We start from the raw sequence: 72,089 nt of genomic DNA on the forward strand, positions 1-72,089 counted from the left end.
TACTAAATAATGATCAAGCGGGGTGCCGCCCCTACACCTAAGATAGGTGTAAGGGCGGCTAGATGTCTAAGGGTTGCACTACGACAGCATATGATACGAAGAACAATGCTAACCCTAACACATCTAAGATAACTACGTTGCTCGCCATCAAAAAGGCTTCAGTACGAGCAACGCATGAACGACGAATAAACTTGTGCTGCCTAGATCGCAAGATGCGATCTAGGCAGCATGATGCTTACCCGGAAGAAACCCTCGAGACAAGGGAGTTGGCGATGCGCCTAGATTGGTTTGTGATGAACGTGATTGTTGTTTATTTCATAAACCCTAGATACATATTTATAGTCCGTAGACTTTCTAACGTGGGAATAATCCCAACCGTGCACGAGACAAACTCTAACTAACCGACACGTATCCTACTATGTTACAGATACAAGGGCAAACTAGCCCAAACTTTGCATATAAGGCCGATTCACGTATTTCTTCCGTATATAATCTTCAAGCCCATCTTGATCGCGGCCCACCTCTGACTCGGTCAAATCCTGGTGATAACAGATCTTAATCATGTAGGGCAGCTCACAAGATCTAAACATGAGGCACAAATTGGAGAAGACAACCATCTAGCTACTGCTATGGACCCATAGTCCATGGATGAACTACTCACGCATCTATTCGGAGGAGGGCATGGCGATGTAGATGCCTCCAGCGATGATTTCCCTCTCTGGCAGGGTGCCGGGAAGAGCTTCAGAACCCTCCCGAGATGGGTTCTGCATTGGCGGCCAAGACGGAACTTTTTGTGGATGTAGGCTCGAGTGTGAAAGTGCATGGAGCCCCCATGTGTGGTTTTGGTAATTAATGACAATCCCTATGGACTAATGTTTGCATTGAGTTATATTTGTAGGAGTTGTCCATAGGCAATTCTTGAACCATTTGTTGGCTTCAAGGTTGCAATAAGAAGAAATTGATGAAGGATATCAAGTGTGAAGTATGTCTTGAAGATGAAGATGAAGTGAGCCCTCAAGTTACTTCAAGACATCAATATGATGAAGAATGAAGAATGAAGTGCAAGTTCAAGATGAGACATCTCGAAGAGATCCTTTGCTTGAGTCTTGCCATCCATATGGTGATCATGGATATGTGAAGATGCGCTGAAGAAGAAGCTCTCCCATGGTGTATTATGGGGGAGCAATCCACATGGTGGTCATGGTTGTGTGAAGATGCGCCGAAGAAGAAGCTCTCCCATGGTGGATTATGGGGGAGCAATCCACAAGACTTCGTCAAGCAAGCACAAGCAAGAAAGGCGTTCCATCTTGTTGAGGTCAAGATCGTCGTCATCGAGCTCAAGTGGAATGCGCAAGTATAAGGTTTGCTCTTGATAGGGTTTCTTTCTCACCGGTCTCATAGTGTAGTTGGAGACCGGTTTATAGTTTAGTTGTCGTACTATCAAGAGGGCTCTCGAGTGAGTAACTCGATCGTATCGTTCGGAGAGACCTCAAACCTTTGCATAATTGCATCATCTTTCTTGGTTGTTATTTGGACCTTATCCATGTGATGTTTTAGAGCTTGTGCTTATTCTCATGACAAGTTCTAGTTCATCGAAAACGGATTTCGCATAGATCACTTGTTGCGTTTTCGAGTTTGATTCATCATCTTTCTTGGTTTTTATTTGGATCTTATCCATGTGATGATTTATAGCTTGTGCTTATTCTCATGACAAGCTCTATTTCATCAAGAATGGTTTTTTCACGGGCAACTTGTTGCATTTTCGAGATTGGAGGTTTTACCGGTATGTCTTTTTTAGATAGGTCAAACCTTTCATCATTTGTTTCTATCCTCCCTTGTTGGACTATGATGGTTTCCTGCATGATCTTGTAGAGCTTGTTCCTAGCTTCAAAACAAGCCCAAGATCATCAAAATCAGAGTCCGGATGCTAAAGTTATGCCCATTTTAGTTTTGGTGTTTCTGCAGTTTGCCAGGCCGGATTTTCCGGGCCGGATATTTCGGAAATATCCGGCCCCCTCGAAATCGGCTAAGGACCATAAAAAAGCAGCTCTAGACAGGGGCCAGACTTTTGGCCGGATTTTTACCAGGTTTTGTCCCTGAGGCCGGATTATCCGGGGGGGCGGATTATCCGGCCCTTACTTAGGCCGGATTATCCGGCCCTGGTTTTGCCCAACGGCTCGATTTTCTTGGGGGTATAAATACCCCCCTTCTTCCTCCTTGGGTTGTTGCTTCTCTCACTCTCTCTCTCCTCCATTGTTGAACTAGAGAAGCTTGCACTATCTCTCAATCCCTCCATGATTCTTGTCCCCATTTGAGGGAAAAGAGAGAGGAGATCTAGATCTACATTTCTACCAATCAAATCCATCTCTTTGTGAGTGGAACTCTCTAGATCTTGATCTTGGTGTTCTTTCTGAATTCCTTTGTTCTTCCTCTCTTATTCCCCCAATAGCTTTTGTAGCTTGTTGGAATTTGAGAGAGAAGGACTTGAGCATCTTTGTGGTGTTCTTGCCATTGCATTTGGTGCATCGGTTTGAGTTCTCCACGGTGATTCGTGGTGGTGAAAGCAAGAAGGTTGTTACTCTTGGGTTCTTGGAACCCTAGCTAGACGGATTCTAGGCCTTTGTGGCGATTTGTTGGGAGCCTCCAATTAAGTTGTGGATGTGTGCCCCAATCTTTGTGTAAGGCCCGGTTTCCGCCTCAAAGGAAATCCCTTAGTGGAACCGTGACCTAGGCCTTTGTGGCGAGGGTCACCGGAGATTTAGGTGAGGCGCCTTCATGGCGTTCGGTGTGTGGTGTGAGTACCGCATCTTGGGGTGAGGCCTTTGTGGCGTTGGTGTGCATCGAGCAACCACATCTCAAGGTGAGCCTCGTGTGGCGTTCGGGAGCACTAAGCAACCGCACCTCTCCACCGGAGATTAGCACTCGCAAGAGTGTGAACTTCGGGATAAATCATCGTCTCCCGCGTGCCTCGGTTATCTCTATACCGAGCTCTTTACTTATGCACTTTACCTTGTGATAGCCATCGTGCTTGAAGTTATATATATATCTTGCTATCACATACTTGCTTGTATTGCTTAGCATAAGTTGTTGGTGCACATAGGTGAACCATTGCATAGAATAAGTTGTTGGTGCACATAGGTGAATAATAGTATATAGGCTTTGGGCTTCACAAAGTAAACGCTAGTTTTATTCCGCATTTGTTAAGCCCATCTTGTAAAAGTTTTAAATCGCCTATTCACCCCCCTCCCCCTCTAGGCGACATCTGTGTCCTTTCAATTGGTATCAGAGCAAGGTCTCTCATTCTTAGGCTTCACCGCCTTGAGAGTAAAGATGTCGGTTAGAGGATTAGTGCACAATAACTTGTTTATATTTGATGGCACAAATTGAAGGAGATGTGCCCTAGAGGCAATAATAAAGTGGTTATTATTTATATCTTTATGTTTATGATAAATGTTTATATGTCATGCTATAATTGTATTAACCGAAACATTAGTACATGTGTGATATGTAAACAACAAAGAGTCCCTAGTATGCCTCTTAACTAGCTTGTTGATTAATGGATGATTAGTTTCATAATCATGAACATTGGATGTTATTAATAACAAGGTTATGTCATTGTATGAATGATGTAATGGACACACCCAATTAAGCGTAGCATAAGATCTCGTCATTAAGTTATTTGCTATAAGCTTTCGATACATAGTTACCTAGTCCTTATGACCATGAGATCATGTAAATCACTTATACCGGAAAGGTACTTTGATTACATCAAACGCCACTGCGTAAATGGGTGGTTATAAAGGTGGGATTAAGTATTCGGAAAGTATGATTGAGGCATATGGATCAACAGTGGGATTTGTCCATCCCGATGACGGATAGATATACTCTGGGCCCTCTCGGTGGAATGTCGTCTAATGTCTTGCAAGCATATGAATGAGTTCATAAGAGACCACATACCACGGTACGAGTAAAGAGTACTTGTCAGGAGACGAGGTTGAACAAGGTATAGAGTGATACCGAAGATCAAACCTCGGACAAGTAACATATCGCGTGACAAAGGGAATTGGTATTGTATGTGAATGGTTCTTTCGATCACTAAAGTCATCGTTGAATATGTGGGAGCCATTATGGATCTCCAGATCCCGCTATTGGTTATTGGTCGGAGTGAGTACTCAACCATGTCCGCATAGTTCACGAACCGTAGGGTGACACACTTAAAGTTGGATGTTGAAATGGTAGAACTTGAATATGGAATGGAGTTCGAATATTTGTTCGGAGTCCCGGATGAGATCCCGGACATCACGAGGAGTTCTGGAATGGTCCGGAGAATAAGATTCATATATAGGATGTCATTTTATGTGAATTAAAATGATCCGGAAGGTTCTATGGAAGGTTCTAGAAGGTTCTAGAAAAGTCCGGAAGAAACCACCAAGGAAGGTAGAGTCCCGGAGGGACTCCACCTCCATGGCCGGCCAGCCCTAGAGGGGGAGGAGTCCCAAGTGGACTCCCCCCTATGGGGGTCGCCCACCCCCCCACATGGAAGGGGGGAATCCCACCCCAAGTGGGATTCCCACCTTGGGTAGGTTTCCCTATCGCATGGAAGGTTTTGGGTTCGGGTCTTATTCGGAGACTTGTAGTCCAACACTTGGGGCTTCCACCTATATAATGAGGGGCCAAGGGGAGGGGGCCGGCCACCCAAGCACCACAAGGTGGCCGCACCACTAGATGGCCGGCGCCCCCCTCTCCCCAAACCCTAGCCGCCCCACTACTCCTTCTTCCCCGCACGCTTAGCGAAGCTCCGCCGGGATTCTCCACCACCACCGACACCACGCCGTCGTGCTGTCGGATTCAAGAGGAGCTACTACTTCCGCTGCCCGCTGGAACGGGGAGATGGACGTCGTCTTCATCAACAACCGAACGTGTGACCGAGTACGGAGGTGCTGCCCGTTCGTGGCGCCGGAGGGGTCGTGATCAAGATCTTCTACGCGCTTTTGCAAGCAGCAAGTGAACGTCTACCGCAGCAACAAGAGCCTCATCTTGTAGGCTTTGGAATCTCGTCAAGGGTGAGACTCGATAATCCCCTCGTTGCTACCGTCTTCTAGATTGCATCTTGGCTTGGATTGCGTGTTCGCGGTAGGAAATTTTTTGTTTTCTATGCAATGTTCTACTAGGTGGTATCAGAGCCATGTCTATGCATAGATGGTTGCACGAGTAGAACACAATGGTTTTGTGGGCGTTGATGCTCTTGTTGTCTTTAGTTTGAGTACTTTGCATCTTTGTGGCATAGTGGGATGAAGCGGCCCGGACTAACTTTACATGACCGCGTTCATGAGACTTGTTCCTCGTTCGACATGCAACTTGTATTGCATAAGAGGCTTTGCGGGTGTCTGTCTCTCCTACTATAGTGAAGATTCAATTTACTCTTCTATTGACAACATTAGTATCACCGTTGTGGTTCATGTTCGTAGGTAGATTAGATCTCTCTCGAAAACCCTAAACCACGTAAAATATGCAAACCAAATTAGAGACGTCTAACTTGTTTTTGCAGGGTTTGGTGATGTGATATGGCCATAATGTGATGATGAATATGTATGAGATGATCATTATTGTATTGTGGCAACCGGCAGGAGCCTTATGGTTGTCTTTAATTTTCATGTTGAGTAGTATTTCAAAGTAGTTGTAATAGTTGCTACATGAGGTGAACAACCATGAAGACGGCGCCATGAACCTTGACGCTATGCCGACAATGATGGAGATCATGCCCGTTGATGATGGAGATCATGTCCGTGCTTTGGAGATGAAGATCAAAGGCGAAAAGACAAAAGGGCCATATCATATCACATATGAATTGCATGTGATGTTAATCCTTTATGCATCTTATTTTGCTTAGAACGCGACGGTAGCATTATAAGATGATCCCTCACATTAATATCAAGATAATAAAGTGTTCTCCCCTCGTATGCACCGTTGCATGTTCGTCGTTTTGAAGCATCTCGTGATGATCGGGTGTGATAAACTCAACATACAACGGGTGTAAGCCATGTTGCACACGCGGAATACTTGGGTTTGCTTGACGAGCCTAGCATGTACAGACATGGCCTCGGGACAACGAAAACCGAAAGGTTGAACACGAGTCATATAGATGATATGATCAACATGTTGATGTTCACCATTGAAGCTACATCATCTCACGTGATGATCGGTTTTGGTGTAGTGAATTTGGATCGTGTACCACTTAACAACTATGAGGGATGTTGTATTAAGTGGGAGTTCATTAGTAATTAGATTAAAACATGAACTAATTATCATAAATATAGTCTGAGTAGTATTTTGAATTACTTTTGTAGTATTGGCATCCGTTTTTCTACCATGCGCTAGTATTGTTATTGAGATAGAAATACTATTAAAATCTGACAAGAAACTTTACGGATTGGTACCGTATTGTTAAGAATCAAGAATTGTTTAAGTCCTATTGCAAACTTTTAGTTAACCTCACATTGTTGATTCAAAGAGCTATGTTTTCAATTAGTAACTAAAGTTATCTTGTCTCCGTTCAAATCTGTTTGAAAAGTAAGGAGCTGAAAATTTAGTTTTCAGAAATAATCAAGGTATGAGATATGTGTGACATCTAAGACCTTATTGCAAGATGATAGAATATAATTTGGTGAGACTACATAAACTCATAAGTTTTATGGGAATGTATGAAGGTTGAAGACGCCAGGCGTCACAATCCTCCAACTATTGGGGCACTAATAAATATTCGCATATCCATGAAGTTATCATCCTTAGTATGCACCGTTGCTAAGACTCGTCGTATCGAAGCATCACGTGATGATCGGGTGTTATAGATTCTACGTGTGCATAACAACGGGTGCAAGCCAGATTTGCACATGCGAATACTAAGATTAAACTTTATGAGCCTAGCATGTACAGACATGGTCTCGGGAAGTCATCATGATACAATGGATAAAATTATGAGTGAAATTGTTCATCATATTACAAGGTTACTAATAGTGAAATCCGGAACACTTGTCATATGATGATCAACTTCAAAGTAAGAACCTCAAGGTTATTGGTATTTGACCAACAAACCAAGAAGTTATTGAAGTTGATGTGTTTTTCTGAATAATGAGGAAAGCTAAAAGAGAAACTACAAAAGATTATTGGCAGAAAGAAAAGAAAGACTAGAATGTCTAGCTCAGGTGTATATAAATGATATACATGTTATGGTTGTATTCCTAGTTAGGTCACACAATGAAATTCTTGGGTATTAGTACTATATTGGTTGGTATGAAGTGTCATACGAAACAACGCAATACAAGAATACAATGGCCTAAGTGACTGACAAGGAATATGATAGGAATGCACGTCTGGAACAAAAATAAAGTGTTATTATGTTCATCGTTGGCATTCTATCTAGCCCTTAGAATTTATAATAAAGAACTTAATAATTGTTATTTTGATCTTGTCAAATAAAAACAATGAGTTGTTCAAATTATGACATTACTCCATGTACGATGGATAAGTTATTATAAATTTTAATGGTGAAACACACATACATAACACTGATGCTAAAATGCCGTAAGGCAAATGATTTGAATTCCACTTATTTGTGGAACCGCTAATTAGGTCATGTTGGAAAGGAACGCATGAAGAAACTCCATGCAAATGGATTTTTGGAGTCATTTGATTTTTTGAATCGTTTGGCGTTTGCAAATCTTTTCTAAAGAGAATGACTAAAATACCGTTCATAGGCCAAGAGTTGAACGGGCAACTAACTTAGTGAAAACATACATGATGATGTATGTGGCTCACTGGGTATAGTTGTGTGCGGGAGATTCTTCTACTTCATGAAAACTTCCAACAATGAATTGAGTATATATATGTGGATATATTCAATAAGGAAGAAGTTTGAAACATTTGAATGGATTCAAATAAATTTTAGCATGAAGTGGAAATTATCGTAATAGAAAAATCAAATATCTATGATTGGATCATTGGGAAAATATTTGAATTACAAGTTTTAGCGAACATCTAAGAGAGTCATGAAATTGTTCTACAACTCACATTTCTTGGAGTATCATAATGATGATATAGTATCCGAGAGATGTATCCAAACCTTGTTGGATCAATGATGAGATAAAATATTGATGCCATTATATTTTTTGTGGATTATGCTTTAGTGACTACCGCTTTTACACTTAATAGAGCATCATCATGATCCGTTGAAATGACACCATACGAGTTATGGCATGGGTATGAATCCTAATAGTCCTTTCTTTAAATTTTGGTCTAAGAGTTTACAACCAAAAACGGATAAATGTCTTTGTTGGTTATCCCAAAGAATTGATTGGGAATTCTTTCCACTATGAAATAAAAGACAAAAGTGTTTGTCAATGTTTCTTATTTCCAAGAAATTGTTTTCTAGCGAAGTATTTGAGTGGGAGGACAATAGAACTTGATATGGTTTATGAACCTGAGCATAATGATCAGAGTAGCGCAGCATCGGAAATGGTTCCGGAAGCGGCCACAACGATCATGGCTTCCATGACTACAAAGTGTTTTAGCCATGGAGATCGAAGTACTTATTGAACCTTGTAGGTATGGTTTACTTTGTGATCAAATAAATGATTTGTGGACAAAGGATTGATTTTGAACAATGATAAACCAACTACGAACAAAGAAGTTGTGATGGGCCCTGACTCCGTTAAAATGGCTATACGCCATGAAATCCAAGATAGATGAATACTTTTTGAAAGTAAATGGATCTATAAAATTGATGGGCTTGGATGGAATATCCTTGAATAAGCTCGACTTGTCGAAAAGTTGTTTACGACAAAGTTCAAAGAATTGACTACGACAAGATTAGATCTTCCGTAGCAATGCTTATAGTCTATATGGATTATTCTAGTAATCACTACATATTTCTTTTATGAGATATGTTAGTAGGATGGCAAAATACATTACTTATCAGAAGTGTGTATTAAAGGTGTATACAAGATACAACCAAGAGTTCTGCTGGTCCATAGAATACTAGATAGGTATACAAACTTCAATTGGATGAAGTGAGTATCGCGGAGCTGGAATCTTCACCAGATGAAATAATCGAAGAGTTTTTGATTTCATCAGAGACGATGAAGAGGCTTGCATTTGCAAGAAATTAAGTGGGAGTGCTGAGACATATTTATAATACTTTATGTAGATGACATATAGTTGGTTATAAATGATGTAATTATATACTTGATTAAAAGGTTTCATTGAGAAATTAACTTCAATGAAAGAATATGGACTAAAAACATATTTAGTGTCAAGATCTATGAAGATAGATTGGAATACATAAATAAGTTTAAGTCAAAGTACATAGAATGGATATTGAAGTAGTTCAATATAGAAATATTAAGAAGGTGTTCTTTTCATGTGAAGGTTTAACAAGACTTAAGTGTATTTGACACTCCATGAGTAAAAACACATGAGTGATTTTAGATCACAAAGAATATGTACAAAAATCAGATGTCCTGTGCTCTAAAGAGTTAGGAGCATATACTAGAATAATTCATGTGATGATTATTGGACAAACAGTAGGAATATCCTTGAGTACTTTAGAAGATCCAAGGATATATATATAATTTTATATGGTGTAATGACAAACAAATCGATGTAATGTGTTACACCGATATTAGTTTGGTTGCATATAAAATTAAATTTCAATCTAAATTAGGCTAAGTGTTGTTTAAAAGGTAGCACAATGAGATAGAAGTTGTCTATGCTAGATTTAGAAAAGTTCTAAATATTGTGACGGATTCTACAAAATAAGGCAGAGTATGTCATTGTTTTGACAATGACAAAGAATGTTAAAGTCAAGAGGTTCTTTGAGAACTTGGTGTAGTTCCGACAGAGTCAGAACTTTGAAGCTATATTGTGTGTGACAATATTAGTGACATATTTAAGACCGCGGAATTAAGGTTCCACCAGAAGACCAAACAAATTTAATGCCGACTCATTTGGAAATGAGTGATGCGTTGAGACGCAAATGAATTACAAAATACATACGGTTCTGAGCATGTCAGATCCGTTGACTAAAACCTCTCTCGTGAGCAAAACATGATAAAGCACCGGAAGGCCAAGGTGTTATATCTTTACAATGTAATCTAGATTATTGACTCTAGTGCAAGTGGGAGACTGAAGGAGATATGCCCTAGAGGCAATAATAAAGTGGTTATTATTTATATCTTTATGTTTATGATAAATGTTTATATGTCATGCTATAATTGTATTAACCGAAACATTAGTACATGTGTGATATGAAAACAACAAAGAGTCCCTAGTATGCCTCTTAACTAGCTTGTTGATTAATGGATGATTAGTTTCATAATCATGAACATTGGATGTTATTAATAACAAGGTTATGTCATTGTATGAATGATGTAATGGACACACCCAATTAAGCGTAGCATAAGATCTCGTCATTAAGTTATTTGCTATACGCTTTCGATACATAGTTACCTAGTCCTTATGACCATGAGATCATGTAAATCACTTATACCGGAAAGGTACTTTGATTACATCAAACGCCACTGCGTAAATGGGTGGTTATAAAGGTGGGATTAAGTATCCGGAAAGTATGAGTTGAGGCATATGGATCAACAGTGGGATTTGTCCATCCCGATGACGGATAGATATACTCTGGGCCCTCTCGGTGGAATGTCGTCTAATGTCTTGCAAGCATATGAATGAGTTCATAAGAGACCACATACCACGGTACGAGTAAAGAGTACTTGTCAGGAGACGAGGTTGAACAAGGTATAGAGTGATACCGAAGATCAAACCTCGGACAAGTAAAATATCGCGTGACAAAGGGAATTGGTATTGTATGTGAATGGTTCTTTCGATCACTAAAGTCATCGTTGAATATGTGGGAGCCATTATGGATCTCCAGATCCCGCTATTGGTTATTGGTCGGAGTGAGTACTCAACCATGTCCGCATAGTTTACGAACCGTAGGGTGACACACTTAAAGTTGGATGTTGAAATGGTAGAACTTGAATATGGAATGGAGTTCGAATATTTGTTCGGAGTCCTGGATGAGATCCCGGACATCACGAGGAGTTCCGGAATGGTCCGGAGAATAAGATTCATATATAGGATGTCATTTTATGTGAATTAAAATGATCCGGAAGGTTCTATGGAAGGTTCTAGAAGGTTCTAGAAAAGTCCGGAAGAAACCACCAAGGAAGGTAGAGTCTCGGAGGGACTCCACCTCCATGGCCGGCCAGCCCTAGAGGGGGAGGAGTCCCAAGTGGACTCCCCCTATGGGGGCCGGCCACCCCCCCACATGGAAGGGGGGAATCCCACCCCTAGTGGGATTCCCACCTTGGGTAGGTTTCCCTATCACATTGTAACATCCCAAATTTCAATAAAAAGAAAGTTAGAGAATTCCAGAGAGCAAAATTTCAAACAAACAAAAACTTTTTAAATTGCATATAGTGCCATGCATAGGACTTGTGCATTTGAGTGATATGCCATGATGATTGTTATTACTTGTATTTGCCATGCTCTAAAACCCTAATGTGATCATATGAAGATCACCAACCAAATAAATCAAAGAGGAAGAAAATCCAATAAATGAAAAACCCTAAAACCCTAACATATGCTCTATGGCATTTTTATAAATTTTGACCCTAGACCAATTTGGTCTTCACCATTAGTTGAATAATGTTATTAAACACTTATTACAACTTTTGGAATCCAAGAATAACAATTCAAATAAATTCCAAATGCAAAACTAGCTCACATATGATAATGGTCAAAAGTGACAATTATAGCCTGATCACTACTTTGAGCCATTGCCATTCAATTTTCTTAAACCAAATCTTGCTAACTCTTTGCACCATTTCAAAGTCAACATCAAGGTGAACAACTTCTGTAAAGATCACCATGCCAAAATCATTCTTGATCAAGAGCTATGCTCATCCAAAGTCTCAACTTTTTAACATATGGAACAATCTCCACTTAGCCCAATTTTGCAAATTCTTGAATTCTACAATTCCACCACCACCTCTAATCATCTCTGGTCAAGTACAACTTATTTAAACACACACATTTCAAATAGATTCACCATTTGAATTAAATCAAATTTGGACAAATTCATCAATTTCCAAATTTGACACTATTACACACTGTTGCAAATAGTGATTCTACTCAACCTAATCTACCCCAACCTACACCATTGTGTCCCCTGGTCCCCTCTAACACTAAGTGATGCATAGAAATGCTAAGGAGAGGAGGAGGGCAGCTAGGGCATGGCCATGCCGGCCATGTCGCCCAACCCGACGAGCTCCTCCCTCTCCCATTGCATCTCTGCCCTGGCCACCGCGCCACAGCACGCCACCACATCACCTAGCAATGCCTAGCCTCGCCGTGGTCGAGGAGGACGACGACAATGGCCGGAGATCGCGCGCCCAGCACACGCCCAGACGCCGCTCGCGTCGCGCCAGCACGTGCATGGACACGCTCAGTACACGCGCCGCGCCACCAACCTGCACTCGCCCTGGTCCCTCTCTCGACGAGTTGAGCATCACCTCGCCACCTGGACGCCGCCAGACACGGCCAAGACCAGACCCTGGACCGCCGCCGCCGTGGACGGAGAAGAAGATCCCGCCATGGCCGCGACCTGCCTGGAAGCAACGCGACCTAACCAGGCCCTCCCCGGCCAAGATGTCGCTGCCATTAGACTCGCCTGGACCCGTAGAGCACTGCCGCCACCTCGCCTAGCTCGACCACTCGCCGGAATCGCCGTGCCACGGTCGACCACCACCCTGCCCCGCAGCACCCATGCGCTGCTATAAAAGGAGCACTCCCCTTGATGATCCAAGCACACCACCGCACTCCCCACCTCTCACAGCTTCTCAACCACCTCACCACTCACCTGATTCACGCCGGAGCAAGGCCAATCGAGAGCTCGCCGCCGCGGAAGCTCTGCAGCGATCGCCGGTGAACCAGTCCACCTCAGGTGATGCCACCTGTACCTGGAGCTTCGCCGTCGTCCACATCTACACCAAGCACACTGCCATCCCTCGCTGGAGCCCTGGTTAGCCCTCCGACCCCCTACTGCCGCCGCCAGATCGTCGGGTTCTCGTCGGAGAGACGATGAACTCGAGCCGTTGATCTCTGATCTAATCCTACGTCTCTGGTTCGCCCATACCGTTTCGGGTTTACAGAGCTGCTGACATGCGGGACCCTCTGTCAGGCAGCCCGCGCGGCACTGGACCGTGGCTGGGCTGGCCTTGGGCCGTTTTTAAACCTTTGAGCCCAGTTAGCTTTTCCCGCCGGCCTTTTAATTCAAATCCAGTTTAATAAATTGCAAATGAATTTCAATACTGCCTCCACTTTGAAAATCAATAGATTCAAATTGGCTAAACCAAATTTAATGAACTTTATGTTGTTGGAAAGCTAGTAAAATTATCTATCAAATGCCACTGGTCCCATGACCAGATTCTTTGTAGAATTAATTTGATAAAAATAACAAGGCAGGGACTATTCCCTATTAAAATAATTATTAAAAATCAACCAAAATGGATATTAAATTAATTCCAACTCTAATAGCTCACATTTGACTTACACTAATTATTTATGCAATAAAATAGTGTTGTCACTTTGCATGATCATGCCATAGTTTAATTAATGAATGATATGGCTAGTTTAACTAGTTGATATTATCCAAAACTATTAAAGCAAATTATGTGGAGTCTTATACTTCATTTAAACTTGTCTCACATGAATTCATGGGATGTTTGTACCTCTGGTCCAAACTCTCTTATATGAATTACTTGAGATTTAAATCATATGTAGTGATATTAAATGATATGAGGTGATCTACCTCAATTAAAACATTTTCTCAAATGATGATGATGAACATTTGACTTAAGTCAATATGAGTTCATATAGGATGATTTGAGAAATTAAATCTTAAGAAGATTTCAATGAGAGGAAATTATTTCTCAAGAACCCTATGGAAACTATCATTTACATATTAAATACAAAGAAGTGAATTCTATTTAAACAACACAACCCATGCACCCTAAGTAGAGTATTTGTGTGCATAGAATAGTTTGTGTGTTTACATGTGATGTGTGGAATAGCCATTGAATTAGTGAGTAATTATACTCGTATTCAAATTTAGACGCTAGCACCGGAGAGTACGCCGAAGAAGAAGGTTGCTACCAAGAGGAGGAGGAGGAACAATTTGAGAACTACCAAGGCAAGCTAATATTCTTGCAAAGTGCAAAGCCCCTTGGGGCAAGGCACCATGAATCTTACCTTTTCTTACATAAGCCTATCCCAAGTTTATACTTTACAAGTTTTACTTGTTGTTTTCCAAGAGTTAATTTTATAGTTAACTTTGGTCAAAGTAAAGGATGGTTACTAGAGTAGTGAAGTAGTTTAAATCAAGCAAAGCAAGATAGCACCCCTCATGATTTAGAGCTAGTGCTAATGAAATAAAACTTGACTACTCTAGATGGGAACAATGTGAATTGAAATGAATTTGAAACCTTGGAATGATGAAGCATTCCATTGAATGATTTTTGAAGGTGAATATGACCAAGAGAAGATAGTGATTTTTGATAAACAATGATGTTGGTTTGAATGCGATACCTTTCCAATTATTAAGTACCCCCACAATACCTGATTATGGGTAGGGCTTAACTGGAAGTTTATGCATCTTAGTATGGGTTCCCTCTGAACACACGTCATAGGGGTTACGCTTGAGGCTGCCTCCGTTGTTGAGAAATGATGTGAAATTGAGGTGAATTGTACGGCCAAGCCCTATGCAGTTCCCAGGTTGACAGTTGGTCTTCACTGGGAGGCCAAGCTCATGGGGAGAGGTGCTCATACTAGGATTCGTAAGTGAAAGGTTATGGTTGATGATCCGCGTACTGTGTTACGATGATTCGGGGTAATCCCGACGGATGAAATCAAATGTTGTGGCACAAGTGTGCAACCTCTGCAGAGTGTAAATCTATTCGAATAGCCGCGTCCACGGTTACGGACGGTTGGAAAGGCCATACAGTTTTCGATGTCATATCTTTGAAAATGATGTTGAAAGATGATGGTGAAATGACTTGTGGTGAATTGAATTGAAATCACCACTTGAATGGTGGGAATGACACTAATGTTCCCACTTGAGTTAGTTAGCACTTGAATAAGCTTTTCTCAAATATTGTGAACTAAAACTAGCTTTATGCAAATAAACTAGAGCTTAGCAAACCATACTAGAAATGTCTAGCACTTACCTTAGTATTAGTTTGCGAGTACCTAAAGTACTCACGGCTTTGTCCCTGGCTATTCAAATGGCCAGAGTATGAAGATGAACAAGGAGATGACCAGCAGGACGCCTACGACAACTAGGAGTCTTCCGACGTCAAGCGTTGGCCTGTGGACTAGAGAGTCCTTGTATCTTACGCTTCCGCTATGAACTATGAACTTGTGTTTGTTCGTTGATCAATAGATCAACTATTCGTGTAATATGGATCATGTGATTCCAAATTTGTAAGACTTATGGTTTGTAATGAATGATTCCTGTGATACTTAACTATTATGCCTCGCAACAACAATATTCCTGGGATTGCGATGTATGACATAATAGGCATCCGGACTTAAAAATCCGGGTGTTGACAAGTTGGTATCAGAGCCATTGTTTGACCTTAGAAAACCTTAGTTAGAATGGGCGTTCTGAAAAAACTTAACTTTGAAATCAAATGAAAGAAAATATTTGTGAAAATTTACTACACTCTTGTCTTTGAGACTTTGCCAAAATTTGATGAATCATGTTCCATCTTATTTGAATAAACCTAAAATTTTGCCACACTTTGCACTCTCTAACTTACTCATCCAATTCTCTTTCAGATGGAGCCGAATGAACCCATCAACACCAAGTTTTATCATCTTGGGAACGGAGGGAGCTTGATCTTCGAGCACGACCTCAACGCCATCTCTGACTTCCTTGGGCGCCCACACCCCGAGTTCCACGGGGTTCAGCTGGACGACACGCCCGGAGGAGAGTTGCAGTGGGTGATCACTGCCGACTTGAGGGGCAAGATGGAGCCTCCCACCTCGGAGAGGATCCTCTTCTCCTTCCGCGAGAGCAACTGGCTCGACGGACTCGCACGTGGCCTTCAGGAGGCACTTGCGCGCCTCTGTGGACAGAACGTGGTGCGCATCCTCGCCTCTCGCTACGCCCACCTTGTGAGGCGTGATGCTGCAGGAGTGCCCATGGAGCTGCAGCCGCACCCGGAGTTGAGGCACCATGCTGAGCACCTGGACTTCATGCTCTACCAGACTCAGAGGGACCTCGACGCCACTCGCGCTTACGCGAACCAGACCCATGCTCACATCACCGAGCAGGGTGAGGCGATCAAGCTACTCAACAACGATCGCAAGAGCTTTCGCCAACAGCGTGCCAAGAAGGACGCTACGATTCGTCGCCTTCGCGCCCGGATCGCGTCACTTGAGGCCACTGTCAAGGCCCAGGAGGATCAGATTCTTCAGCTGGAGGATGACGACGGAGGCATCGACATTCAGGGAGGAGACGCCTTCCTGAGCGACGACAACGACTTTGAGGAGGACGAGAACACCGAGGAGGAGGACTACGAGTTCCTGGAGGCAGGACCCGACGACTACGTCCCGATCGATGTCGAGGATGAGGAGTAGTTGCACTAGTCTCACTTATGTAGGTGTGAGTTGTATCCCGTCCCTTGTATCGTAGCAGGAGAATGGTTCTTAAAACCATTGGAGTATGTGTGTGTTAGTTTGTACTATGTGTTGAATGAATGAATGAATGTTATGTTTGTCATGAAAAGATTACAAGTTTTCAAACATTTTTCAAACTTAACCAAAATGAACCATAGAATGTTCCCTCTTATCTCATGATCTTCTATATCTTCAGATGGCCCCTCCCAATCGCACCAACGACGCGATGTTGCAACTGCTACAAACCATGCTTGCCGACAGGGAAACAGAAAGAGCCGAACGCCAAGCCAACCTCATCGCCTTGCAGAACATCGCCAACCAAGGCCATGGAAATCATGACCACCCCGGATCCAAGCTCAAGAGTAGACTGACAACAGCCCCAATCCTGATCATGCCAGATATCGCAAAACCCTTTGACGTATATTGCGACGCCTCCAAGACTGGACTTGGATGCGTGCTTGTGCAAGAAGGCAAGGTTGTATCCTACCTTTCAAGACAGCTAAAGCAACATGAATAGAACTACCCAACCCACGACCTCGAGCTTGCAGCCGTGGTCTTAGCCTTGAAAGTTTGGCGTCATTACCTCATGGGTAATCGATGCGAGATCTACTCCGACCACAAAAGCCTCAAATACATATTCACCCAGAAGGAGCTAAACATGAGACAACGCCGATGGATCGAATTGATCAATGATTACGACATGGAGATTCACTACCACCCCGGCAAGGCCAATGTGGTAGCGGATGCTTTGAGTCGACTGCCGTGTCAGTTGAACTCCATGCTCGCAACCGAACAACCCAGCTTGCACCAAGAGTTTGAACAGTTCAGACTTGAACTTGTTAGTGAAGGATTCCTAGCCAGCATAGAACTGCAACCCACCTTGGTTAGCCAGATCAAGGAAGCCCAGAAAGACAACGCTAGCATTGACGGAATCAAGAAGCAGATAGCCGCAGGAAAAGCCCCCGGATTCACCGTAGACAAAGCCGGAGTTCTTTGGTACAAAGAATGTCTCTGCGTACCATCGGACTCTGACTTGAAACAAGTCATCCTGCAAGAAGCCCACGACACCCTTTATTCAATCCACCCCGGAGGTACCAAGATGTACCAAGACCTGAAGGAACAATTCTGGTGGCACAGAATGAAGAGAGAAATTGGTAGCTATATCGCCAAGTGTGACATCTGTCAGAGAGTCAAGGCAGAACATCAACGACCCGCCGGACTGTTACAACCCCTCCAGATTCCAGAATGGAAATGGGACTCCGTAGGAATGGACTTTATCACTGGACTGCCCAAATCCAGCAAAGGCAATGATTCAATATGGGTAGTTGTCGATAGATTGACCAAAGTCGCCCATTTCATCACCGTCAAAACCACTTACCAAGGCCCCAAGTTAGCTGAACTATACATCTCCAGAATAGTCGCCCTGCACGGAACCCCAAAATCGATAGTGTCAGATAGAGGATCACAGTTCACCTCAAGGTTCTGGCAGAAAGTGCACGAAGGACTAGGCACCCGTCTGAATTTCAGCACCGCCTATCACCCTCAGACCGACGGACAGACTGAGAGAGTCAACCAGATACTGGAGGACATGCTTAGAGCATGCGTACTGGAATACGGATCCAAGTGGAAAGACTGCTTACCTTACGCAGAATTCTCCTACAACAATAGCTACCAAGCCAGCCTACAGATGGCCCCCTTTGAAGCCTTGTACGGAAGGAAATGCCGTACCCCCCTGAACTGGTCGGAAGTTGGAGAAAGCCAAGTTTTTGGCCCGGATGTTCTTCGCGAAACCGAAGAGAAAGTACACAAGATCCGAGAGTACCTCAAGACGGCGCAATCAAGACAGAAGAGCTACGCCGACAAGAGACGTCGGGAGATGACCTTTGAGATCGGAGACTTCGTCTATCTCAAGGTATCCCCCTTGAAAGGAATGCAGAGATTCCAACTGAAAGGAAAGCTCGCACCCCGATATGTTGGACCTTTCAAAGTTCTGAGCCGCCGAGGCGAAGTATCTTATCAACTGGAGTTGCCTGAAGAGATGTCGGCTGTGCACGACGTGTTTCACATCTCACTCCTCCGGAAGTGCCTTGAAGTCCCGGAGAAGACCGAAGTGTTCAAGAACATCGATCACCGATCGGTGGATATCAACAAGGATCTGACTTACCGCGAAGTGCCGATCCGCATCCTGGAGGAAGCTTACCGAACCACCCGCACCCGAAGCATCAAGTTTCTGAAGATACAATGGAGCAATCATACCGAGGATGAAGCCACATGGGAACGCGAAGACTTCATGAAGAAGGAGTACCCAGATCTCTTTAGTACCTAACTTTCTTTTCGATCTCGGGACGAGATCTTTTGTAAGGGGGAAGGGTTTGTAACATCCCAAATTTCAATAAAAAGAAAGTTAGAGAATTCCAGAGAGCAAAATTTCAAACAAACAAAAACTTTTTAAATTGCATATAGTGCCATGCATAGGACTTGTGCATTTGAGAGATATGCCATGATGATTGTTATTACTTGTATTTGCCATGCTCTAAAACCCTAATGTGATCATATGAAGATCACCAACCAAATAAATCAAAGAGGAAGAAAATCCAATAAATGAAAAACCCTAAAACCCTAACATATGCTCTATGGCATTTTTATAAATTTTGACCCTAGACCAATTTGGTCTTCACCATTAGTTGAATAATGTTATTAAACACTTATTACAACTTTTGGAATCCAAGAATCACAATTCAAATAAATTCCAAATGCAAAACTAGCTCACATATGATAATGGTCAAAAGTGACAATTATAGCCTGATCACTACTTTGAGCCATTGCCATTCAATTTTCTTAAACCAAATCTTGCTAACTCTTTGCACCATTTCAAAGTCAACATCAAGGTGAACAACTTCTGTAAAGATCACCATGCCAAAATCATTCTTGATCAAGAGCAATGCTCATCCAAAGTCTCAACTTTTTAACATATGGAACAATCTCCACTTAGCCCAATTTTGCAAATTCTTGAATTCTACAATTCCACCACCACCTCTAATCATCTCTGGTCAAGTACAACTTATTTAAACACACACATTTCAAATAGATTCACCATTTGAATTAAATCAAATTTGGACAAATTCATCAATTTCCAAATTTGACACTATTACACACTATTGCAAATAGTGATTCTACTCAACCTAATCTACCCCAACCTACACCATTGTGTCCCCTGGTCCCCTCTAACACTAAGTGATGCATAGCAATGCTAAGGAGAGGAGGAGGGCAGCTAGGGCATGGCCATGCCGGCCATGTCGCCCAACCCGACGAGCTCCTCCCTCTCCCATTGCATCTCTGCCCTGGCCACCGCGCCACAGCACGCCACCACATCGCCTAGCAACGCCTAGCCTCGCCGTGGTCGAGGACGACGACGACAATGGCTGGAGATCGCGCGCCCAGCACACGCCCAGACGCCGCTCGCGTTGCGCCAGCACGTGCATGGACACGCTCAGTACACGCGCCGCGCCCTACCCTGCACTCGCCCTGGTCCCTCTCTCGACGAGTTGAGCATCAACTCGCCACCTGGACGCCGCCAGACACGGCCAAGACCAGACCCTGGACCGCCGCCGCCGTGGACGGAGAAGAAGATCCCGCCATGGCCGCGACCTGCCTGGAAGCAACGCGGCCTAACCAGGCCATCCCCGACCAAGCTGTCGCTGCCATTAGACTCGCCTAGACCCGTAGAGCACTGCCGCCACCTCGCCTAGCTCGACCACTCGCCGGAATCGCCGTGCCACGGTCGACCACCACCCTGCCCCGCAGCACCCATGCGCTGCTATAAAAGGAGCACTCCCCTTGATGATCCAAGCACACCACCGCACTCCCCACCTCTCACAGCTTCTCAACCACCTCACCACTCACCTGATTCACGCCGGAGCAAGGCCAATCGAGAGCTCGCCGCCGCGGAAGCTCTGCAGCGATCGCCGGCGAACCAGTCCACCTCAGGCGACGCCACCTGTACCTGGAGCTTCGCCGTCGTCCACATCTACACCAAGCACACTGCCATCCCTCGCTGGAGCCCTGGTTAGCCCTCCGACCCCCTACTGCCGCCGCCAGATCGTCGGGTTCTCGTCGGAGACGACGATGAACTCGAGCCGTTGATCTCTGATCTAATCCTACGTCTCTGGTTCGCCCATACCGTTTCGGGTTTACAGAGCCGCTGACATGCGGGACCCTCTGTCAGGCAGCCCACGTGGCACTGGACCGTGGCTGGGCTGGCCTTGGGCCGTTTTTAAACCTTTGAGCCCAGTTAGCTTTTCCCGCCGGCCTTTTAATTCAAATCCAGTTTAATAAATTGCAAATGAATTTCAATACTGCCTCCACTTTGAAAATCAATAGATTCAAATTGGCTAAACCAAATTTAATGAACTTTATGTTGTTGGAAAGCTAGTAAAATTATCTATCAAATGCAACTGGTCCCATGACCAGATTCTTTGTAGAATTAATTTGATAAAAATAACAAGGCAGGGACTTTTCCCTATTAAAATAATTATTAAAAATCAACCAAAATGGATATTAAATTAATTCCAACTCTAATAGCTCACATTTGACTTACACTAATTGTTTATGCAATAAAATAGTGTGGTCACTTTGCATGATCATGCCATAGTTTAATTAATGAATGATATGGCTAGTTTAACTAGTTGATATTATCCAAAACTATTAAAGCAAATTATGTGGAGTCTTATACTTCATTTAAACTTGTCTCACATGAATTCATGGGATGTTTGTACCTCTGGTCCAAACTCTCTTATATGAATTACTTGAGATTTAAATCATATGTAGTGATATTAAATGATATGAGGTGATCTACCTCAATTAAAACATTTTCTCAAATGATGATGATGAACATTTGACTTAAGTCAATATGAGTTCATATAGGATGATTTGAGAAATTAAATCTTAAGAAGATTTCAATGAGAGGAAATTATTTCTCAAGAACCCTATGGAAACTATCATTTACATATTAAATACAAAGAAGTGAATTCTATTTAAACAACACAACCCATGCACCCTAAGTAGAGTATTTGTGTGCATAGAATAGTTTGTGTGTTTACATGTGATGTGTGGAATAGCCATTGAATTAGTGAGTAATTATACTCGTATTCAAATTTAGACGCTAGCACCGGAGAGTACGCCGAAGAAGAAGGTTGCTACCAAGAGGAGGAGGAGGAACAGTTTGAGAACTACCAAGGCAAGCTAATATTCTTGCAAAGTGCAAAGCCCCTTGGGGCAAGGCACCATGAATCTTACCTTTTCTTACATAAGCCTATCCCAAGTTTATACTTTACAAGTTTTACTTGTTGTTTTCCAAGAGTTACTTTTATAGTTAACTTTGGTCAAAGTAAAGGATAGTTACTAGAGTAGTGAAGTAGTTTAAATCAAGCAAAGCAAGATAGCACCCCTCATGATTTAGAGCTAGTGCTAATGAAATAAAACTTGACTACTCTAGATGGGAACAATGTGAATTGAAATGAATTTGAAACCTTGGAATGATGAAGCATTCCATTGAATGATTTTTGAAGGTGAATATGACCAAGAGAAGATAGTGATTTTTGATAAACAATGATGTTGGTTTGAATGCGATACCTTTCCAATTATTAAGTACCCCCACAATACCTGATTATGGGTTGGGCTTAACTGGAAGTTTATGCATCTTAGTATGGGTTCCCTCTGAACACACGTCATAGGGGTTACGCTTGAGGCTGCCTCCGTTGTTGAGAAATGATGTGAAATTGAGGTGAATTGTACGGCCAAGCCCTATGCAGTTCCCAGGTTGACAGTTGGTCTTCACTGGGAGGCCAAGCTCATGGGGAGAGGTGCTCATACTAGGATTCGTAAGTGAAAGGTTATGGTTGATGATCCGCGTACTGTGTTACGATGATTCGGGGTAATCCCGACGGATGAAATCAAATGTTGTGGCACAAGTGTGCAACCTCTGCAGAGTGTAAATCTATTCGAATAGCCGCGTCCACGGTTACGGACGGTTGGAAAGGCCATACAGTTTTCGATGTCATATCTTTGAAAATGATGTTGAAAGATGATGGTGAAATGACTTGTGGTGAATTGAATTGAAATCACCACTTGAATGGTGGGAATGACACTAATGTTCCCACTTCAGTTAGTTAGCACTTGAATAAGCTTTTCTCAAATATTGTGAACTAAAACTAGCTTTATGCAAATAAACTAGAGCTTAGCAAACCATACTAGAAATGTCTAGCACTTACCTTAGTATTAGTTTGCGAGTACCTAAAGTACTCACGGCTTTGTCCCTGGCTATTCAAATGGCCAGAGTATGAAGATGAACAAGGAGATGACCAGCAGGACGCCTACGACAACTAGGAGTCTTCCGACGTCAAGCGTTGGCCTGTGGACTAGAGAGTCCTTGTATCTTACGCTTCCGCTATGAACTATGAACTTGTGTTTGTTCGTTGATCAATAGATCAACTATTCGTGTAATATGGATCATGTGATTCCAAATTTGTAAGACTTATGGTTTGTAATGAATGATGCCTGTGATACTTAACTATTATGCCTCGCAACAACAATATTCCTGGGATTGCGATGTATGACATAATAGGCATCCGGACTTAAAAATCCGGGTGTTGACACACATGGAAGGTTTTGGGTTCGGGTCTTATTCGGAGACTTGTAGTCCAACACTTGGGGCTTCCACCTATATAATGAGGGGCCAAGGGGAGGGGGCCGGCCACCCAAGCACCACAAGGTGGCCGCACCACTAGATGGCCGGCGCCCCCCCTCTCCCCAAACCCTAGCCGCCCCACTACTCCTTCTTCCCCGCACGCTTAGCGAAGCTCCGCCGGGATTCTCCACCACCACCGACACCACGCCGTCGTGCTGTCGGATTCAAGAGGAGCTACTACTTCCGCTGCCCGCTGGAACGGGGAGGTGGACGTCGTCTTCATCAACAACCGAACGTGTGACCGAGTACGGAGGTGCTGCCCGTTCGTGGCGCCGGAGGGATCGTGATCAAGATCTTCTACGCGCTTTTGCAAGCGGCAAGTGAACGTCTACCGCAGCAACAAGAGCCTCATCTTGTAGGCTTTGGAATCTCTTCAAGGGTGAGACTCGATAATCCCCTCGTTGCTACCGTCTTCTAGATTGCATCTTGGCTTGGATTGCGTGTTCGCGGTAGGAAATTTTTTGTTTTCTATGCAATGTTCTCCTACACAAATTATGATCTATGGAAAATTTATGTGCTTAAAATCTTACGGGGTATGTCCCCGGACATGGAGCGATTTCTTGGCATGGGTTTTTCTTCTCCTAAGGATCCTCAAAATTTATCTCTTGAGGAGGAGAAAAACTCTTGCCTCGATGCTCTTGCTTCTCATGTGTTTTCCATTGTTGTGAGCAATGTAGTTACTTCGTCAATCATGCCTTTCGGGAGCTCTCATGAATTATGGACAAAGCTTCAAGACAAATATGATGTGTCCAATATTATTAAGGATGATTGTATTGCTTCCACTTCCGGCCGTGATGAGTTCTCATCTTCATCCACTTCACCAAAGTGTGTCAAGACACAAGGTAATGATATGGTGAGTGGTGATGAAAATTTCAATGTTGATATTGAGCTTTCTATTGATGATTCTTCATCTCTATCTCATTGCAATGTTTCATCTACGGACTCAAACACATCTAGCACTAGAAATGATTTACATGCTTGTGTTGATAGTCCTTGCATATCATGTGTAAGTTGCTTGAATAAATCTAATGATGATATGCTTGCTTTGTCTTGTGGCCATGATAAAAGTGCTTCTATTTCCTCTAGTTGTTGTGTGACTAACATTGTAGAGGAAACCAAAGATTCTATTGGTCAAGATAAGATCTTGAAAGGAGCCTCAAGTAACTCCTTATCTTTATCTCACGGTCCTCATGTATGCCTTATGGCCAAGGGTTCCACGGTACATCCTACCATGGAACCTAATATGTCTTGTGGTGATAAGGATGAGGATGAATATGAAGAAGAGGATTGGGTTGTCTCTCTACGCGATAAGGGTAAGAGTGTATTCAAGGTTCTTTGCAAAGATAAAATTGCTAGCACTCATTTATTTGAAATCTTGACTACCGCTATTGAGAGCCAAAAACTTATTTGGATGCATGAGAACACCATTGATAAAATGGGTGCTCTTGAACGTGAGTACGCCAATGATGTGGCATCTCTAAAGGATGAACTTGAAGAAGAACAAACCACCAAGGAAGCTCTTGAGGAAACCTTTGCTCTAGAATTGTCTAGAGAAAAGGAAAACCATGATAAAGCTCTTGAGGTGGCAAATGAACTAAAGCTAAAAAATTATAAGCTTGTGTTTGTTAATGCTAAACTCTTGTAGGATTTTGAGCAACTCAAAAAGGGCTCAAGGGTTATTGCGAGTGCGCTCACCAAACTCACCGAGTCGCATGAGCAACTTAAAGCTTCTTATCTAAAAGAGCATGTCAACTTGCCTTCTCCCATTACTATTAATAATGATGCTTGTGCTACTAACTCTACTTCTTGTGAAGCTTCTATCTTGAAGGAGAATGTTGAGCTAAGGGCTCAACTTAAATTGCTAACTAGCAATTATGGGAAATTGGAGGAAAATCATGGAAAGCTTTCTAGCTCCCATGAGGATCTTCTAGCCTCTCATGATAGGCTAAAGTTAGCTCATGAGGCTATAATATCTAAGGCAACACCTTGTGAGCCTCATGTGGGTACTAGCACTACTACTCAAAATGTTATATTGCCATGTGCTAGTCCTAGTAATTCATCCACTCATAATATTGCTAAATCTTGTGATGATTTATCTTCCTTGCCTTGTTGCTCTAACAATGAAGGTTCTACTTCCTCTAGTACTTGTGTTGTTACTAACCATGTAGAGGAAATCAAAGAGCTCAAGGCCCAAGTCTCTTCTTTGAAGAACGACTTGGTAAAGGGTCATGAAGGGAAATGCAAACTTGACAAGATGTTAAGTGTGCAACAATCCCCCAATGACAAGAGTGGACTTGGATTCAACTCCAACAACAATAACAAATCCAAGAACAACAAGATTAAGAAGGGCCAATTACAAGTCAAAGACCCGGCCAAGATTGTTTGCTTCAAGTGCAAAATTGAAGGGCATCATGTTAGATCTTGTCCTTTGAAGAAGAAGCAAAAATGGAAGCGGCCTCAAGCTCAAACTCATATTCAACCTCAAGTTGAAGAAATGCCACTCCCCAAGAAGAATCAAGCCAATGCTCCCATTGTGGAGAAATCTAGTGAGAAGAAGGAGAAGAAAAGAACTTGCTACATATGCCGCGAGAAGGGCCACATCTCCTCCTTTTGCACTATTGGTACCTCATCCAACTCTATCACCGTTGATGATGTTTATTCTCTTCGTAAGGATGAGGGTGGCAATGTGTTTGCCAAATTTGTTGGTGCTCAAAGTGGTGTCAAGAATAGAACCATTTGGGTTGCCAAGCCTATTGTAACTAACCTCTTAGGACCCAACTTAGTTGGGGACCAACAATCCAAAACTTGATCAATAGATGCTTGTTGGAGGGCATTGGAGACTTGGCTACATCATGAAGAATTAAGGGATCTTCATCATTTATATTATATCAAGCCAAGTCTTTTGATTATCTTGCTACTATCATATATCCAATGTTCCTCCTTGCGGTAACATGTTCTCAACTCATTTATATTGAAAGTTACCCGCCCCTTTGCATGTGTTAGTTTTGTTCCTAACATGTGTTTGTATATGTTGTGCTTCCTAATAGTTTTGCTTGATAAATCAAGTCTATGCATGTTGGGTTGCACACCATGTATTTGTGTTTGTGTTGGAGCCTCTTTGCATCTTGTTGTATCTTATATGGCTCTTATGAGCGATTAATGGACAATCCCATTTTGGGGGAGTGATATTCCTTTGGAAATTTCATGATCCTAAACAATGTGTGTACATGAGGAATATCACTTAGAATTGATATTGCGAGATTATCTAGTCGCTATGTGGTATGTCATCTTCATGAGAAATTCAAATTCTAATGTCCATTAATATCTCTACTTGGATCTTATTTGCCTCTTGTGAAAATAAATTCCTTATCACATTATGGGGGAGTAATAAGCTTTGTGCATATTAAAAGCCTAGAAAATGTGAACATTTGAGGTTGTGTCACATAGAATTGATACCGTAATTTATCTCTCTCCTATGTGGCATGTTTACTCAAACAAGCTCCAATTTTCTTAAATAGCTTCATTGCTAATATCTTTGTGGATCTTATTTGTGAAAGTTTTTCTTGGCATGGTTTTTCACAATGTGTCCCTCAATACATTTTTGGAAAACCATGTGCTTCAAGTCATACTATTAATTGCTTTGCATGTTGGTATGAATACTATTAATTGCTTCGCATGTTGGTATGAATACTATTAATTTCCTTGCATGTTGGTATGACTAAATGAAGCTATCAAGAAACTTTCTTTGCATGATGGTTAACTCTTATCTTTTACCATAAGCTTTGATCGTTGTAAATATGATCTTATGTTTACTTACAAACTACCACCGGGAAATATTTCCTAATACCTCTTGTCCTAGGACAATTGGTAATCAATTATGAGGTAGATTTTTATTGATCATATCTACATTGGCTCTTTTGTTTAAATTGCCTTATTTATTGCCATGAATTTGTTGTGCTTTGACTCCCATGTGTCTTCCTTGCATCTTATGGATCTAAGTTGTCTATTCAAACTTTCTTAGCATTTTTAGAAGATATAGGTAGCGTGATGATCCTAGTTTTGTGCATTTTGTATACATATTAAAAATCCTAGATAATGCACCAATCTTGGGGGAGCTCTTCTATATTTATTAGAATGCTTAACATCTCTTGATCTTTATCAAAAATTTGGTTTTGGGAGACATAAAATTTTCTTTTTGGTACTTTGTGCCATCATAAAAAGTTTCGAGGGTTTGGTTTATTTGTTGGAACCTTGCTCTCTTGGGGTTGGTTATCTCATTCCTTTGTGTTTAGGTTTAATTAGCTTCTTATAATGAGATACGTCTTTGCAGTCAATCTTGTTTTGATTTGATTCTTTGATATAATTTTGACAACCATTGTCTCTTGGTTTATTTGGTGTTTTGTCCAAATTGTATCTTCCTTTGGTTCTTGAAAGTATTGTGCATGCATATTTAATATATGTATATCTTATGGCATGTGTTACTTTCTTTGATCCAATGTATAGGGTAAACTCCATCAAATCCTAATTTGATTAAGATATGCATGAAATTCAATTTTATATCTATATGCACATAAAATTGTGGAGTTTGTCATATATGTTGTAGTGTGTCTAACTACTCCGGACCCAATTAGTTTGGGGACCATTTTGTACTTACCTTTGTGTTAGGTACAATGGATATGCATTGAATGCTTGTCTCACTCTTGGAAAGAAGTGGTGACTCAATGGTAACTTGAGGCAAGCTAGGATGGTCAACGAACACATATCTACTACATCCACACCAATGCTATCTTGGTAACAAGTATCTTCTTGATAACCCACAAGTATAGGGGATCGCAGCAGTCTTCGCGGGAAGTAAATCCCAATTTATTGATTCGACACAAGGGGAGACAAAGAATACTTGAAAGCCTTAACAGCGGAGTTGTCAATTCAGCTGCACCTGGAAACAGACTTGCTCGCAAGAGATTATCAGTAGTAACAGTTTTATAGCAGTAGCAGTAGTGAAATAACAGCAGCAGAGTAACAGAGACAGCAGTAGTGATTATAGTAAACAGCAGGATTAAAATACTGTAGGCACGGGGACGGATAACGGGCGTTGCATGGATGAGAGAAACTCATGTAACAATCATAGCAGGGCATTTGCAGATAATAGTAAAACGGTGTCCAAGTACAAAGCAATCAATAGGCATGTGTTCCATATATAGTCATACGTGCTCGCAATGAGAAACTTGCACAACATCTTTTGTCCTACCAGCCGGTGGCAGCCGGGCCTCAAGGGAATCTACTGGATATTAAGGTACTCCTTTTAATAGAGTACCGGAGCAAAGCATTAACACTCCGTGAACACATGTGATCCTCACATCACTACCATCCCCTCCGGTTGTCCTGATTTCTGTCACTTCGGGGCCATTGGTTCCGGACAGCGACATGTGTATACAACTTGTAGGTAAGATCATAAAACAATGAATATCATGATGAAACAATAACATGTTCAGATCTGAGATCATGGCACTCGGGCCCTAGTGACAAGCATTAAGCATAACAAGTTGCAACAATATCATCAAAGTACCAATTACGGACACTAGGCACTATGCCCTAACAATCTTATGCTATTACATGACCAATCTCATCCAATCCCTACCATCCCCTTCGGCCTACAGCGGGGGAATTACTCACACATGGATGGGGGAAACATGGCTGGTTGATGGAGAGGCGTCGGTGGTGATGATGGCGATGATCTCCTCCAATTCCCCGTCCCGGGGGAGTGCCAGAACGGAGACTTCTGGCTCCCGAGACGGAGTTTCGCGATGTGGCGGCGTTCTGGAGGGTTTCTGGCGACTTCGACTTCTCTCTGTGCGTTTTTAGGTCGAAGGCAATAAGTAGTCCGAAGGAGGGCGTCGGGGGCCGACCGAGGCCGCCACACACTAGGGCCGCGCGGGCCCCTCCTGGGCCGCGCTGGCCTAGTGTGTGGGGCCCTCGGGCCCCCACCTGGCTTGCCCTTCTGGCTCCGCCAATATTCTGGGAAAATAGGACCTTCTGCATAAATTCCGAGGATTTTCCTGAAAGTTGGATTTCTGCACAAAAACGAGACACCAGAACAGTTCTGCTGAAAACAGCGTTAGTCCGTGTTAGTTGCATCCAAAATACACAAATTAGAGGCAAAACAATAGCAAAAGTGTTCGGGAAAGTAGATACGTTTTGGACGTATCAACTCCCCCCAAGCTTAGCTTATTGCTTGTCCTCAAGCAATTCAGTTAACAACTGAGCGATAAAAGAACTTTCACGAACACATTTGTTCATATGATGTAAATATTCTCATGCTATGGCTAACACTTAGGCAGTTCATAATAAGATACATGCAAATAAGATCATCTAATAGCTATGTCAATCATGGTGAGGTACCAACAATTAATAATAAGCATCATGAATCATGTCTATAAACAGGATTGTAATGTTCATAAAAGAGTATGATAAAGTGGTATCTCGCTTGCCCATATTTGATCGGCAAAACATAAATGCCCAGGCACCTCTGAAGTTCATAGAAAGACTAGAAGTAGTGATTGTCAAAGATAAAAGCATCAAAGTTATACCACAATCAATCATATTTTGAGACAAGCATATTATACTAAGAATGACAGTTGTGCTCTCAAGATAGTGCTCAAAGAAAGAATGGAGACACAACACAAAAGTAAAAGATTGACCCTTCGCAGAGGAAAGCAGGGATTAACATGCGCTAGAGCTTTTCATTTTTAAAAACAGGAGTAAAATTATTTTGAGAGGTGTTTGTTGTTGTCAACGAATGGTAATGGGTACACCAACTACCTCGCCAACCGGACTTCCAAGAGCGGCTCCCATGAATTATTTTTATGTTTATGTGGCACTCCTTCCAACCTTTCTTTCACAAACCATGGCTAACCGAATCCTCGGGTGCCTGCCAACAATCTCATACCCTGAAGGAGTGCCTTTTTATTTTAGTTTTATTATGATGACACTCCCCCCAACCTTTGCTTACACAAGCCATGGCTAACCGAATCCTTCGGGTGCCGTCCAACAATCACATACCATGGAGGAGTGTCTATTTAGGTTAATTAATTTGGGACTGGGAATCCCATTGCCAGCTCTTTTTGCAAAATTATCGGATAAGCGGATGTGCCACTAGTCCATAATGAAAGTCCGTCAAGAGTAAATGACAAGGTTGAAAGTTAAACACCACATACTTCCTCATGAGCTATGAAACATTAACACAAATTGAGAAGCATTTTGAAGGTTTTAAAGGTAGCGCATGAGAATTTACTTGGAATGGTTTGAAATGCCATGCATAGGTATTTATGGTGGACACTTTGGAACAACTTGGTTTTCAGGTGTTTGGAAGCACGAGCAGCGTTCCCGCTCAGTACAAGTGAAGGCTAGCAATAGACTGGGGAGCGACAAATCAAGAGAGCAGTCACTGTCATAATCATGCTTGCGGCAAAATAAATTAACGGAGGCATAAAAGTGATACAAGAACTCTGAAGCAATGTAAATCATCGAGGCTTAATTGACTTTTGTTCAGTCATATGCATGCGTGAGCATGTGCCAAGTCGATATAAATGAATTATTCAGAGGAGGATACCACAATGTCATGCCTACTTATGAATAAAACAATGCAAGCAAACATCCATGACATGCTACTCATATTAATAAATTGGAGATAAACATGAGAGATCATGAACTACTAGACTTTCTCAAATGACATATACCTCACATGAACCAACTAAGCATGCTCACATGGATGAGTATATGTACAAAAATGAAAACAAATAGAGTTCATACCAGCCTCTCACCACAATCCAATTGTCGTAGATCGTCATTATTGCCTTTCACTTGTGTAGCTTGGATAATATGAAATGAAAACCACGCTCCAGCCACCGAAGACCATTGAACTCATGATGAACTTTACAAACCAAAGAAGAACAGCAAATATTTTTGGAGTTTTCGAATTGGAAACAAGAACAAAAGGAAACAAGCAAACAAAGCAAAATCTTTTTGGATTTTCTTATAGCAAACCAACGATAACGAATAAAGCAAAATAAATGCAAGAAACCAAAATAAACAAGTGGTGAAGAGAAACAACAGAAATATTTTTGGTCTTTTTGTGTTTTAGGAAAGAAACAAAGCAAAAAACAAGAAATGGCAAACTAGAAGAGTCACATAAACACAAAGCAGCAGAAATTCGTCAAACTTAACAGTAGTACAGTACTCGATTTTTAAAAAATTCTTCCACTGCTCAAATCGAAAAGTGTTCAACTAATGAAAGTTAGATAACAACCTGGGGAACATGCACAAAAATTGGCTTCGCAAAATACCGTTCTGGCTATTTTTGAGAATTTTTTCGGTAACAGTCTAGAATCTGTTTTCAGGCAGCACTTCCCCAAATATCATCTCCCTCTCATTAGAAAACCACTCAAACAAACTAAACAATTATATACAAGTATCCAGCAACCATAATATGCAAAGAATGAGTGATGCAGGTATACCTCCCCCCAAGCTTAGGCTTTTGGCCTAAGTGGAGTTCAATCCCATCGTGGCCATGAAGTAGCATCTCCGTAGTACGACGAAGATGGATCATATTCCGGGTATGTGCTAGAAGAAGCACCCGGATACGTGACGGTGTAGTCGTAGGAGGGCTCGGCGTCCTCGGAGTCATGCTGCTGGTGGAAGTCTTGTATCTTCATCTTTTCCTCCACCTCCTCCTTAGAGCGCGACCATGGTTCCCTGTCAATACTGAACAAATCTGGCTGGGGCAAAGGAATTTCCTTCTCATCCCCGTCAGCAAACAACATTCTATAGACCAAATTATCTGGAGTGGAATCAGCGGTAACAAAATGATGGCTCTTCATAGCAGCAATATCAAGCCTCCTAGGAGTTAATGGCACATCATTAGAATCAAGAGGAAGTCTTAAATGTGCTAAAATGCGCGATGCAATGGTTCCTCCAAAAATAGGCCCCCTGTTAGACAAGCGGCGAGCAATAAGAGAACCTAGATGATAAGGTGTCTGTCCAGTAAGTGCAGCAATCAAGAAAGCAAGATGGTAGCTAGAAATATTGCTAGTGTTCTCCCTACCAAGAATGCTAGTAGCAATGTAATAGGCGAAATACTTAATGGCGGGGAGTTGGATGTTTCTTATCTCGCCACGCTGAATGGTGCGACAATCATCATTAGCGATCCCTCGATAAAGCTCCAGCAAGACCCTGGGGTTGTCCTCAATCCTCCTTGATGTACCTACAGGGGCAATATCCAATGCAACACAAAATTCTTCCAATTCCATAGTAATAGGATTACCATAAATCTTGAATGCAACTGTCGGCCCATAGTGCTTGTTGTGGAACTTGAAGCTCTCGACGAAGATTTTGGTGAGCATGTAGTATTGCTCCCTTTCATCTCCCACGTAGGCGGCTAAGCCCGCCCTATTGACGAGGGTGAAGAAATCATCCAATAACCCTGCATTACTCAGAAAATCATAACATGGGAAAGATGAAGCATTAGGAGCCCCATTGTCTTCTTCGGGCGCGAAGCTTGGCGCGATGACATCCTCATTGTAGGATCGCCTGAATCGGGTGGCGGTCCTAGAGGGCCTTCCGGTGCTGGTTGTCTCTCTCTGAAACACTTCTCCAAAGTTGAAATTATCCATCTTCCTTTTCTGAAATTTTTCAACAAACAATATAAAATTTGATTTGGTGACATATAATCAAGGGGAACTACTATAGGAACTTGCTAGAGTACTAATCATGCATCAAAACTAGTTTATACAACTTAGAACAAGCATGCAAGCTCACTAAACATGTTACCTACAGCAGCAAAATATTCAAGATATACTCAACCAAACAAAATTCTACTTGGATAATCGGAGGAGTCACATACCGGAGAGCAAATGTGCCAAATTTCAGACAGAAATCTGGGCTGTGCAAAGAGATCGAAAAATCCTGAGCTCTTGAGCAAAAACACGAGTGAGAGAAAGCTGGTGTCGATTTTTTCGGGAGAGAGGAGAGTCTGGGAGGAAGAGATGCTAAAGTGGGGCAAAGGGGGACTCACACACCAGGGTGGCGCGCCCCCCTTGCTGGTCGCGCCGGCCTGTGGGGTGCCACCCTGGGGTGCCCCACTGATCATCCCCAGGTGCTCCCGGGTGCATTTTCGAAAAATAGGACCAACGGTATAATTTTTGTGAATTTTTGAAAACTTTGAAAAATGCACATTTCTGGGTATTAAGTTTATTATTACTGGCCAGGAAATTTTTTGAAATCTCTAATTAACTAAGGAACTTTGCAAATCAAAAGAGCTACATCAAGTAAAACAAGTGGAGGAAGAAAGAGATGTTGTTTACCTCCTCTATGCATATAAAAAGTATTTGTTAACAAGGTTGATCAAGTCTTGCCACCAAATAAATTTTACATAGCATATGAAGAAATAAACCTCAAATCAATCATGTTACCTTGAATTGTATTCATATGGATCCAATCATAAGATTTTGAAAACCTTCTTTAGGCTCATATATAGGACAATCGATAGTTCCAATTTTGATAGTTCTCACATTAGAAATAGTATTGACTCCACATACTTTATCAATCCTCTTGGGGAAATAGACGGTATGCTCCTTATCATCAACATTGAAAGTAACCTTTCCTTTATTGCAATCAATAACAGCCCTTGCGGTGTTAAGAAAAGGTCTCCCAAGAATAATAGACATATTATCATCTTCAGGCATTTCCAACACAACAAAATCAGTTAATATCAAGCAGTTATTAGTAACTTGAACAGGAACATCCTCACATATACCAACAGGAATAGCAGTAGATTTATCAGCCATTTGCAAAGATATATCAGTAGGTATAAAGTCTCTTATAAAGAGAAAAAGGCATAACACTAACACCGGCTCCCAAGTCACATAGAGCAGTTTTAACATAATTATTCTTAATAGAACAAGGAATAGTAGGTATACCTGGGTCGCCCAACTTCTTTGGAACTTTGCCATTGAAAGAGTAATTAGCAAGCATAGTGGAAATTTCCTCATTGTGGATTTTCCTTTTGTTAGTAACAATATCTTTCATATACTTTGAATAAGGAGGCAATTTAATAGCATCAGTCAAAGGGATTTGCAAGAATAAAGGTTTCATCCAATCGCAGAATTTATTATAGTGTTCTTCTTCCTTCGATTTTAGTTTCTTAGCAGGAAAAGGCATTTGCTTTTGCACCCAAGGTTCCCTTTCATTATCATGTTTCTTAGCAATAAAATCTTCTTTGGTATACTTTTTATTTTTAGCATGTTTTTCAGGTTCATCTTCAACCTCTTCTTTATCAGAAGCATCATTCTTATCATTATCATTACCATTATCATGTTCATTACCACTTTCAGTTTCAGCATCGGAAATAGAAATACTATTAGGATCATTAACAGGTTCAGAGGATTCTACAACATTTTTATGTTTCTTCTTCTTTTTCTTCTTAGAAGGAGCACTAGGTTCAATTCGTTGAGAATCTTGTTCAATTCTTTTGGGATGCCCTTCAGGATATAGAGGATCCTGGGTAGAGACACCACCTCTAGTTGTTACTTCATAAGCATGTTTCTCTTTAGGATTATTTTTTAACAAGTCATTTTGCACTTTAGTGAGTTGATCAATTTGAGTTTGAACCATTTGAAAATGTTTAACAAGCATCTTAACATCATTGGAGGTTCTCTCCACAATATCATGCAAATTGCTAATAGCTTGAGAATTTTCCATTAGATGATTCTCTACTCTCATATTAAAATTTTCTTGCTTAACAATATAATTATCAAACTCATCTAAGCATTGAGCAGGAGGTTTCGAATATGGAATATCTTCCCTAGTAAAGCGTTGAAGGGAGTTTACCTCAATCATGGATGAAGGGGGAATTATCTCACATATATCTTCTATGGGAGGTAGATTCTTCACATCTTCAGATTTAATACCTTTCTCCTTGAGAGACTTCTTGGCTTCCCTCATATCTTCATCATTCAGTTCAATTAAACCCCTCTTCTTCAATATTGGCATTGGAGTTGGTTCAGGTGTATTCCAATCATCATGATTCCGGCTTATTTTAGCCAATAATTCTTCAGCTTCGTCTGGAGTTCTTTTCCTGAAAACACAACCAGCACAACTATCCAAATATGCTCTAGACTCAATGGTTAGTCCACTATAAAATATATCAAGTAGATCATTCTTTTCTAAATCATGTTCAGGTCGAGCTCTGATAAGAGAACAAAATCTTGCCCACGCCTCAGGCAATTTCTCTTCATCTCCCTGGTCAAATCTATAAATTTTCTGTAAAGCAGTATGTTGAGCGCTAGCAGGAAAGTACTTTCGAAAGAAAACATCACGCAGCTCAGTTGGACTTTTAATAGAACCAGGAGGCAAATTATTATACCAAGTTTTAGCATCATCCTTTAATGAGAAAGGAAAAAATTTAGCGACAAAGTAAGTACGCATCTTGACATCATCAGAAAACAAGCTACTCATAGAAGAAAGTTCAATCATGTGTTCTACAGCACTTTCTTTTTCAGTACCACAAAAGGGTGCTTTCTCTACAATAGCTATATGAGATAGATCAAGAGAAAAATCATAATCTTTATCCTTAATGCATATAGGAGATGTGGCAAATTCAGGATCAGGAGATAGCTTATGTCTAACAGTATATTATGCGAGAAACTTTTTAATTTTTCTTGCATCAGCAGTAGCATTGCATCTATTAATAAAATCATCATTAAGCTCCACATAATCCTCATCAGGATCATCACTAGAATAATCAAGTTCAGGTGAATTAACAGGTGTAGTAGCATTTTCATTAGGAGTTTCAGCATTTTCAATTTGTCTAGACCTAGCAATTGTAGCATCTAGAAAGGATCCCAATGAACCACTATCATCAAGCACAGCAGAAACATTATCAATATTATGAGAATTTTCAGATTCAGCAGAAGTACCAGCAAATGAAGCTTGCGGCGGTGAAACAAGTTGACTTATCACAGATGGTGAATCAAGTGTAGCAGAGGTACTCAGAGTTGTACCTTTTCTTGTAGTGGATGGTAATATGGTGACTTTAGGATCGCGAGTTTTACCCATGATGGAGAATTTGCAGCGAACAATATCAATCCAAGTGAACTTCCAAATAAAGCTATGCTCCCCGGCAACGGCGCCAGAAAACAGTCTTGATAACCCACAAGTATAGGGGATCGCAGCAGTCTTCGCGGGAAGTAAATCCCAATTTATTGATTCGACACAAGGGGAGACAAAGAATACTTGAAAGCCTTAACAGCGGAGTTGTCAATTCAGCTGCACCTGGAAACAGACTTGCTCGCAAGAGTTTATCAGTAGTAACAGTTTTATAGCAGTAGCAGTAGTGAAATAACAGCAGCAGAGTAACAGAGATAGCAGTAGTGATTATAGTAAACAGCAAGATTAAAATACTGTAGGCACGGGGACGGATAACGGGTGTTGCATGGATGAGAGAAACTCATGTAACAATCATAGCAGGGCATTTGCAGATAATAGTAAAACGTTGTCCAAGTACAAAGCAATCAATAGGCATGTGTTCCATATATAGTCATACGTGCTCGCAATGAGAAACTTGCACAACATCTTTTGTCCTACCAGCCGGTGGCAGCCGGGCCTCAAGGGAATCTACTGGATATTAAGGTACTCCTTTTAATAGAGTACCGGAGCAAAGCATTAACACTCCGTGAACACATGTGATCCTCACATCACTACCATCCCCTCCGGTTGTCCCGATTTCTGTCACTTCGGGGCCATTGGTTCCGGACAGCGACATGTGTATACAACTTGTAGGTAAGATCATAAAACAATGAATATCATGATGAAACAATAACATGTTCAGATCTGAGATCATGGCACTCGGGCCCTAGTGACAAGCATTAAGCATAACAAGTTGCAACAATATCATCAAAGTACCAATTACGGACACTAGGCACTATGCCCTAACAATCTTATGCTATTACATGACCAATCTCATCCAATCCCTACCATCCCCTTCGGCCTACAGCGGGGGAATTACTCACACATGGATGGGGGAAACATGGCTGGTTGATGGAGAGGCGTCGGTGGTGATGATGGCGATCATCTCCTCCAATTCCTTGTCCCGGCGGAGTGCCAGAACGGAGACTTCTGGCTCCCGAGACGGAGTTTCGCGATGTGGCGGCGTTCTGGAGGGTTTCTGGCGACTTCGACTTCTCTCTGTGCGTTTTTAGGTCGAAGGCAATAAGTAGTCCGAAGGAGGGCGTCGGGGGCCGACCGAGGCCGCCACACACTAGGGCCGCGCGGGCCCCTCCTAGGCCGCGCCGGCCTAGTGTGTGGGGCCCTCGGGCCCCCACCTGGCTTGCCCTTCTGGCTCGCCAATATTCTGGGAAAATAGGACCTTCTGCATAAATTCCGAGGATTTTCCTGAAAGTTGGATTTCTGCACAAAAACGAGACACCAGAACAGTTCTGCTGAAAACAGCGTTAGTCCGTGTTAGTTGCATCCAAAATACACAAATTAGAGACAAAACAATAGCAAAAGTGTTCGGGAAAGTAGATACGTTTTGGACGTATCACTTCTCATGCATACTTTTATTGTATCCAACCTTATGGTTGCATCTTGGCATGAATCTCTTGATTTGCAAATGTTGTGCTTCTTTCAAAAGTCTTAATGAAACCTCTTTATTGTGAATGTGAGTAATTTGAGATGAGTGCATTTGTTGGGAAGTATTTTAAATCATGCTCATGATTCATCCATCCCAACTATGCCTATCTAGCAATTTTATTGCATATCAATTCCTCAAGGCTCTCACATGTGCAATATAGATGAAAGAGCAAATTTAGCTACTTCTTTTGGTATCCTCGTTTGTGATACTTGTTGCCTTTCTCAAATGCATCCCAACTATCTTCTATCCCTTGTTGATATTTGTGATGTATTTTAGTTGTTTGTGCTTGAAGTTCATGAATGTACAATAAGATAAAATTGAGCCTTTGGCCATGCTATTAAGCAAAAATTCTTATTGGTATATTGCATGACTTCGTCTTGGATATCATACTATTTTTCTTGCGTATCTATTTTGTGTGTGCATGTTTCTTTGTGGATAAATATCTTTGTGATATTGCCCACTTAGAGAAACTTATACACATAAGAGATGATACATCTCCTTTTGATATCTTATTTATTTATTGCGTGTTGATTGGTCATGCTAAGCAATATAATTCATTGAAGACTATGATGATGCTTTTTGCTCATCCTTGTAATAGTCTTATAATATGCTTTATCATGACTTTCACATATCCTCTTGGTTGAGCCTTTTTATTATGGTGTCTCTTACTTGTTGCTCAACTATTTGTTTGTTGCAAGTGTTTAGCTTACTTTTATATCTTTGATCTATTACAAATGTTTGTGTTTTAAATGAGGGAGTGAGGATTCCATGTTATGCATATTGTATTCAAATGCAACATTTTATTTTATGCATGTACCTTGGGGAGCTTCCTCATTTGATTTAGAACACTATCTTGTGGTGATCATTAGAGTTTGATTCACTTGGTATCTTTTGTTTTTGAATGATATTATGGGAGTGATGATTCCATGTTTGTGCACTTTATACTCCAATGCAAATTGTCTAGTTTTGTGCACAAACCTTGGGGAGCTTCCTCATATTATTTAGAGCAATCTTCTTGATCTTATCATAATATCTATCTTTCTTTTGGTATCTTCCTTGTGGTTCATTTGGTTGCTTGGTTCATTTGTTGAAACTTCTTGACTTTGTTATCTTTTTGCAATCTTTGATCCTATCTATAGTGCGATTCCTTCCGAATATTCGTCATTGGATATGTGCATTTGATTCCACTCAAATTATGAGAAATGCACACGCTATGGAGGAGCTCTCACTATATTGGCCTTCTAAATTTTTCACCCATTTCGGCAATTGGTGCCAATGGGGGAGAAGTTTGGAGGGTTTAAGGGAATTTGGTTATGTCTTCGCTTTGTGCTTAAGCATGTGCCTTTATTGCATTGCATCTTGTTGCTTTGCATAGTTGAATATTTAGAGGAAACTCAACTAGGCTTTGAATGCCAATAGATGCAATGAAAGTCAAGATCATTCACACATGCATATATTATGGGGGAGTTTGCTCTATATATTCAACTTATTTGTTACTTAAATTCCTTATATAAACCCTCTCAAAGAGATTGTCATCGATTACCAAAATGGGGGAGATTGAAAGTGCATGGAGCCCCCATGTGTGGTTTTGGTAATTAATGACAATCCCTATGGACTAATGTTTGCATTAGTTATATTTGTAGGAGTTGTCCATAGGCAATTCTTGAACCATTTGTTGGCTTCAAGGTTGCAATAAGAAGAAATTGATGAAGGATATCAAGTGTCAAGTATGTCTTGAAGATGAAGATGAAGTGAGCCCTCAAGTTACTTCAAGACATCAATATGATGAAGAATGAAGAATGAAGTGCAAGTTCAAGATGAGCCATCTCGAAGAGATCCTTTGCTTGAGTCTTACCATCCATATGGTGATCATGGATATGTGAAGATGCGCCGAAGAAGAAGCTCTCCCATGGTGGATTATGGGGGAGCAATCCACATGGTGGTCATGGTTATGTGAAGTGCGCCGAAGAAGAAGCTCTCCCATGGTGGATTATGGGGGAGCAATCCACAAGACTTCGTCAAGTAAGCACAAGCAAGAAAGGCGTTTCATCTTGTTGAGGTCAAGATCGTCGTCATCGAGCTCAAGTGGAATGCGCAAGTATAAGGTTTGCTCTTGATAGGGTTTCTTTCTCACCGGTCTCATAGTGTAGTTGGAGACTGATGGCGTGTATTTCACACGTTCGTTGGGCAACCCCAAGAGGAAGGTATGATGCGCACAGCAGCAAGTTTTCCCTCAGAAAGAAACCAAGGTTTATCGAACCAGGAGGAGCCAAGAAGCACGTTGAAGGTTGATGGCGGCGGGATGTAGTGCGGCGCAACACCAGGGATTCCGGCGCCAACGTGGAACCTGCACAACACAACCAAAGTACTTTGCCCCAACGAAACAGTGAGGTTGTCAATCTCACCGGCTTGCTGTAACAAAGAGTTAACCGTATTGTGTGGAAGATGATTGTTTGCAGAAAACAGTAGAACAAGAATTGCAGTAGATTGTATTTCAGTAAAGAGAATTGGACCGGGGTCCACAGTTCACTAGAGGTGTCTCTCCCATAAGACGAACAGCATGTTGGGTGAACAAATTACAGTTGGGCAATTGACAAATAAAGAGAGCATGACCATGCACATACATATCATGATGAGTATAGTGAGATTTAATTGGGCATTACGACAAAGTACATAGACCGTCATCCAACTGCATCTATGCCTAAAAAGTCCACCTTCAGGTTATCATCCGAACCCCTTCCAGTATTAAGTTGCTAACAACAGACAATTGCATTAAGTATGGTGCGTAATGTAACTAGTGACTACATCCTTGAACATAGCACTAATGTTTTATCCCTAGTGGCAACAGCACAACACAACCTTAGAACTTTCTGTCACTGTCCCAGGTGTCAATGCAGGCATGAACCCACTATCGAGCATAAGTACTCCCTCTTGGAGTTACAAGCATCTACTTGGCCAGAGCATCTACTAGTAACGGAGAGCATGCAAGATCATAAACAACACATAGCATAACTTTGATAATCAACATAACAAGTATTCTCTATTCATCGGATCCCAACAAACGCAACATATAGAATTACAGATAGATGATCTTGATCATGTTAGGCAGCTCACAAGATCCGACAATGATAGCACAATGGGGAGAAGACAACCATCTAGCTACTGCTATGGACCCATAGTCCAGGGGTAGACTACTCACACATCACACCGGAGGCGACCATGGCGGCGTAGAGTCCTCCGGGAGATGATTCCCCTCTCCGGCAGGGTGCCGGAGGCGATCTCCTGGATCCCCGAGATGGGATCGGCGGCGGCGGCGTCTGGGAAGGTTTTCCGTATCGTGGCTCTCGGTACTGGGGGTTTCGTCACGGAGACTTTTTATAGGCGGAAGGGCAGGTCAAGAGGCGGCACGGGGGCCCCACACTACAGGCCGGCGCGGCCAAGGGGGGGGGGGCTGCGCCGCCCTATGGTGTGGCCCCTCCGTGGCCCCTCTTCGTCTCTCCTTCGGACTTCTGGAAGCTTCGTGAGAAAATAGGCCCCTGGGCTTTGATTTCGTCCAATTCCGAGAATATTTCCTTACTAGGATTTCTGAAACCAAAAACAGCAACTGGCACTTCGGCATCTTGTTAATAGGTTAGTTCCAGAAAATGCACGAATATGACATAAAGTGTGCATAAAACATGTAGATAACATCAATAATGTGGCATGGAACATAAGAAATTATCGATACGTCGGAGACGTATCAGCATCCCCAAGCTTAGTTCTGCTCGTCCCGAGCAGGAAAAACGATAACACAGATAATTTATGGAGTGACATGCCATCATAATCTTGATCATACTATTTGTAAAGCATATGTAGTGAATGCAGCGATCGAAACAATGTATATGACATGAGTAAACAAGTGAATCATATAGCAAAGACTTTTCATGAATAGCACTTCAAGACAAGCATCAATAAGTCTTGCATAAGGGTTAACTCATAAAGCAATAATTCAAAGTAGAGATATTGAAGCAACACAAAAGAAGATTAAGTTTCAGCGGTTGCTTTCAACTTGTAACATGTATATCTCATGGATATTGTCAACATAGAGTAATATAATAAGTGCAATAAGCAAGTATGTAGGAATCAATGCACAGTTCACACAAGTGTTTGCTTCTTGAGGTGGAGAGAAATAGGTGAACTGACTCAACATTGAAAGTAAAAGAATGGTCCTCCATAGAGGAAAAGCATCGATTGCTATATTTGTGCTAGAGCTTTGATTTTGAAAACATGAAACAATTTTGTCAACGGTAGTAATAAAGCATATGCATCATGTAAATTATATCTTATAAGTTGCAAGCCTCATGCATAGTGTACTAATAGTGCCCGCACCTTGTCCTAATTAGCTTGGACTACCGGGTCATCACAATGCATTGTTTTTACCAAGTGTCACAAAGGGGTACCTCTATGCCGCCTGTACAAAGGTCTAAGGAGAAAGCTCGCATTGGATTTCTCGCTATTGATTATTCTTCAACTTAGACATCCATACCGGGACAACATAGACAACAGATAATGGACTCCTCTTTTATGCATAAGCATATAACAACAATTAATAATTTTCTCATTTGAGATTTGAGGATTGTTGTCCAAAACTGAAACTTCCACCATGGAGCATGGCTTTAGTTAGCGGCCCAATGTTCTTCTCTAACATATGCATGCTTAACCATATGGTGGTAGATCTCTCTTACTTCAGACAAGACGGACATGCATAGCAACTCACATGAAATTCAACAATGAATAGTTGATGGCGTCCCCAGTGAACATGGTTATCGCACAACAAGCAACTTAATAAGAGATAAAGTGCATAATTACATATTCAATACCACAATAGTTTTTAGGGATTTCTATTTTCGTGCCCTCGGGTCCTTAGTTGTGCTCAGTTTTCCCCAGCTCCTTAGTTTTTCCTCAGTTTTACCCAAGCGTTTGTCTGAAACCATCACACGTGATGTAACGCCCGGTTGCCCGACGGTTGACCGTTATCTTCTGACTAGTGGGGCCACGTAGAGCCTGCAAAGACACGTTAGACCATCCATCTTTGTTTGACCGTAAGCATCGCTGTATCCCTGACCAAAACGCGAACGAGTGGGGCTTCGCTATATCAAATGACAAGTGGGGCCATGGCGCTGATACAAGGGGCAATACACGGGTAGGATTAGATTTTTAAACGGAGCTCTACAGCGATGGCACGGAGGAGGTGGCCTGCGGAGTGCCGAGATGAGATCGACGTCCACAAAGAACTGCATGAGGCGAGACCAGACGCATTAGATAGATATGAACTAGACGCGTTTAACCATGCAAAGAAGAGAAGAAATGGTCAACGACATCGACGACTACCTCAAAACTTTGACTGACCGTGTCCGACACGAACGCGAGCAATGTAGAGAAAACTAGTGTCTCTCCTTTCTGGCGTGTATAGATGGGTGCTAGAAGAGTGTGGTGGCGAAGGGAAAGACCTCGCGGTGGTCTGTGGCGTCCAACATAGCGGGGCGGCGTGGCCGTGCCCACATCGGCGTGGATGCATGTTCGGCATTGGCATCAGCATGTACGTTCGGCATTGGCCTCGGTGGTATCTACGGTGTGTCGGTGATCGAATGAGGGGACGGGATTGAGGGTGCATCCCGACGGTGACCTAGCGATGGCGTCGAGCATAGCCGTTTCGACCATGCCGATATCGGCATCGGCAAAGTTTGGAGGCTGTGGTGCTCGAATCAAGGAGGGATTTGTTTCTTGTACGCCAAAAGTGATTTGAAACAAGTTTCGTGTTGAAGGTTAGGTAACGAAAGTTTGTAAGTAAGCCCAAAATTATACTAGCGCCATGGTGAGGTTCTTTTTGATAGAGCTATACGGTTGGGCAAACTTTTTTGACACTTTTTAGATAGGGTTCCTTGTTGTTACACGTATGGCATCATGTATGGCAAATTTGGGATCATTTGGAGATGTTCGAAAAAATCACTTTGCTTAAACGCATGCCGTTTCGTCTCACTGAAACCAGCTTTTCTAACAAGGTGATTTATTCTACCTCCTCTAAATGACCTCAAATTTCATACAGCTGATCTTCTATACATAGATAGATAGATTGTTTCGTTTTTATATTTTTTGAACTTTTTATTTCCCTTTATAATATCCAATTGATTTTCAGGTCAAAACCTCGAAAAACAGCATCATGTATGGCATCATTTTCGCCATAAATTTCAAATTTTGTGAAACTTTCCCTTTTAGATATTCCTTGTTGTTATAGATATGGCATAATGTATGCCAAATTTGGTTAGGTCTCACTGAAACCAGCTTTTGTAACAAGTTAGGTTTTTTCGACCTTCTCAAAAGGGATTTTTTTCTACCTTCTCTAAATGACCTCAAAAATCATACAGACGATCTTCTATACAAAGATAGGTAGATTGTTTCGTTTTTACATTTTTTGAACTTTTATTTCCCTTTATAATACCCATTTGTTTTCAGATCAAAACCTCGAAAGTTAACATAACTAGATGGTGAACCCTTCCAAACTTCAAATACGAGAGATAGATAGATTGGTTCGTTTATCATTTTTACCGTGAATAGTAATGGCTACAAGAAATCGGTGATGGTCTATCATTTTTTGCGTGAAAAGTAATGGCTACAACAAATCGGTGATGGTTTATCATTTGGGATTTTCGTGAAAATTAATGGCTAAAACAAATCGGTGACGGTTTATCATTTTTTGCGTGAAAATTTATGGCTACAACAAATCGGTGATGGTTTATCATTTTTTGCGTGAAAAGTAATGCCTAAAAGAGTTTATAATTTTTAGCGCGTGAAAATAAATACAGAAAACCGCCATTTAGCAAACTTAGAGAGTGGAAGGTAACCGCCGACAGAGAGAGGGAGGGGTTATCCTGCCCGTTAGATCATACGATCAACGGTCGGCGGGCACGATCCGCGTGACATGGGCTAGACCAATCAGGGCAATGTTGCACGTGTGAGAGAATTTGTGGAGGGAGAGGGCAAAACTGAGTAGTATCAAGAAACCAAGGGCACCTATGTAATAAACAGACTAAGGGATTCAAATATGAGATTTAAAAAATGAAAAATACGTGTTTTGTAGAATAAAACCCATCTTGGCCTATCTCAAACTATTTGCAATACAAATATACATGAGTGTGAGAATTGTGGCCTCATTTAGACAAAGTATGTTTTGGGGAAAGCTGTTTTGGGAAGGGCTTATTGTGGAAAACCATGCACCTTCATAGCTACTAGGTGATTTGAGAAGGCCTTTGAGAAGTGGCAATTTGTGGTAAAACTTGATTTATCTATGACTTATCTATGTTTTGAGAACTGGAAATTTGTGGTAAAGACTCCATGAGTATGTGCCACTATTTTTCAGAATTTTTTGCACATTAAATGACTCATTTAACTAGTTAATCCCATTTGTTGACTGTCTGTTGACCAGCTACTTGAGGGTAAAACTGAGCATATTGCACTAGCCAGTACTAGCACTCAAGGGGAAAACTGAGCACACAAAAAATGCTAGTATAATGCTCGAGGTTATAACTGAGTATATCTAAATTTTCAGGGTTAGACTCGAGGACGCGTGTTGCGGTGCAGAAATGAAAGACGTGCAATATTTGACGCGTAGACGCCGGTCGCGGTGCGAAGTCGAAGACGTGCAATCGTGGACGCGTGGCGCATTGCAGAAGTCCAAGACGTGCAGACGTGCAGCGGTGGACGCGTAGGACGCGGGTCGCATTAACCACCACTAGCCTTTATAGACGCCTCCTCCCACTATCTCTGTCACTCTCACTCGCCTACGCAACGCCGCCTCTCTCACGTCCCATCATCTTCTCCAAAGCAAAAAACCCTCTCCCTCTCCCTCTCCTCTGCCGGCGAGATGGACAAGGAGAATGCCAATCCCATCGTCCACGGCGCCGTCGGCTCCAAGCGCGACGCCTCCCTCTTCGACGCCGTCCCCTCAACGGACGTCGCCGCCGTCCCCTCAACGGACGTCGCCGCCGCCTCCGCCGGTGCATCGGAGGCTGCTGCCGCCGGTCGCGGTCAGATCCCACCGGGATGGGACCCCTACGAGCCGGTGCCGTACGTCCCGCCCCCGAACCGCTACGACACCTCCATAGAGGACCCATGGAACGAGGTAATAACTACGGTTTGCTTCCTTTTTGTTCCCCATTCCTTTTTGAACCCTATTTGTGCTGGTGTAGATGGATCTGTGGATGGATGAGTATTGGGCTAATATTTGCGCCGATTTTATTCCATTTTGCTTTGATCCCTCCTTGATTTCGTTCAAGATTTGGGTTTCGGCCGTTCGGTTAATTTATGCAAGTAATAATGGGATCTCAATCGGTTAATTTATGCAAGTAATCATAGGATCTCAATCAGTTATTTTATGCACGAATCAAAAGATATCAACCGTTTAATTTTGCAAATAATCTGGAATGTGTTCAAGTTCAGATCTGGAATCTGTTTCTTTGCCTATGATGAATCGGTGGGCACAGATTTTTACAGGGAGGGTTCAGCGAACCATTTATGTGTACAAATCTGTTGTGCATGAGCTTTGGTTCGCTTACACCGTCCCTGTAGACATATAATCGTGTCCACTCTAACTGAGGCTGCCTCTGTTTTTCCTAACTTTGTTATCATGCACGTTTGCAACTCATTCACTAATAAATTCCCGTTTGATATGGATCAGCTGTCTGGCAGCGACGTCGGCAGCGACGACGAGCACCATGACGTCAAGACTCGCCTGCGGAGGCTGCAGGTCGGCCAGTATGTCTCCTACCTCGACGTCGCCAAGGGTGTCTACAGGTGCCCCTTCTGCACTAGGAGGCTCGGCGGCACTGACTTCAACTGCGTCCTCACGCATGCCGAGAACATCGGCCACACCAACCCCAAGGTCGGCGCGTCGGTGAACCCCAACTCCTTCCGCGCCAAGCACTTGGCGCTCGGCATGCACCTCCGCAGCATCCAGCGGGTGGAGATCTCCGGCGGGCGCATGCCTCCGCTCAAGCCCAAGGCTCCCAAGGGGAGCAACAAGTGGAGGCAGAGGCAGATGGGGTAGGCGGAGTCAAGGACGTGTCTTTGCTGCTGCCTCCTCCATTTTGTTGTTGGGATCCCTTTGTTGTTAGTTAGGGATCCCTCGTTGTTATGTTGTTAGTATGATGGTGCTTTGTCGCTGTGAAGAACCTCGAACCCTACTATGTTTGGCTGCTGAATGCAGCTTATTATCTATATTATCTATCCCTATTCTACTATATGACCTTGTGAATTTATCGTACATTCCCTGTAGATTTGCTTCTAGATTTAACTACATACATATGGACCAGATGGAGTACTAGATTGGGCTCCCTACTAGATTTGCTGCCATATTGGGAAAACAACCAGGGCCAAAAGGCACAAATAATAATTGAAGAAAGACAGAAATGCAAGCTTCTCTAGATTTGATACTAATTATGTGAAAAAAGGCAGAGAGAAGGAGGCAGAAAAGGTACTCTTAAAAGGGAAATGCCAATGGCCGAGAGAGACAAAACCCAGCTCCTGCTCACGTGCAACCAAACGCAATCTCGTCCTGTCCCACGCGGTCCCTTTCTACCAGCCCCACGCGACGCGGGCCCACACGACGCGGCCCCACACGTCAGAACGGAGCGGTCAACTTAACGGGAATCCTGCCGTCTGAGCTGCCTTCTGCGGGTTTCAAACAAGGACTTGGGGAAAAGTGAGGAAAAACTAAGGGGCTGGGGAAAACTGAGTACAACTAAGGAACCGAGGGCACGAAAATAGAAATCCCTAGTTTTTAAGCTATTTGTCCCATGAGCTATATATTGCAAAGGTGAATGATGGAATTTTAAAGGTAGCACTCAAGCAATTTACTTTGGAATGGCGGAAAAATACCATGTAGTATAGGTAGGTATGGTGGACACAAATGGCATAGTGGTTGGCTCAAGTATTTTGGATGCATGAGAAGTATTCCCTCTCGATACAAGGTTTAGGCTAGCAAGGCTTATTTGAAACAAACACAAGGATGAACCGGTGCAGCAAAACTCACATAAAAGACATATTGAAAACATTATAAGACTCTACACCGTCTTCCTTGTTGTTCAAACTCAAAACTAGAAATTATCTAGACCTTAGAGAAACCAAATATGCAAACCAAATTTTAGCATGCTCTATGTATTTCTTCATTAATGGGTGCAAAGCATATGATGCAAGAGCTTAAACATGAGTACAACAATTGCCAAGTATCACATTACCCAAGACATTTATAGCAATTACTACATGTATCATTTTCCAATTCCAACCATATAACAATTTAACGAAGGAGAAACTTCGCCATGAATACTATGAGTAGAAACCAAGGACATACTTGTCCATATGCTACAGCGGAGCGTGTCTCTCTCCCATAAAGTTAATGCTAGGATCCATTTTATTCAAACAAAACAAAAAACAAAAACAAACCGACGCTCCAAGAAAAAGCACATAAGATGTGATGGAATAAAAATATAGTTTCAGGGGAGGAACCTGATAATGTTGTCGATGAAGAAGGGGATGCCTTGGGCATCCCCAAGCTTAGACGCTTGAGTCTTCTTGATATATGCAGGGGTGAACCACCGGGTGCATCCCCAAGCTTAGAGCTTTCACTCTCCTTGATCATGTTGCATCATACTCCTCTCTTGATCCTTGAAAACTTCCTCCACACCAAACTCGAAACAACTCATTAGAGGGTTAGTGCACAATATAAATTGACATATTCAGAGGTGACACAATCATTCTTAACACTTCTGGACATTGCATAATGCTACTGGACATTAATGGATCAAAGAAATTCATCCAACATAGCGAAAGAGGCAATGCGAAATAAAAGGCAGAATCTGTCAAAACAGAACAGTTCGTATTGACGAATTTTAAAATGGCACCAGACTTGCTCAAATGAAAATGCTCAAATTGAATTAAAGTTGCGTACATATCTGAGGATCATGCACGTAAATTGGCTTAATTTTCTGAGTTACCTACAGGGAGGTGGACCCAGATTCGTGACAGCAAAGAAATCTGGAACTGTGCAGTAATCCAAATCTAGTATGAACTTTTCTATCAACGACTTTACTTGGCACAACAAAATACAAAACTAAGATAAGGAGAGGTTGCTACAGTAGTAAACAACTTCCAAGAAAATAAAAAAAAGTACTGTAGTAAAAACCATGGGTTGTCTCCCATGAAGTTCTTTCTTTATAGCCATTAAGATGGGCTCAGCAGTTTTAATGATGCACTCGCAAGAAATAGTATTTGAAGCAAAAGAGAGCATCAAGAGGCAAATTCAAAACACATTTAAGTCTAAAATGCTTCCTATGCATAGGAATCTTGTAAATAAACAAGTTCATGAAGAGCAAAGTAACAAGCATAGGAAGATAAAACAAGTGTAGCTTCAAAAATTTCAGCACATAGAGAGGTGTTTTAGTAACATGGAAATTTCTACAACCATATTTTCCTCTCTCATAATAATTTTCAGTAGCATCATGAGCAAACTCAACAATGTAACTATCACATAAAGCATTCTTATCATGAGTCTCATGCATAAAATTATTACTCTCCACGTAAGCATAATCAATTTTATTAGTTGTAGTGGGAGCAAAATCAACAAAGTGGCTATCATCATATTTAGGAGGCATATTGTAATCATAAAAGAAAATTTTCTCCTCAATGCTTGGGGGACTAAAAAGATCATGCTCATCAGAGCCAGCTTCCCCAAGCTTAGAATTTTCCATAGCATTAGCAACAATGGTGTTCAAAGCATCCGTAGTAATAACATTCCCATTAGCATGCATATAAAGTTCCATGGGTTTTTTAATTCTCTCTTCAAACACATCATGTCCTAATTCAAGATAAAGTTCATAAAGATCTCTCATATTTTTGTTGTTTTCCATTATGCTTAACTAGTGAAATAAAAACATGCATGATATTAAGTAAAGTAAAACAAGTAACTAAATTTTTTGTGTTTTTGATATAGCAAACAAGATAGCAGGTAAAGTAAAACTAGCAACTAATTTTTTTTTTGTATTTTGATTTAGTGCAGCAACCAAAGTAGTAAATAACACTAAGCAAGACAAAAACAAAGTAAAGAGATTGCGATGTGGAGACTCCCCTTGCAGCGTGTCTTGATCTCCCCGGCAACGGCGCCAGAAATTTATGCTTGATGGCGTGTATTTCACACGTTCGTTGGGCAACCCCAAGAGGAAGGTATGATGCGCACAGCAGGAAGTTTTCCCTCAGAAAGAAACCAAGGTTTATCGAACCAGGAGGAGCCAAGAAGCACGTTGAAGGTTGATGGCGGCGGGATGTAGTGCGGCGCAACACCAGGGATTCCGGCGCCAACGTGGAACCTGCACAACACAACCAAAGTACTTTGCCCCAACGAAACAGTGAGGTTGTCAATCTCACCGGCTTGCTGTAACAAAGAGTTAACCGTATTGTGTGGAAGATGATTGTTTGCAGAAAACAGTAGAACAGTATTGCAGTAGATTGTATTTCAGTAAAGAGAATTGGACCGGGGTCCACAGTTCACTAGAGGTGTCTCTCCCATAAGACGAACAGCATGTTGGGTGAACAAATTACAGTTGGGCAATTGACAAATAAAGAGAGCATGACCATGCACATACATATCATGATGAGTATAGTGAGATTTAATTGGGCATTACGACAAAGTACATAGACCGTCATCCAACTGCATCTATGCCTAAAAAGTCCACCTTCAGGTTATCATCCGAACCCCTTCCAGTATTAAGTTGCTAACAACAGACAATTGCATTAAGTATGGTGCGTAATGTAACTAGTGACTACATCCTTGAACATAGCACTAATGTTTTATCCCTAGTGGCAACAAAGACAGCACAACCTTAGAACTTTACATCACTTTGTCCCGGTGTCAATGCAGGCATGAACCCACTATCGAGCATAAGTACTCCCTCTTGGAGTTACAAGCATCTACTTGGCCAGAGCATCTACTAGTAACGGAGAGCATGCAAGATCATAAACAACACATAGCATAACTTTGATAATCAACATAACAAGTATTCTCTATTCATCGGATCCCAACAAACGCAACATATAGAATTACAGATAGATGATCTTGATCATGTTAGGCAGCTCACAAGATCCGACAATGATAGCACAATGGGGAGAAGACAACCATCTAGCTACTGCTATGGACCCATAGTCCAGGGGTAGACTACTCACACATCACACCGGAGGCGACCATGGCGGCGTAGAGTCCTCCGGGAGATGATTCCCCTCTCCGGCAGGTGCCGGAGGCGATCTCTGGATCCCCGAGATGGGATCGGCGGCGGCGGCGTCTCTGGAAGGTTTTCCGTATCGTGGCTCTCGGTACTGGGGGTTTCGTCACGGAGACTTTTTATAGGCGGAAGGGCAGGTCAAGAGGCGGCACGGGGGCCCCACACTACAGGCCGGCGCGGCCAAGGGGGGGGCCACGCCGCCCTATGGTGTGGCCCCTCCGTGGCCCCTCTTCGTCTCTCCTTCGGACTTCTGGAAGCTTCGTGAGAAAATAGGCCCCTGGGCTTTGATTTCGTCCAATTCCGAGAATATTTCCTTACTAGGATTTCTGAAACCAAAAACAATGAAACAGCAACTGGCACTTCGGCATCTTGTTAATAGGTTAGTTCCAGAAAATGCACGAATATGACATAAAGTGTGCATAAAACATGTAGATAACATCAATAATGTGGCATGGAACATAAGAAATTATCGATACGTCGGAGACGTATCAGAGACCGGTTTATAGTTTAGTTGCCGTACTATCAAGTGGGCTCTCGAGTGAGTAACTCGATCGTATCGTTCGGAGAGACCTCAAACCTTTGCATCCTTGCATCATCTTTCTTGGTTGTTATTTGGACCTTATCCATGTGATGTTTTAGAGCTTGTGCTTATTCTCATGACAAGTTCTAGTTCATCGAAAACGGATTTCGCATAGATCACTTGTTGTGTTTTCGAGTTTGATTCATCATCTTTCTTGGTTGTTATTTGGATCTTATCCATGTGATGATTTATAGCTTGTGCTTATTCTCATGACAAGCTCTAGTTCATCAAGAATGGTTTTTGCACGGGCAACTTGTTGCATTTTCGAGATTGGAGGTTTTACCGGTATGTCTTTTTTAGATAGGTCAAACCTTTCATCATTTGTTTCTATCCTCCCTTGTTGGACTATGATGGTTTCCTGCATGATCTTGTAGAGCTTGTTCCTAGCTTCAAAACAAGCCCAAGATCATCAAAATCGGAGTCCGGATGCTAAAGTTATGCCCGTTTTAGTTTTGATGTTTCTGCAGTTTGACAGGCCGGATTTTCCTGGCCGGATTATCCGGGCCGGATATTTCGGAAATATCCGTCCCCCTCGAAATTGGCTAAGGACCATAAGAAAAGCAGCTCTGGACAGGGGCCGGACTTTTGGCCGGATTTTTACCAGGTTTTGTACCTGAGGCTGGATTATCCGGGGGGGCAGATTATCCGGCCCTTACTTAGGCCGGATTATCCGGCCCTGGTTTTGCCCAACGGCTCGATTTTCTTGGGGGGGTATAAATAGCCCCCTTCTTCCTCCTTGGGTTGTTGCTTCTCTCACTCTCTCTTTCCTCCATTGTTGAACTATAGAAGTTTGCACTATCTCTCAATCCCTCCATGATTCTTGCCCCCATTTGAGGGAAAAGAGAGAGGAGATCTAGATCTACATTTATACCAATCAAATCCATCTCTTTGTGAGTGGAACTCTCTAGATCTTGATCTTGGTGTTCTTTGTGAATTCCTTTGTTCTTCCTCTCTTATTCCCCAATAGCTTTTGTAGCTTTGTTGGAATTTGAGAGAGAAGGACTTTAGCATCTTTGTGGTGTTCTTGCCATTGCATTTGGTGCATCGGTTTGAGTTCTCCACGTTGATTCGTGGTGGTGAAAGCAAGAAGGTTGTTACTCTTGGGTTCTTGGAACCCTAGACGGATTCTAGGCCTTTGTGGCGATTTGTTGGGAGCCTCCAATTAAGTTGTGGATGTGTGCCCCAATCTTTGTGTAAGGCCCGATTTCCGCCTCGAAGGAAATCCCTTAGTGGAACCGTGACCTAGGCCTTTGTGGCGAGGGTCACCGGAGATTTAGGTGAGGCGCCTTCGTGGCGTTCGGTGTGTGGTGTGAGTACCGCATCTTGGGGTGAGGCCTTTGTGGCGTTGGTGTGCATCGAGCAACCACAGCTCAAGGTGAGCCTCTTGTGGCGTTCGGGAGCACTAAGCAACCGCACCTCTCCACCGGAGATTAGCACTCGCAAGTGTGTGAACTCCGGGATAAATCATCGTCTCCCGTGTGCCTCGGTTATCTCTTTACCGAGCTCTTTACTTATGCACTTTACCTTGTGATAGCCATCGTGCTTGAAGTTATATATATCTTGCTATCACATACTTGCTTGTATTGCTTAGCATAAGTTGTTGGTGCACATAGGTGAACCATTGCTTAGAATAAGTTATTGGTGCACATAGGTGAACAATAGTATATAGGCTTTGGGCTTGACAAAGTAAACGCTACTTTTATTCCGCATTTGTTAAGCCTATCTTGTAAAAGTTTTAAATCGCCTATTCACCCCCCCCCCTCTAGGCGACATCTGTGTCCTTTCAGGGTGTTCAGGGTTTTCCCGAGATCGTGAATAAATAGGCGGAGGGGCGATGTCGGTGGAGACCAGGGTGGCCCACACCACCCCTAGGCGCGGGCCAGGGCTAGGCCGAGCCTAGGGCTGGCGTGGCCGCCCTGCTGCCCCCCTTCGGCTCCCCTCTGGACTTTGTCATCGTTACGGTAAAATATCGACTTCGGGTTTTGTATCGTCTAATTTCAAGAATATTTTCTATACAACTTTTCTGAAATAAAAAAAACAGCAGAAAACAGGGAACTGACACTGTGACATCTTGTTAATAAGTTAGTGCCAGAAAATGTACAAAAGTGCAACGAAGTATGATCAAAATAAATATAAATTGGTGTAAAACAAGCATGAAACATCAAAAATTATATATACGTTTGAGACGTATCACTCATCAGCGAAGGTCCTCTTCGACAGAGCCACATGGGCTACGCCACGCCGCCCCGTTAACTTCAAATTCTCACTTTTGTTTTCAAAAAAAATTAGTGTCTCACATCAATCATTTTAACTCTAAGTACACCTAATTTTAGATTAAATTACACTCATGGTCAAACTTCCCAATTTGGTTACCCATCCTCACAATACTTCAACCCTAGCACGCTTAACATTTTTGTTCCTTTCGGTTGAGCTTCCATGAAAGAAACGAAATATTGCTAATAATCCTACCATATCAATCCTATTAACCCTTAGATCGTGATATCACAACACTTTATTATTTTGAATTTTAAACAATTATTTAAATAAACAACAATGGTTAAGTAATAATAATCTCTATGCAAATGCAATTACTAATTTAATTTTTTTTAAAATATATATAAATTATAAATTTCTAGTAAAAACTAAAATCTTCCTCCTTTCATATTTCTATTTGGAATTTTGAGAATCTAAAAATGGCAACCAAACAATCCATGTTGAATTCGGATGTAACTTTTTCCCACAATCATTTTGATATATTTTAATTTTTTCCCGACTTCATATGCAACCAGAAAAGTTGTTTTACCGATACATGACGCAATTTTACAAAAAAAGTCAAAATTCATTTTTATTAAATTCTTTTGCAACTAGATGACATAACACATGAACATCTCGAAGGATTTTATTTTTTGATTCTTTTATCATTTTCTGACATTCAGTTGAAACTTAAAAAGGCGATCCACATGGGGGTGCGTGGAAGGAAAAAAGTTCAAGGCTGAGCCGAGGGTGTCCGTCTGTGTAGATTAAAAAAAGGAGGAGGCTATGCCGAGTGCAGACCTCGGTGTAGCTCTAACGCCGTGACAACGCCGGCACAGCCTGGCTTTGGAGGGGCGTGTGTCCAGGCCTACGCCGACGGCCCGGAGTACGCCGAGGGTAGCCGTCGGCGTAGAGTTGCCTACGCCGAGGACATCGCTACGCCGACGACTCACTTGGCGGGCTGGCCGGGCCGGGCCATACACTGATGGCCCCGACTTTAGGCCATCGACGTATCAGCATGCCGTCGATACCTTGCGCCATTTCTGTAGTGAAAAATAAAAACAATGAAAGGCCTAGCAACTTATGCCACCATTTATGATGGGTAAAAATCTCGCTACTTGATCCGCAAACAAGCACACCTGGCCATATCCCATATCATGCAACCTAAGAAGCCGCGGACAATTAAACTAGTTGGAAGAGCAAACTGTTGTCAGATGTAGGTTGACTTCCCCTTACCAATGCAGCACTCACAACTTTACTGATATTTACTCATTTTTTGTGACACATAAGGGGGTTCGCACAAGTTTTGACTACCGGCCACAGATGCATATTCTTATGGCAAAGCGATGAACATAACCTTTTTTTCACAATGGGGAGCTAACAGCTAAGCCCCGGTCTTTGTATCAAGTGATACATGCATCCGTTTTATTACGATGATCATACACGAAGCATCGATTAACACGGTGAGGTATTGTATATAGACCGATCAATGAGGTCTGCGGGGATCTTGCCATTGAAAGATGAAAGCTTTGATATCTGATTGATATCAACAATTGGGATATCTGAATGTACCGAAGCAGTCTACATGCATGGAGTTTACCGGAAAAATGTCGGTCTGATGGAGGATCCACTCCACAAAAACTAATCCGATCCATCAATTTAGACGCATTATTCATATATAAGGTTAAGTAACTTGGCTACTATACTAACTTGTGTTGAGTTGAACTTTCTGTAAATGATGAAATATTGGAGGGATGAAAAACGAATACTACTATTCCCGGAGTACTTGGCAAAGCCAATACTTCAGGGAATGGGCGTATATCCTTGCTTTGCTTTGATGCTACCAGGATCGATTCGCACGTACGAGCACACATGGCATGGCAAGAGAAGCCAGCGTGGTTCCGGGCTGGTCCACTACCCTCCAGCTAATCCAGCCAGCAGGTGTGTATTAAAGCTACTCTATTTCCAGCTAGGATCGAGTAAACATACGCCATGCCTGCATCTGCAACTCTGCATCCCCATACCAGCCGGTCCATCAGGCAAAGAATGCAATTCGTGGCGGGCAGATGCAGTTTCGATCTGGACTATTTTGTTCCTTGCTGGCAGCCACCGCGCGCCCAGCTCCAGAACAACTCGGGCCACCGTTTGGTTCGCTGTGTGCGCACGGCAGCAACAATGCTACATTTACGGGAGAGGGCTTACGAATTTCTTTTACGGGTGTACATGAAACCAAATCATTGGAAGAAACTGCTGGTTCGGTTGCAAGAAAAAATCCCACGACAAATATTTGATTATCACCTAACCCCGTAACAAATTTTTGTAAGCCATCTCCCCGTAAGTGTAGCATTATTGACACGGCAGCGGCATATGTTAATCTAAAACTTAAAACTAATGGCTCATCGTTCTTTGATAAAGGTCGTTTTATTACCTATGAGAATTAATCATTACAACGGGCTGAACTTTGGTCAAAGTAATTTCAACCCCGAGCAAAACTATTTTGAAATATGATCCTTGGGTTCGGCGTCAACAAAGATGCAAAGGCTTTCTTTGCCAAAGCAAGGTCGGGGTCAATGGCATTGGTGCCAAAACCAAATCGTTGGCGCCCATCTGCACAACTTTTTTGTTGCGAACATTGTACAAACATACACACTCACAAATACGTGCATACATTTACCCCATAAACGACGCACCCTATCCTATGAGCATCTCCAATAAATTGAATTTAAAAGGCCGAACATACTATCAGTTTCTGAAATAGTTCGACGTTTAGATCGGATGAACATACTATCAGTTTCTGAAACGCGGCGCTATATATGCAGTGAACTTCCGGCCATTGCTAACCTCTCCGAGACTCCGAAGTACATGGATCTTGGCAGCCACTCCGACGCCGACACGTACAGTCGTACACGCACGACGCTCCCTATTTCTCATCAAGGAATTCTTACCGGCATGATACGCAGGCTTTAGGCTTAAACAAGGGGGTAATCATGCTCATGATTTGGCACGCCGCCTCACGCAGAGGGATAGTGGGCGGCAGGGCTGACAAAAGCGGGCCAAAAATCTTATTTCCTCTCCCTTTTGCAGGAGTGACGCGGCGTGACGCGAGCAAATATTCCCTGCCCGAGGAGGAGGAGGACAGCATCATGGATGGTTTCCAGAAAGAGAGGTAGTCCCCTCACCCAAGCGCACGGTTTAGTACGAATTAACTAACCATTCTGCTGATTAATTATTACCACTATATCTCACTCTGCAGCTTTCTACTGCTGACTCACACGCTGTTATCTATCTCTCCCTCCTCCACAGCAGATCCGAGTTCTAGGCATAGCACCCAAGAATTGTTTTTGTTTTGTTTTATTTTGAAAGATATATAATTGGACGAAGAATTGATTCAACGCCTACAAATCCACTTCATATCGTCAGGGCCTTGTACCTAAAATAGAAACAACGCCATACCATCTAAATATGGAAGGCATCACCGAGTCACCTATGATGGAAACAAGAGCGCTTATACGGTCCAGCACACCCACGGCAAGCATCTCATGCACTCGCTTCAGAAGAATTCACCGCTATCGTCCGCTAGTCCATCTTCACGCCGCCATGGCGCCAGACAACGTCTCCGCCCTGCGCTCGCCCATCAATTCGCAAATGCTGACGAGACCCATCATCGATGACGCGATAGATGGCACGCCGCTCCACCTTCTTGAACTCCACCAACTATCAGTGGTCTCACAAGTTAGGTCCAACTCCCACATGTTGCCCTCAAGAGGAAAAACAATGCTAAACGCTGCCAACGTCCAACTCGAAAACCGGATCTTAGTGCTTCCTCCCGAGCGATTTGGGCGGGAGCTCGAAGTGCATCATGGACGCCTTCAACAAGGTACGGCGCCTGCTTGTGCCACCGTCGCTAGAGACACCGGTAGTCCGACGCACCCACGAAGAATTTTGGACCGTCTTCTCCACCTGGCACACCTCCCTCGAGTCGTCCCGCCGCGGAGCCAATCCTAGGCCCAAGGCATCCGTCAAAGGATCTGAAGCATATCCCGTTGAGGTGCTTGGGGTTGTGCAACAAGAACACCCCGCCGTCACTGAGCCTGTCGCCAGACACCGCACACGCTGCCCTAAGGGAGCAAGACACATCAACTCCGTCAAACTCCGGGAGAAAACCGCGACCCAAAATGGGGCCAAGACCAGAGGGAAAAAATGATCAATGCAGATCAGTCAGACACAAATTTGGGGTTTTCCATGGCCCCTCAAAATGAGCTGGCTTTGACTTGAGAGCCCATTTTGCTACGATTTTCTTGACAGTTCCATTGCATCTGAACGGGTACACGGTCATCAGACACAGCTGAATTCTCTAGGGAATGTATCGGCGAGTCTTTTCAGGACGGATCGGTCGACACTCGACACCCATCGATCTGTGCTGACATGTACACGACCCCACAAAGTCTCGATTCCTGCTCAAGTGACCTATACAACGAAACCATAAACTAAGCGGCGATCACATGGTTAACATGCCTGGTCCTTCAATTCTATTTGGGCCACGCCGGTCGCATGTGTTAGCGTGCTCAGGGACTAATCCAAAATGCCGCGCGGTCGACATCGTTTTGCTGCTGGACAATAGCATTCTCCCAATGCATTATATGCCTAGCTACCACATGAGCGATACGGGTTTTTCTTCTTTTCAAATATGCTTGCTACACAAAAGGCGCTCGGCATGTGAATCCTAGGCGTGATCATTAGATGCTAAGTTGGTTGCGAGCTCGCAATTGGGGATTATGTTAATCAGGCAGCTTCTAGCATCATCGATCAAGGGCTGCATGTTCTCTGGTTTTTATCGTTTACACTAGGAAATGTATTAGGGATGGAATGGCAATCTGGAAGCCCAATCATTTTTTCGTGAATTGGGGTCTAAATTAGGTGCCAGTCATTAGCCAAGCAGAGGAGAACTGTCCAGTTAAATAGCTAAAAGTTGAGGGAGATTTGGTTTTGGGCAGCGCTGGGCGTCGGTCGGTGGATTTGGCCCAGAAAATCGGTTGCTCTCCGCGCCGTTGGATCATGATCGAGTGTCCAGGAAAAGCTGTGCCGATTTTAGCATTCCCACCCTCAGGTTTTCTTGAAATCAACCCGCGGTCCAGTGCCTCTGCACTTTAAATTGAAGAGGTATAGCCTTGTATCCCTGACCTTCCCACTATTTACATCAAATATGCCACTGTGGTGATATAGCCTAAAGTAGAGAGTAATACAACAAAAAGTCTTCACCTTGCATACAAAAAAAAATTATACTATTACAACAAAATGGTCATAATATTTTTTAAAAATGTAAAGTTACAGATAGAGGTTAAACAACTATATTTTTTGCTACAACTTAATTTACAACAAAAAATCACCAATGATTTCAACAAAAATAAAATATAATTACAACAAAAAAATTATTTGTGCTAATAAAAATATGGTTAAGAAATAACAAAATTCATAGTAGATTCATTTACAACAAAAATCACCAACTATTTTAAACAAAAATTAAAACATTTGCAACAAAATGACTATGAAAACACAACCTGTAGCTTGCACAAATAAAACATTTTGCTACAGCTAGGTTCCTTCACAACAAAAAAATTCCATAAATATTTATAAAAACCACGAAGTATTACAACAAAATTATTTTTAAACAATTTTTGCTTTAGGTTCCTTCACAACAAAAAGTTCCATAAATATTTACAAAAATCACAGAGTAGTACAACAAAATTATTAAAAAAAGCAATGCTACAAATAACTAATAAGCAATATGATTTACAACAAAAATCATCAAATATGTTAATAAAACTCATAAACAAAAACAACAACAAAAAATTGTGTTTGTAACAACATTTTTTTTGCTCTAGGTTCATTTACAACAAAAAAGATAATCTATTTTAACAAATGTAACAAGTGATTACCACAATAAAATCATGTGTTTACAAGAAAGAAAAAATCTAGCAAGAAATAAACAGGAGCGGAGCGTTGCAGGCCTGTATATAAGCTTCTATATAGCAAAGCAGGCCTGAAGTAAGTTACAGGCAAGAGCAACAAAGCGGACTAATGGGCCATCATGCAGGACCAGCTAGTGGGCCAGAAAGATTTCTGGGCGAGCGAAAGGAGCTTCCGCGTGCGGGACGGAGGACCGATCTTCTGGCTTGCGGTCGGTCGACCGAACGCAAGAGTTTTCCTTTGGTCTTCCATCCTTTTGATGTATCGCTTGCACGCAGTGGCGGAGCTAGAGCATTTGCAACACGGGTGCCTAGAGGGTGCCTCAATAGATAAAAATGATTTTTAGGGGTGCATAAGTGGTGAAAAAATGCAATTTAACAAAAAAATTTGTTTTTTTTACCGGGGTCATGTGCACCCCCCTTGCCTAAGGGTAGATCCGCCGCTGCTTGCACGGTTTCACCCCTGATGCGGAGGCTTCGATCACAGTATGGTGGAGTAACTTAGTGGAGGCAGTGTCGACGCTTCACTGAAAGGAGCTCAATGGTTTGATCATTCTTGTTGCACGCTGCATTTGGCTCGGACGCAACAACCGTGTTTTTGAAAAAGTGGCAACAATGTTGTGTGAGGTCTATAGGCTCATCCTTGTTGATTTTGAGCAATGGAAGCGGGCAAAGCTGCGTGGAGTGGTAGGTAACATTGACTTGAGTAGTCTCGTCGGGCTTCTGTGGAGGTGTGGGAGGTTGATCGCTTGTGATCACCTGCTCCCATTAGATTATTCTTGCTAAAAACTCTATCTTAATACATAAGACAAACAATTTAACATAACGATTGTTGACGGGGCACTACCTGTGGCGTGGCTATTGTCATCGAGGTGGCTGCTCAATTCAACATGCTCTCGCATGAAAGGACTTGAGCTTGGAAAATATTGGCATGTGCATTTCTACCATAAATGACTTCCTATCACACACGGTAGATACCGTGCATGGTCCAACGTGTTTCATATACTTAGAGCTCCTTTGATTCATAGAATTTATAAAGGAACAGTGTAAGATTTGGATCCTGTAGAAAAAAAATTATACAAGTTGCTTGATTCATAAGAACACATCCTATAATAACAAATGCTATACAAATCTAGTACTTCCTCCGATTCATATTACTTGCCACTAGTATGGATGTATATAGAATTAAAACATGTCTAGATACATCTATATTAGTAGCATCTAATATGGATCAAAGGGAGTGGTGTAAATCCTAACCTTATAATTTTTTCTGTTAGATTATAAGTCGGTTTAGTCTTGCTTGTGTCCCAAGTTAGGGTTAGCCGCATTGGCCTCTATATATTCTTTGTAAAACCGAACGTATCAATTATCAATTTATGAGATAAATCATATTCTTTCATGGTATCAGACACCGATCCGATCTAGGGTATGGCCCCTCCTCCCAAGCCGCCGCCGCCGCCCGGATACTTCGAGCTCCCCGACGCCCTTATCACCATCAAAGCCAAAGCTCTTGCCTCCCAACTCTCCACCTCCCTCGTGCTAGCCCCTCCTCCCTCTGCTCTCTCCTACACAGATACAATAGCCGACGTTACACCTTTTATCCCAATTACATTAGATCTTGCTACTCACAACTATTACCATTGGTGCCATTTGTTTGAAGTTCATCTAGGGCGTTGCAATCTTCGCGGGCATGTCGATGGCTCCGTTCCGCCTCGTCCCGATGATCCGCAATGGGCCAAGGATGATCTCGCCATCATCCAGTGGATCTACACCCGCGTCTCCACCGAGATCTTCAACCTCGTCTTTCGCAGCGCCGCCACTGCCTCCGCTCTTTGGTCGGCTCTTTGGCAGCTCTTCCAGGACAACATCGACGGCCGCGTCACCAGCCTCAACAACGGGCTCCGCAACACCGTCCAGGGCGACACCTCCATCAGCACCTACTGTCAGCACCTTAGTGTTATCGCCGACGAGCTTCGTGAACTCGGCGATCCCGTGTCCGATCGGCCACGGGATCACCTTAGTGTTTCTATTGCTATGTTTTTCCTATGCTATGAATCAAAGAAGCCCTGAGATGCATGCAGGTTTTAGAACCTGATGATACTTCATGAAACTTTTCTGCACAAATCTTGAAGTACCAAAACACCGTTTGAAACAACCGTGTTTGCATTTCCGCTCGTCCAGGTCCTCAACGGACTTGCCACTTTTTTTTTTTTTTTTGCATACATTATCTGCAGCACGAGTGGAATCTTGCAATGCTAGTGGCATTTTCTGGCTACAATATTGAAGTCCCGGAGGACGGCCTAGTCTACAGGAGGAGTGGTGCAGAAGTAAGAATCTGCAGAAAAAGGCCCAAGGATTTTGAATAAGTTATGGAGCCTTGCTTTTCTCTGGGTAGTAGATAGAATCGAGTACAGCACGACTGCAGAGCTGGCCGGAGAAGATAGACCTCAAGTTATAATGGCTAGATGCAGGGAGTATTAGTGGCCTGATTTGCAGCGACTACTCCACTGCTAAAAATGGGGCTGCAAGCAGATTGGCATTTAGTTGTGGTGCATACGGTATCGGTTTCATGGCAACACGTAGAGCAAAGGCTGGGCCATATGTGATGCATGTTTCACCGTGAGTCACTCAGAGCACGAGCCGAAGGCAAATACGTTTCGGTCCATTACATGGTATAAAATGTTCTAGGCTTTCTGAATCACGCGTATCTAGAGTTCTAGACACAATAGTGTGTTTGTTCAGTTTTTTAATTCGTATATATGTAGTTTACACTGGATATTTAAAATATCTTATAATCGGGTAAAGGATATCTGTCACTACAGGAAAACACCAAGGTGCCGATAGCTAAAAGTTGTGTTGACGGCTTTTTATCGGGCCGTTAGCACAGTTTCCGAATAGATCAAGCTGCGAAGAAGGCCATCGGCACAGAAAAGTGTATGCCGACAGCCACCATCGGCACAAAAAAAATGCCATCGGTACACTCATGGGCTGGCCGTCCACACAAATCATCCGCCGTGACAGCGAGCAAAACGATATTAGAGGGTAGGCTATGTGCCGACGGCAAAGGGCCTAGAACATTTTATACCATGGAATGGATTGATACGCATTGGCCTTCATGGATCGATATCGCTTTTTCAATGTTAGGAAAAATAAAAGAAAATGATATAAAATTTAAAAAACAAAATCCTCCGAGATTGCCATGTGTTATGTCATCTAGGTTTAAGGAAAATTATAAAATATGAATTTCAACTTTTTTTGCCAAAAAGTTTATTTCTACGACGTCGGAGAAGTATTGTATAATATATCAAAATGATCGTCTCAAAAAGTTACATCTGAATTCACCAAGGTTTACCCGGTTTCCATATTTTAGATTCTCAAAATTCCAAGTGGAGATATGAAAGCAGCAAGATTTTAGTTTTTGCCAAAAATTCAGGATTTTTAATATTTTTTAAAAATTAAATTAATAATTGCATTCTGCATAAAGATTATTATTACTTAACCATTGATGTTTATTTAAATAATTGTTTAAAATTCAAAATAATAAAGAGTTGTGAATCAAGGTCTAAGGTTTAATAGGATTGATGTGGAAATATTATCAATAATGTTTCGTTTCTTTCGTAGACGCTCAACCGGAAGGAATGAAGATGTTAAGCGTGTTAGAGCTAAAGGATTGGTGACCAAATTGGAAATTTTGACCATTAGTGTAATTTAACCTAAGATTAAGTGTAGCTAGAGTTAAAATGGTCCATGTGAGATATTAAAAAAATAGAAAAAAATAAAAAATTCTTAAAAATTCTAGCCAGAATTGCCAAACAGCCTTTAGTTCTATACAGACGGCAAAACCATCGGCACAAGATGCTATGCCGACGGCAAATGGGTCTTTGTCGAGGCTATATTGTGCCGATGGCAATTCTAGTTGTGCCAACGGCATGGTAGCTATCGGCACCTTGACTTATTCCTGTAGTGCTCATGAACCTAATGCGGTGAGACCGTAGGGAACCTTAGCATGGGGCATCATAATCCTTTTGCGGCCGCAAGGCCGGCTAATCCTACGCAGCAGGAGCAAGGGAACTCCCCTGGTTCAGGAAGACAATAGGTCGGAACATAAACTAAAACATTCTAGAGCTACAAAGATAGTTATTAAATCGTTAGCACCACATAAAAACATTGCCCCTAGAGTAGGTGTTAATATGAATAAGAGAAACTCCGTTATAGCCATTTCGGCACATTCAATGTACTCTATGGATAGATGAATACATAAAGTGGATCATAATAAATGAGAAATTGAAAATTTTCGTTGAAATTGTTCGTTTGGAAATTTCCTGAAAAGCTAATTGTAGGTTCTTCTCTTCATCGAAACAATAGGGCTGTTATGTTGATTACTAAACTTGTTGAAGAGATGAAATAGAGCCAAGGTCTATCTTTTTCATCAGACGTTGAATCGATCATTAGAAGAAGAATTAGGCCAAAAATTAAGATACATTCTAGGAAAATGAAACTTCCATTGAAGAGAAGCAAATGAAAGCGTGCCAACTTGTTTTCTCTATCGAGTGTTTATCGAGTTCCTCTTATCTTCAACAGTGGACCTAGAAAAATAAAAAATAAACCTTTTTTTTGTGTGTATTATAGATAATTTCTTGGGCTGGTTCCTGTACATGAACTACTTTCGGTCCCTCCCATGCAGTGTTGGTCCTATACGTTCCTACAGCTTGCTTGGTCCCAGTGCCACCTAGGACTTAGTCATGACTCAGATACAACAATGCAGTTGCAAGTTGCAATGCTTAGGAAAACGACGTGTTCGAATAAAGAGTTTCAAAACACACCCTGACTACCTGAGGACCTGCCTGGAAACCTGGCCGGCCCTAAACTATGCATGTGCTTGTAAATAAACTACTTTTGGATTGTAAAACCCTTTTTCTATGAATTGGGGGTCTTTATTGACTATTGCAATCCATCAAAAAAGTATTAGTGGGAAAATTTGGGGTATTCTTTAGCTTGTTTAGCACGTATAAGTGAGTTGCATGTTTTTTCTACAAAATAGGCACAACCGGCCTCTGCATCGATTGATGCATATAGCCTTCTATTAAATTGTTAAAGTTGAATCATCTGTTACAATTCATGGAACATACAAAGTTCAGACATATATCAACCATCTAAAGAAAAGGAAAAACACGGCATTGGGATCACCATGTTAACATATGATCAAAACACCAAATGAATTGTTGGAGATATGCCCAAGAGGCAATAATAAAATGGTTATTATAATATCTTTAAGTTTATGATAATGTTTACATACCATGCTATAATTGTATTAACCGAACATTGATACATGTGTGTTATGTGAACAACAAGAAGTCCCTAGTAAGCCTCTTGTATAACTAGCTTGTTAATTAATAGATGATCATCGTTTCATGATCATGAACATTGGATGTTATTAATAACAAGGTTATGTCATTATGTGAATGATATAATGGACACACCCAATTAAGCGTGGCATAAGATCACGTCATTAAGTTATTTGCTATAAGCTTTCGATACATAGTTACCTAGTCCTTATGACCATGAGATCATATAAATCACTTATACCGGAAAGGTACTTTGATTACATCAAACGCCACTGCGTAAATGGGTGGTTATAAAGGTGGGATTAAGTATCCGGAAAGTCTGAGTTGAGGCATATGGATCAACAGTGGGATTTGTCCATCCCGATGACGGATAGATATACTCTGGGCCCTCTCGGTGGAATGTCGTCTAATGTCTTGCAAGCATATGAATAAGTTCATAAGAGACCACATACCACGGTACGAGTAAAGAGTACTTGTCAGAAGACGAGGTTGAACAAGGTATAGAGTGATACCGATGATCAAACCTCGGACAAGTAAAATATCGCGTGACAGAGGGAATTGGTATCGTATGTGAATGGTTCATTCGATCACTGAAGTCATCGTTGAATATGTGGGAACCATTATGGATCTCCAGATCCCGCTATTGGTTATTGGTCGGAGTAAGTACTCAACCATGTCCGCATAGTTCACGAACCGTAGGGTGACACACTTAAGGTTTGATGTTGAAATGGTAGAACTTTAATATGGAATGGAGTTCGAATATTTGTTCGGAGTCCCGGATGAGATCCCGGACATCACGAGGAGTTCCGGAATGGTCCGGAGAATAAGATTCATATATAGGAAGTCATATTCCAAGTTTGGAAATGATCCGGTGCATTTATGGCAGGTTCTAGAAGGTTCTAGAAAAGTCCGGAAGAAATCACCATGGAAAGTAGAGTCCCGGAGGGACTCCACCTTGCATGGCAGCCAACCCTAAAGGGGAGGAGTCCAAGGTGGACTCCCCAAGGGTGGCCGGCCAACCCCCCTCATGGAAGGGGGGAATCCCACCCCAAGTGGGATTCCCACCTTGGGTAGGTTTCCCTACACATGGAAGGTTTTTGGTTCAGGTCTTATTCGAAGACTTGTAGTCCAACACTTGGGGCTTCCACCTATATAATGAGGGGCATAGGAGAGTGGGGCTGACCACCACAAGCCCATAGCTTGGCCGCACCCATAGGTGGCCGGCCACCCCCTCTCCCAAACCCTAGCCGCGCCCTCTCTCCTCCTCTTCTCCCGCACGCTTAGCGAAGCTCTGCCGGAGATCTCCACCGCCACCGCCACCACGCCGTCGTGCTGCCGGATTCAAGGAGGAGCTACTACTTCCGCTGCCCGCTGGAACGGGGAGACGGACGTCATCTTCATCAACACCGAACGTGTGACCGAGTACGGAGGTGCTGCCTGATACGTCTCCGACGTATCGATAATTTCTTATGTTCCATGCCACATTATTGATGATATCTACATGTTTTATGCACACTTTATGTCATATTTGTGCATTTTCTGGAACTAACCTATTAACAAGATGCCGAAGTGCCAGTTGCTGTTTTCTGCTGTTTTTGGTTTCAGAAATCCTAGTAAGGAAATATTCTCGGAATTGGACGAAATCAACGCCCAGGGTCCTATTTTGCCACGAAGCTTCCAGAAGACCGAAGAGTCAACGAAGTGGGGCCACGAGGCGGCCAGATGATAGGGCGGCGTGGCCCAAGCCCTGGCCGCGCCACCCTGTCATCTGGGCCCCTCGTGACGCCCCTTGACCTGCCCTTCCGCCTACAAATAGCCTTCGTCGCGAAACCCCCAGTACCGAGAACCACGATACAGAAAACCTTCCAGAGACGCCGCCGCCGCCAATCCCATCTCGGGGGATTCAGGAGATCGCCTCCGGCACCCTGCCGGAGAGGGGAATCATCTCCCGGAGGACTCTACGCCGCCATGGTCGCCTCCGGAGTGATGAGTGAGTAGTTCACCCCTGGACTATGGGTCCATAGCAGTAGCTAGACGGTTGTCTTCTCCTCATTGTGCTTAATTGTCGGGTCTTGTGAGCTGCCGAACATGATCAAGATCATCTATCTGTAATTCTATATGTTGTGTTTGTTGGGATCCGATGAATAGAGAATACTTGTTATGTTGATTATCAATTTATATCTATGTGTTGTTTATGATCTTGCATGCTCTCCGTTATTAGTAGAGGCTCTGGCCCAGTTTTTGCTATTAACTCCAAGAGGGGGTATTTATGCTCGATAGTGGGTTCATGTCTGCGTGAATCTGGGGAAGTGACAGAAATCTCTAAGATTATGGATGTGCTGTTGCCACTAGGGATAAAACATTGGTGCTATGTTCGAGGATGTAGTTACTGATTAAATTACGCGCAATACTTAATGCAATTGTCTGTTGTTAGCAACTTAATACTGGAGGGGGTTCGGATGATAACCTGAAGGTGGACTTTTTAGGCATAGATGCATGCTGGATAGCGGTCTATGTACTTTGTCGTAATGCCCAATTAAATCTCACTATACTCATCATAATATGTATGTGCATGGTCATGCCCTCTCTATTTGTCAATTGCCCAACTGTAATTTGTTCACCCAACATGATATTTATCTTATGGGAGAGACACCTCTAGTGAACTGTGGACCCCGGTCCAATTCTCTATACTGAAATACAATCTACTGCAATACTGTTCTCTTTGTTTTTCGCAAACAATCATCTTCCACACTATACATCTAATACTTTGTTACAGCAAGCCGGTGAGATTGACAACCTCGCTGTTTCGTTGGGGCAAAGTACTTGGTTTGTGTTGTGCAGGTTCCACGTTGGCGCCGGAATCCCTGGTGTTGCGCCGCACTACATCTCGCCGCCATCAACCTTCAACGTGCTTCTTGGCTCCTACTGGTTCGATAAACCTTGGTTTCATACTGAGGGAAAACTTGTCGCTGTACGCATCACACCTTCCTCTTGGGGTTCCCAACGGTCGCGTGCTGTACGCGTATCAAGACTATTTTCTGGCGCCGTTGCCGGGGAGATCAAGACACGCTGCAAGGGGAGTCTCCACATCGCAATCGCTTTACTTTGTTTTTGTCTTGCTTAGTTTTATTTACTACTTTGTTTGCTGCACTAAATCAAAATACAAAAAAATTAGTTGCTAGTTTTACTTTATTTACTGTCTTGCACTCTATATCAAAAACACAAAAAAATTAGTTACTTGTATTTACTTATTTCATCATGTTTCCTTTTAATTTTACCGTAAAAAACATGCCGGTAGGATGCGGGTCTATAATTGGGAGAAATAATATAGAAGAATTTTTCAACCATGTTAGTACCGTTGACGATTTTGAAGATAGACACTTGGTAGATCTTGCTCCTACTTATGAAATTGCTGCTGCTGCTTTAGTTCGCATGATGGAAACTAAATTTGTTAATCTCAATCCTATAATCCAACACATGTTTCTTACACTTGGTGATATGGAAGAGGGGGAAAAGAAAGATTTTGTTTTAGAAACCCTTCTTAGAGAATTTGGTGGTCTAGCAAGAGAGGCTAGAAAGGTCTTTGCTAAATATAATATGCTTGGTTCTTATACCAATTTTGTTAGTCTCCTTGAAAAGATGGACATGGAGAGAATAAGGTACACTAATAATATTAATGATGGTGGGGAGATCAAAGCACCAATACCATGCAAGCTCCTAGCGATGAATGATGCACTAGAAAATAACTATGCTTGGCTTGTTCCTGAAAATTTGTTTGATGAGAGTAGCAAGCCCAAGACTAATGAAAAGGGAGACGCTAAAACTTATGTATCTAATATACTAAGCCTGGTTGAGAAAACTCCACATCCCGCTGTAGATGTATCATCCTCCGATAATACTTGATACACACTTTCTGCGCCTAGCTGAAAGGCGTTAAAGAAAAGCGCTTATGGGAGACAACCCATGTTTTTACTACAGTACTTTGTTTTTATTTTGTGTCTTGGAAGTTGTTTACTACTGTAGCAACCTCTCCTTATCTTAGTTTAGTGTTTTGTTGTGCCAAGTAAAGTCGTTGATAGTAAAGTTCATACTAGATTTGGATTACTGCACAGAAACAGATTTCTTTGCTGTCACGAATCTGGGCAAAATTCTCTGTAGGTAACTCAAAAAATTATGCCAATTTACGTGAGTGATCCTCAGATATGTACACAACTTTCATTAAATTTGAGCATTTTCATTTGAGCAAGTCTGGTGCCTCAATAAAATTCGTCAATACGAATTGTTCTGTTTTGACAGATTCTGCCTTTTATTTCGCATTGCCTGTTTTGTTATGTTCGATGGATATTTCGATTCCATTGACTTTCAGTAGCTTTGTGCAATGTCCAGAAGTGTTAATAATGATTATGTCACCTCTGAGCATGTATATTTTGATTGTGCACTAACTCTCTAATGAGTTGTTTTGAGTTTGGTGTGGAGGAAGTTTTCAAGGATCAAGAGAGGGAGATGATACAACATGATCAAGGAGAGTAAAATCTCTAAGCTTGGGGATGCCCCGGTGGTTCACCCCTGCATATATCTAGAAGACTCAAGCGTCTAAGCTTGGGGATGCCCAAGGCATCCCCTTCTTCATCGACAACATTATCAGGTTCCTCCCCTGAAACTATATTTTTATTCCATCACATCTTATGTACTTTGCTTAGAGCGTCGGTTTGTTTTTTGTTTTGTTTGAATAAAATGGATCCTAGCATTCTTTATGTGGGAGAGAGACACACTCCGCTGTAGCATATGGACAAGTATGTCCTTAGGCTCTACTCATAATATTCATGGCGAAAGTTTCTTCTTCGTTAAATTGTTATATGGTTGGAATTGGAAAATGCTACATGTAGTAATTGCTAAAATGTCTTGGATAATGTGATACTTGGAAATTGTTGTGCTCATGATTAAGCTCTTGCATCATATACTTTGCACCCATTAATGAAGAAATACATAGAGCATGCTAAAATTTGGTTTGCATATTTGGTCTCTCTAAGGTCTAGATAATTTCTAGTATTGAGTTTGAACAACAAGGAAGACGGTGTAGAGTTTTATAATGTTTACAATGTGTCTTTTATGTGAGTTTTGCTGCACCGCTTCATCCTTGTGTTTGTTTCAAATAGCCTTGCTAGCCTAAACTTTGTATCGAGAGGGAATACTTCTCATGCATCCAAAATACTTGAGCCAACCACTATGCCATTTGTGTCCACCATACCTACCTACTACATGGTATTTCTCCGCCATTCCAAAGTAAATTGCTTGAGTGCTACCTTTAAATTTCCATTCTTCACCTTTATAATATATAGCTCATGTGACAAATAGCTTAAAAACTATTGTGGTATTGAATATGTACTTATGCACTTTATCTCTTATTAAGTTGCTTGTTGTGCGATAACCATGTTCCTGGGGACGCTGATGGCGTGTAACTCACACGTTCGTTGGGAACCCCAAGAGGAAGGTATGATGCGCACAGCAGCAAGTTTTCCCTCAGAAAGAAACCAAGGTTTATCGAACCAGGAGGAGCCAAGAAGCATGTTGAAGGTTGATGGCGGCGGGATGTAGTGCGGCGCAACACCAGGGATTCCGGCGCCAACGTGGAACCTGCACAACACAACCAAAGTACTTTGCCCCAACGAAACAATGAGGTTGTCAATCTCACCGGCTTGCTGTAACAAAGGATTAACCGTATTGTGTGGAAGATGATTGTTTGCAGAAAAAACAGTAGAACAGTATTGCAGTAGATTGTATTTCAGTATAGAGAATTGGACCGGGGTCCACAGTTCACTAGAGGTGCCTCTCCCATAAGATAAACAGCATGTTGGGTGAACAAATTACAGTTGGGCAATTGACAAATAAAGAGGGCATGACCATGCACATACATATTATGATGAGTATTGTGAGATTTAATTGGGCATTACGACAAAGTACATAGACCGCTATCCAGCATGCATCTATGCCTAAAAAGTCCACCTTCAGGTTATCATCCGAACCCCCTCCAGTATTAAGTTGCTAACAACAGACAATTGCATTAAGTATTGCGCGTAATGTAATCAGTGACTATATCCTTGAACATAGCACTAATGTTTTATCCCTAGTGGCAACAGCACATCCATAATCTTAGAGATTTCTGTCACTTCCCCAGATTCATGGAGACATGAACCCACTATCGAGCATAAATACTCCCTCTTGGAGTTACAAGCATCTACTTGGCCAGAGCATCTACTAGTAACGGAGAGCATGCAAGATCATAAACAACACATAGACATAACTTTGATAATCAACATAACAAGTATTCTCTATTCATCGGATCCCAACAAACGCAACATATAGAATTACAGATAGATGATCTTGATCATGTTAGGCAGCTCACAAGATCCGACAATGAAGCACAATGGGGAGAAGACAACCATCTAGCTACTGCTATGGACCCA

Source organism: Lolium perenne, chromosome 3 (genome assembly GCF_019359855.2).
Source record: "Lolium perenne isolate Kyuss_39 chromosome 3, Kyuss_2.0, whole genome shotgun sequence".
NCBI classification, from domain to species: Eukaryota; Viridiplantae; Streptophyta; class Magnoliopsida; order Poales; family Poaceae; genus Lolium; species Lolium perenne.